Here is a 72,089-nt window from a genome sequence, read left to right on the forward strand (position 1 = left end):
ATCATTGTTACCTAGAATCTTGTCTGGAGAATTTATGGATCCTTTCCTTGTCGGTTGTTACTTTTAATTGAGTTCTTCTCATTTAGCATTTTAATCATGTGAAATAAATGGGATTTTAAATGGGGGGGGGATCATAATGGGGCTTTAAAATGAGGTGAATTTAAATGTTCATAGATTCTCTATCATCCCAACTCTAATTCTTACATTAAGCTGTGTTATGATCCTTAAACAAGGAAAAGACCCCATACTGTATCTGAATTTATACCAATGGCTATAGGTACTTAACGAATGGAAAGGCAGAGTAATTGTATCACTTCTGTCACTCAGAACAATGAATGTGCTCTGGGATATGAAGAGAAGACTAGTCATATACTTATTTATAGGTATTGATCAGTAATTGTTTGCCAGTTAAAACTGGCATTTTATTTTCTCCACAATGATGGGCATGGAACAGCCTCAACACAAGTAAGAATTCAAGAAGAAAAAATATAGTAAAACCTCAAACAACATACATACCCCCACTTTAATAGGAATTTATATAATTCTTAAAAATTCCTATAAAGCTTTTAATATATATTATGCTTCTAAAATACATTTGATTCTTGTTAAAGTTCTTTGAGAAACATTTATTTTGGAATTTTTTTTATAAACTAAAACAAAGCAGCAACCCAGAGAGACTGGATGTGTGCAGTGTCGTAACATTAATGTAAGAGATGGAAGTGAGTTCAGCTGGCCTTCCTCCCGGTGATCTGTTCCACTGTATAAGAAGATTCAGGATGCTTATCAATTATATAAGTCACTATATGGAAGCAGCTACAAAATTAGTTTCCTTAAAAGAATTTCCTCCTTCCAAATTTTTCACTTTCCTAGAAAACAGTGTTCAGTGAGCGTTCTCTCTGACTTTGGCCAACCCTGATTTTCCTCTCGGCTACTTCCCTTCAGCATCTTCTGTACTTTTATATTGATCATTTCATTTGATCCTTACAAGCCCTCTGGGAGTGAGTGTGACAAGCTGTTTGAGTCTCATTTAATAAGGGGGAAGGTGAAAGCAGAGACAGGCTAATGCTGTTTCCAAAGGTACATATTTCTGAACTCTAGAACAAAGAGGGTGTTGCCCCTCATTCCATAAGCAGGTCTATGATTAGGACAGGGCCTTGGCATTTCTAGGGTGGTCAAGAATCTCTGTGGACATTACCATCTTATACAGAAATATTGCTGTGAACTGATTCTAGACAGAATCTTTATAAAATAAAGACCGTAAACTTGATTTCATAAAACAGAAACAATGAACACACATCCTTTGTTGTTCAAGGTGGTCTAAAACAGTGAAGAGGAAGCATGTTCAATAAGAGAAGCTAAATATCAAATGACAGAATGGGCTCTCACGGCAAAAGGATAAAATGAAGATGATTTCGATAGGAATAGTTAGGTTACTATCTTAGTCACTGTTCTATTGTTGTGAAGAGACACCATGAGCATGGCAAGTCATAAAAGAAAACATTTAATTGGGGGCTTGCTTACAGTCTCAGAAGTTTAGTTCATTATCATCATAGTGGGGTGCATGGCAATGGGGAGCATAGCGGCAGACAGGCATGGTGCTGGATAAAGTAGCTGAGGGCAACATCCTGATCTGTAGACAAGGAGAGAGAACTAGACACAGCATGGGCTTTTGAAACATCAAAAGCCATACCTAATCCTTCAATTCTACCAAAGAGTTCCACTCCTTGATGACTAATCATTCAAATGTATGAATCTATGGGGTCCATTCTTATTCAAACCACCACAGTTATTAATCACAAGTGATCATCCCTAAAGACACATACATATGAACAACAATAACTGGAGGATTCTGAGGTTGTGTATATGTGTATGTGCTTACAAATGTATATATGTGTGTTTGTACAATTATGTATATATGTAATAATTTAAAAAGAGATCATGAATTCGAGAAGAATTGGGGGTTATAGAAGACAGAGGAGGAGAGTTAGGGAGGTGGAAATGGTGTAAATACAGAACTTTATATGAAACTCTCAGAAATTTAAAAATAAACAAAGAAATGGAACAAGAGAATGGATGAATACATATTGATGAGTATATATAATCTCCCTACAAGCTGAAAATGCATTAATAATCAAACTGAATGAAACCAAGCATACTTATAAACCCTAACTCTGGCAACCGAACCTAGAGTCTCATTCATACTAGTCAGCCATTGTGCCAATGGTAAATGTCCCCAGCCTTCATCTTTTTCCTTTTGTTTATCACTAAGTTGTCCAAGCTAGCCTTAAACTCACTCTGTAGCCCAAGAAGACCCTCAGTTTGTGATCGTCCTGCCTCAGTTTCCCTAGTCCCAAAGATCATCAGTCTGCCCATCAAACAGTGCTGGTTCAAAATGGGAAAGCGTGAAAGAACATCAGCCTTCTGAAGAAGCAATTTGGCAGTAGCTATTAATGTTAAATGCTCAGTATTTGGCTGACCCAGCAACTCTACTCAGCTCATAAATTCTTTCATTTAATCAAAATTTATTTTAAAGTGCTATGTGCCAGGACTAGAGTCGATATTTGAAGCATGGATGTGAATAAAATAAAGTCACTGCTTCTATTTTGACATCTACTTTTAAGCACGGGGACATACAATAAGCATAAAATCAAATACAGTAATGTCAGTGATAAGTACCCAGGTGAAACAAATCAGTAAAGAAGACATAAGTGTGTTCCTGTAGATGGCTGGTCAGGAAAAACCTCCTTGACAGTGATTTGGGATCATGTGGTTTGGGAGAATTTCCAAGACCAAGAAATAGTGACTGAAAAGGTTCTTAGAGAGCAACACACTTGGTATGTCTGAGGCACATCAGGGTCAGTGGAGCTCCAGCGGAGTAAAATTTCCTTTAGATAAAAGTATAAAAAATGTATAAAATGTTTTATTTGGAGGTTCTTTTTATTTCCTTTTTGCATCACCATAATGAATGTGGTGAATTAAATTACTCTATAAAGAAAAGACCCTTATGTAGCCCAAGGTTTGGGAGTCTGGAAGTCTAAGACTGATTAGCCATGTTTAGTGAGATCATCATGCTGTGTTGCAATATGGCAGATGAGCATCACGTGGCGGGAGTATGGACAAGAGCAAGCATGTTATACATTATTTTTAGGGGGTCAGGTGGGAAAATCAAAGCAGCTACAACACTTGAATTGCATCACCCTGTGGTGTGTGCTCTGGAGGATTCTACCTCCTTAACTCTGATGTTCATGTTTAGGTTCTTGGGAATAAACTCAGTTTTCAGAATCATTTCATAATGGCATGAACACTTTCTCAGTATTGCATTTAACCTCCCTTGAATTTTATGATAATTGAATGAGCTCATGGATGTGAAGTATTTTACAACATAAAACATAGTGCAAGTTGAAGATTTCACTGTAAATATTTAATCTACCATAAGGTTGCCTAACTAGGTAGAAAGAACACTATAATTTGGTGGCTCAGATAGAATTTATATTTTCACACTTGTCATTTATGAAACTCATCTGTTCATTCATCCCTTCTTTTCTCAGAGTTCATCCCAGTAACGATTCAACTGACACACTGTCCAAGCCACACATCAAATATCATTTCTACCCCAGCCAACACAATTCCTGTCTATTTTTATCTCCAGTTGCTGATATGGCTAAATATTTTGAGTTCAGTAATTCATGTGACTCAAATCTTATTTCATTCTGACTTCATCTCCAATTTGTTTATTGCTACTGGAATAAAATCCTACCTAGAATTAGAAGCAATTTCACAGGTAAACAGCAGATTCCTTGAGATGACTTCTCTACCATCACAGAGCTGCTAGTAGGTTCCCTTGACTAGTCATGGCTCCTACCAAATGATTGTAAAAATTGAACAGGATTTTTCTTATCCTTCATGTTCAATAATTCAATAAAAAGGACTATCCATATGATTATAGTCTTACAGCACATGAAGCTATAAATCAGCACCAATCACAAGAAGAGTCACATATAAGATCAAAGAAGCTTTCAAATCAAATACTTCTTCCATAGAATCTATGTGTCTCAGCCAATATACAGCAATATATGTAGAAGTTCCTTATCCAAGAATGCTTTTGCCCTTTAGCTCATGTCCTTGAAGCTCATGAGCTTCAGTGTCCAAAGATTTTTATTAAGGATCTATTATGTAAGCATGATTGATTGAGCCATTAGCCAAAGGTTGAACTTAATCTCCAGTCCCTTCCATGTTGGGCTGAATGTCAGGGTACATTGAACTATATTAATCACATATTTTAATACTATAATTCTCTACTCACAAATTTTGTTGCCATAAAGTGAACTGGTTTTTTCCTTGGGAATGCTCTTTTAATCTCTTGCCTAAAACTATGATTTTCTATATTAAAAGCCACAAAGAAATTCATGTTCACCAAGCACTTACTACATTTTGGTGGTTGACCTAGCTAAGGTTTACTATTTCTCATTACTTCTCTGGGTTCCTAGCATCTCCTGTGAAATTAATTTATTGGATTAGTTAACTGTTAAGATTATATCCAGCTTTGACTTTGGCAGTACAAAATATCTACCATTTATATATTGCTTTTTAAATGCTGGAAATCATTCTAAGAACTTGACATTTTTCTCTGTGTATAAATCAATTATCCATCCTTTATAGTCAACTAACATAGGAAAGTTTCTAAGTGATGGAGATCAATTTGAAGCCAAGAAATCTGGCATCAAGACTTGCTCGTAACTGACACATCATGTTCATCTTCCAAACACTAATACTGTACATTGAAACTATTAGAGTTTTATCCTTCAATTCTCCAGGGTTTAGAATGTACTCATACTTGGGGGAAAACTGTTAATGAGGTCAGATACCTTAGGGAACAATTTGGTAACCTAGGACTCTATTTGTTTTTGGTTATGAATACCCATCCCCTTATAAGAAAGTACTCGACATACTTGCTCCTTCATGTGCATGAACAATGCACACACAACCCTCTCCAAACAATGCACCTAACAGCCTCAGAATCCCCCAACCCCCACCTGTACCAGGCTACACATATGCCTATCTATAAACAAAGATATAGATTTCCTCACCACTAGTATCCAGGTATGAAGAACAGAAAGCTTACTAGTGTCTAAATGCTTGTGTTTGGATGCATGCACTGGAAGGCAAAACTATATAATTTGCATGGAAAATATCCCATTTACCATTTTATACACATGCATATTTGGGTGTGTGTATGATGAAATTCAGATGCATTATGAAAAGGATCATAGACATTAAGAAAAAATGAATACATGACCTAAATGAATATATGACCTTGTATGTCAATCAAATTCAATCAAATGATAGAACCACCCAACTTTGACTTTTAGTACCCTTCTCTTAAACTCCATAAAGGAAGCACCTAACAATTCCTGAGTTTTGTTTGTTTGTTTATGAGTGCTTCCATTGATGTAGCTGCTGTCAATCTTGACAGTGTACATTTTTTTATATTGCTTTGCTCCAGATAATGTCTCACTTCTTTTACAGATATGTATAAATCCATGTTTTCAGTTCTCTTGGGCCAAGAACCTGCAAATACCTGGCTGAGAGCCACGAATTAATAAAATGTAACATCAATAAACTTGTGATCTGTTCAATTAAGAATAAATATTCATGCCTATCCTTGATGTTTATATCTCTTTATGGATAATCACAAGCTTTTGGATCCAATTTTACATATATCCATTTAAGAAATAAATGATGAACTATCCATTCAGAGACTATGTACACAACATCTAACAGTCAGCAAGCAATAAGCATTTTCTATATGTTATTCCATTTTCTGGAGAGATAGAAACACTATATTTGTCTGGTTAGTATCCCACTTGGGCAACTTATCCACAGATAATTTTCTCCTACCAGTCTCTCCCAAATAACAAAGCTATGTGTCCTGCATGGAAAACCAAGAGGTTGTAAATTCATCAGAAACTCCAGGAACTAAGAATAGTAATATTTGTCTAGAAGATTGAATTTAGAATTCAAATCCTATCTAATTTCCTACAGGAAACCCTATGATGACCTGTCCACTGAATCAGAGGTCTGTTTTGTTTTTATATGATATCTCACCCACCACAGTGTGCGTATAATATAGCATTTCTCTTTGTGAGGAAGAGTACCCAAGAGGATGGTTGGAGAGAAGCTTTAGAAGATATGAGAAACTTCATTGGCAGTAATTACGATAACAGTCCTTTATCAAGCACGTTCTACATGTTCCATGTTGTCTTAGAGGTTCAAATTCATGACCACAACCCCTCAGCTCATTGAATAAGCATCAGTCTTATTAAATGGTTTAACTTGGTCTCAGAAAATATAACCAGCCCAGAGATAATGACTCCAGTAACTCATGTGAACTGGGAATTCTTCATTCCATGCCTGTTTGACTTTAAAATGCCAGCTTCTAACTTACAAGGGTGAAGCTAGAAAGAAAGGTATATCACAACCTAGTATTGTCTATTTGAGAGTGAGTAGTATAAGCGTGTCAGGATGAGAGGCAATTTCTTGTTTTTTCTTCTTTTACCAGCACTTCAGAAATCTCTTCCAGTTGAAGAATATGGGCTTTCAAACAGACAGACAGACAGACATGGAGATGAGTCAAAATACTTCATACTTTAGACCTCAGTTTTCCCATCATAAAATAGGATCTGTTACTTAGGGTACCTTTATATTAATGATGAAACCTTACGTACAGAGATTAAGGGATTCAAAAGAAGTAATAGAATGGGGTTTAACATGGATAATGCAGAACTAGACAGCCTTATGAGAGCTCCTTGTAAAATCCCTGTGATACGGCCCTGGACAATTCCTTCAAATCTTTATACCCCAGTCTCCAATCCCACAAACTGGAGAAGATTATAGAATTATTTCACAGGATCCCCAGGGGTAGAAAGTAGTGCTAAGCAGAAGGCAATCACAACAAAAGTAGCTGTCTTTGGTACTATTGATACCTTAAAAACCTAGGGACAAATCAAGCATGGTGCTCTCTCTATTTCAGTTTTCTGAGTTTAAGGACAATTGGTCTATAGAGTGAGTTCTGGGCCAGCTAGACCTATATAGTTTGACAATGTCTCACATAAAGAGAGGCTGGAGGGATGGTTCAGCAGTTAAGAGCACTGACTATTCTTCCAGAAGTCCTGAGTTCAATTCCCAGCAACCATATGGTAACTTACAACCAACTGTAATGAGATATAATAGCTTTTTCTGGCCTGCAAGCACACATGCAGACAAAAACTGTATGAATAATAAATAAAACTTAAAAAAAGAATTCCACACACATAAAGAGTAGGTGCCTTGCTTTTCCATCTATGGGATTTACAGAAGACCACAGCAGGGCCTGATCTACTGGCCATTCTTCGAGATGCTCTTTGGATAAGGGGAAGCCTTCCCAGACTCACCAACTGGTCCTGTCTTCCAGAGTTGGTGCCAAACCTATGTCGTTCTTTAGACCTTTGTTTCTTGTCAAAACTAAACAATTAACTCTTCTTTGATTTATTTAGATGTGAGCTCTCTTTGCTTAATTCCTAGTCAGCAGATGGTCACTAACTAATGTGTTCTCTTCACCTTAATCTGAGTGGTTTTGTGAGGCAACAAATCTCTAATTTAATCCTAAGAGAATCGGATCTCAGCAACTTTTATTTTTACTCTTAAAGAGCTTTACAAAGAAAGCGATTGCAGGTTTAGAGATATCGATTTTATTTAAAACCGAATATGTATGAAAGCAGCCAGAGTGCTCCTGGCATAAATTACTTTGATATACTGAGTGCAAAGGCAAGAGCAATTTCTTTCTCTCTTTTAGCTTTCAGTGTTCCACAGAGGGGTGTTGATTTATTGCTTTATTCATTTCAACCAGACATAGGATGCTCTTAACTCTAGAGAAGGAGGGATGGGTGGCTCTTGTTAGATGGACTGATAGGTGATAGGAGACACAGGAAGGAAAGAAGGAAGAAAAGAAGGAAGGAAGGAAGGAAGGAAAGGAAGGAAAGAAGGAAGGAAGGAAGGAAGGAAGGAAGGAAGGAAGGAAGGAAGGAAGGAAGGAAGGACAAATACCCCCTTTTCTAGCATCTCCCTTGTCTTCCAATCTAGTTTGGCACATTGTAGAAGAAAATAAACAATAAGAAAATAATGGGAAAAAAATCTCAAATAGAAATCAATAAATGGTTTTCTAGGTAGTTAACTAAGACAATTTTATATAGCAAACTATAATTACATAGAGCATCAAGCTCTCCTCAGTTAGAAACAGGTAAAAAGTAGATAATATTATGATCTAATTTGTATTTATCTTTTCCAGGTTCTATGTATCTCTTTTAAATTCATGGAACAGACACAGAAATGTTCATTTTCATTTCTCTTTTTTTTTTTGAAATGTTCATTTTCAAACACCAGAAATCCTCATTACCTTAGCCACTGATTTGAGAAAGTTACAGGGGACCTGAACATTCACCTCAAAACTCTGCCTCTAGCACCATGAATCTGAAGCAGCTTGTCCCTTCCAACAACATTCTGTGAATTCTTGAGTATTTTTCTTGTTTCCTATAAAATAAACATTTGGAATTCTGGATCAAAAGGAAATAAGATTTCATAATGCTCTGTTCCTCAGAGTTCTAACATTGATTCTTCTATGTGTAAATTTTTAATTGTCTACTATGATTCCCAGTTGCAATCTTTTGTTGGGAGTTTTGTTTGAGTTCTGTTGAGCATCACTCAGTCCCTTGTGCTTAGTGGAATATACTTGGAAACAGATCCTCCCCAAAAGTTGGCCAGGTTTTGTCCACCTCAGTGCAGCCCTTTTTGTCCCTTTCCCAGTTAGACTTACAACCACAGAAAATCCCCTCTCATCTTTAAACACACTCTGATTTTCCCCTGCTTGTTCTCCCACCTGCAGGTTTTTCTCCTTCTTGTACTCCTGGTAAATTCTGACATCTTTCAGAACCCATTTCTAAGCTCCTTCTTCAGCGTCTTCATCCTCAGGCAGAGGTCTGATGGCTTCCTGAGATGCAGATGGCTCCTGGGGAGCCAGCTGGACACAGGCACAAGGTCTGGCTGTCTAGAGAGGCAGATGGCATGCCGCCTCAGTGGTGGGGTTTTGCTAGGATTTTAACATTTTGTTGTTCGCAAACTAAATGGCATCAGCTGTTCTGATCCCCATCAGCAAAGATACTTTCTGGATTTTGAAAAAATATTTTGAAATATACAGAAGAAGGGGGCATTTGAGAGATCAATAACAAATAAGTTATCTACAAAAGAAGTTAGTATGTTTTTTTTCCTGGATGAATCCTTGAGGTTTAGGGTGGCACACAGTTGATTTTCTCAATGGAATAGGGGCTTGATACTAACTACAGTTGCTTCCAAATCAACCCTTGCCAGTGACCAGTCATTCTCAGAAATGGAAATTAAACCTGACTAATGTCTAAATTGTTTGTCTATCAGGTATATCTGCCAAAGGTGAGTCACTCTGGCCTGTCCAGCATCTCCCATTCAATGGTGCCAACTTGAAGTCGACTGGCAAAGCAGTGTGAGGGCACTGTGCACAGAAATGAGATACTTAGGATACAGAGAAATACCCAAGAGAAGAATGGAGGGAAGCTTAAGAGAATGGACAGAAAAGGGGAGTAGGAAGAACCTGACTCTCCTGGAGACTGTGTGGACCTCCGTTTACATTTCTACAAGAAACAATTGATCTAGTTAATAAATTGTTTCCTCTCTAATTCAGCATACTATCAAACTATTGAATTTTTGTTCATTGATTGATGAAAACTGCTATAAATATATCTTCAATTACCATTTATAGGCAAAACTAAAAACATATTTTGAATGAGGTATTTATGTTTTATTTTTAAAACATCAGTAAGTTTATGTTCTTGGCCTGTATTTTTCCTTTTTTAAAATGGTTTATTTTTATTTTATGTGCATTGGTATTTTTCCTACATGGATGTCTATGTGTGAGTGTCAGATCTTGGAATTATAGAGAGTTGTGAGCTGTCATGTGGTTCCTGGAAATTGAACTCGGTTCTTCAAGAAGAACAGTCAGGACTCTTAACCACTGGGCCATGTCTCCAACCCCCTGTACTTTTCATTAAATATCTATCCTTACCAAGTTTGCTCTTTCTATACCAAAAAAAACCCTGATGTCTTGTTTTCTTAATTTCACTATTTTTTCAGATTATTTTATTTATTTCTGAGATATTGTTCATCTCTGGTACAGACTTATGTTTGTACTATCAAATTCATCAAAATTTTAGAGTATAGACTTCATGAAATGTATATGCTTTGCTTTATAAAGGATACAATTTCTCTCTCTCTCTCACTTGCTTTCTTTCTCAACAATCACATGCTCTTAAAAGTAAACTTTTGAGCCATCTGGTGTTTGTTTTGGTAGAGAGTTTGAGATATTCTATTCCAAATCACTGCCACTGAACACAATTAATCATATAATCACTTTTTTTTCATTTGACCTGTAAGCTCACTTTTGTCAAATATTAAATTCTGGCATTTATTTTGCCATAAATTTCTGTTCCATCTTTTGTGTTGTTTCTACTCTGTTTTGATGATGCTGTTATGAGGCAGGGTTTTTCTAGCCTGATAAGTAGATTATACTCGTTTATATATATTTACCATTAAATTGTGTGAAATTGGATGTTCTTCTTTAAAATAATTTTAAGAATTCTTTAAAGAATTTCTCAGAACTTATAACCAACAAACAATAAACAAAAAACACCCAAGAGGCAGGGAACCCTGACTGCTCTTCGGACTGGAGAGGGAGGGGGAGGGGAGTGAGAGTGGGGAGTGGGGAGTGGGAAGTGGGGGGAGGGGGAGGGAAAAGGGAGGTGGGGAGGAGGCAGAAATTTTTAATAATAATAAAAAAAAAACACCCAAGAGGTAAGTGAAACATTGAGATTATTTTTTCTACTGCTGATTTTAGGTGTGTGGAGTTATCTTTATTTTTGTGTTAAAATATTTTGACAAACTTTTTAATGGTCTTGATTTTATTAATTATCACTTAACAAATTTAAGAAAAATTAGTTGGCAATAATTTTTACTTTGTAATAATTGTTGGTTTATGTGTTCCTTACATAGATTCAGGGACTCACAGTCCTGATCTTACGATATTGGTATTTTCTTAATCCCTACAATGGTGCACAGGATAACTTGAATTTTTAGTTATGGTATAGCATTCTAAAGCAGTAGTACATGCTGATCCACATTTTAAAGTGTTGAGATTGAAATATCCATTTTGTGCTTAATATCTGTGGATTTCATTTTGTAAAAAGGAAAACATATCGTCTAGAAGATAATTATGTATTATAAAATCAAGTTCAGGCCACATACTTAGCCATTTTCTGATCTTGAACAACTCTTCTAATTTTTTGTCTTTTCTTATATCAATAAAATAGGAGAGATTGTCTTGCAATAATAAATTTCTTCTTATAAATCAGGCTTAAATGATTAATATTTACCAAGTGCTCTTCCTAATGTAAATGCAGAATTTACAAAGGTGCTAAGTGAGCTGATCACTAAGAAGAAGAGAGGAAAAACAAGATAAATCGTAGGTCCGGTATTTAGCTTCACATCTATTAAGGGAAGCAACCTTTTCGGAAATCACATGCAATGTTTCTTCTCTTATTCCAGCCACCTAACATCACCGACCAATTCTGCTCCACTGCGCAGGCAATATTCTGCTTCATTTGACCCAGTCACGTCTTCAATCTTGTTAAACTACAGAGCACAACAAAACCAACTCTGAAAAAGGTTAACTGAGGCCTTCGGATTGATTGAAACAGCTTGTCAAGGGTGCTGTCCCTCACCATGTACAATGGGTTTTCATTAGAATTTTGTTGTCTGCCTTGGCATAGTTGGAAACATTCACATGATGGATTAATCAATTTCTGAGCTAATGCATTCACATGTGGTAATGACTTGCTCAAATGCCTCTCTGGCTGGCTGAATGGGCTTAAAGGAATTAAGTAGGACCACGAAGAAACCACACTTTCAATTAAGGAAGAAAGTTGCCAAGTATTCTTTTCTAACCTAGGAAATGAACCAAGCCTGATAATTTCCTTTTATTTCCCCATGACATATTACAAGTTTTAGAAAAAAAGCTAAACCTATAAAAAAAAATAACATCATTTGCATCTTCAATTTGTCGTGCTGTTGGATGCACCATTAAGTATAAATGGAATGCAATAAAAATGCATTAATTAGTATAAAAGCAGCAAAAAAGAAAAAATTTCAAGTTCATTTCTGTTCTCAAAAAAGAAAGGCATATATTTATATATTTATGAATAATTAGAAATCACTAACTCATTTTTCTGTGATGAACGCAACAGGAAGACTGGAGAAAGAACTAAACAGAATGATCATTTCCCCAAACCATGACTGCACCTCAGGCCTGGGTAGAACTTCTCCTGGTTATCATACTCATAAAGTACCCATAAAAATGACTACATGTAGCTCCACATTTATTGTCTGTCATTGTCCCATGGATCAAGTTGTGTTTACAAGTCAGGAGATGATTTTCTTCTCATTTCAATTGCTAGCCTTTCGGACGTCTTCTGGACTCTAGTACAGAGCCACCTTTTGGACACATTTTATAGCCTAGTCATAAAGACAAGTCTCTGATTGAACTGGAGAGCAGTGAAGGGCACATTGAATCCCAAACCTCACCTTGTGCCACTGTTGCAACCTCTTTATAGTTTTGAGCCCAGTGATTAACTAGGCTTCAGCCGCGGCAAGAGCAGTTTTCACAGAAGGTGATATCTGGAGGACGTTTCATTTGCTATTGTCGTTCACTGTCCCCTAAAGAGTTTGCAGATCAGTCTCTTTGATGGTGGATGTGAAAAGTCTTGGGCTCATAAAGCTATGCATATAGAGTCCTATAGATATTGAAAACAAAACACAATTACTAAGTTAAAATTTTCAACTTCTGGACATCCCTGTCTTTGTAGATTATGAACAGCTTCCTTTTTTTATAGCAGGAGAAGAGGATTTGGCTAAGTCTATTTCTAAAGGAAGGAAAACGTGATGAGGATGTAGCTTTTCAAGCCAGCCCTTCCCCAGGACAAAACTTCCTGGTGGCACATGCACCAATGTTGTATATGTCTTTCAAGGTTACTGAAGCCTGCATACTTAAGTTTTCCTGCTGCGAGGTGCTCAGGCTCCTTCCTCACCTAATCAAGGCTGAGACAACAGAGGCCAAGCTGCAGTGAACTCTGGGAGATAGTGGTTGCCGGCAATAAAGGGATGCACCAAGATTTGTGCCCAAATTCTATCATCTCTGATCCAAATGTGCTCCGCCTTTGGATATTGTCTTTGCCTATAAACAGGGGGAATTTCTAAACTGGATAAAGCATTTTAGAACTTGGGATGTCAAGACAGTACAGTCTAAATTTTGGCCCGGACTGCAGTCACTTGAAGTCTTGACTGGGACCAACCCACTTCCAGTGTGACTCAAGCTCATGCTTGACAAGTTGTTGGCAGGAACTGAATGTTAGATGTTGGCAAGAGTCTTCAGGTCCTCTCTCATCAGGATCCTTGAGTGTCCTCACAGAGTGTTGACAAGCATCTGACAGATTATGTAATCCCAAATAGAACAAGAGAAAAGTCACTTGGACTTTGGAATCTACACTTTCAGCCACATTCTGTCATTTCCATAAGCCTCCCTTTGTCATAGCTCTATTTGAGAGTGCGTAGATAAGAGGGAGATAATCACTGGAGAATGGTTGATATGACTAAGTTCCGATGATAATGGAATCAGGAGCCACAAGTACACAAAAGTTAGTTCTATAATGGATTATATAACTCATAATGGATTAGAGTTAGGGGACTGGGATTAAAGATCTGAAAAAAGTATAGATGGCTGAGACCAGAATTTGTGTGACAGACTTTCATTAACAACCTGGAAGATTGAATAGGTGCATTTATCTCAGATGTCGAGAGTGGAAATGTATCTCAAATAAGGAAAACCTGCAGAATAGAGTTAACGCTCTGGTCAGCAAGTATACGAAATGATAGCATTCAGACAATGCCAATAACAGGTCTAATAGATGGTGTCAACTGAATTGAATTTGTGATTTAACTGGAAATAAAAGGAGAAAAGACACTGTGATAATGAGAAAGCCTTAAAACCCTCATTCCAAAATCCAACACCACTATCAGCAGTATCTCTGGCTGGGTGGGGAATAACAGCATGCAGATCAGCAGATCTGGGTGAAATGTAGCTTAGGCAGCTCACAAACCCCTTGTCTTCGGTAAACGGAAAATAAGGAAAAAGTGAGAATAAAATCAGAAAAGGTTTTGAGCAATAAATGTGGCTCCCGCAAAGAAGTCATGATGTTTTTGCCCTTTTTCCAGCTCAGGTGGCTGCCCTGCGATCCTTTCCAGACATCCAAACACTGGTCTGTATGTCAGCATCTCATCCAGTTTCATCTTGAAGAGCAGAATCATGCGGGCTTTTCCTCCCAGCATTCATGCTGAGAAACAAATCTTAGTCTGCATCGCAGAATAATTTATTCTTCATTAGTCTAAGATAGGACTTGCTCACGATTACATTCAATTTCAGTGTTTACAGATTCATTTTCATAATATTTCCTCTGGGCTTATTATTTCCATTTGTAAAAACGAACTAAATCTTCGGAGTCGCAGCGAGCCAAGATCATTTGCAAGGGGCCATTGCTCTGCCTCACACTCAGCCAAGAGCTTTGCAGCAACAGAGGATACTCCATTTGAGAGAACTTGAATTTCAGGTCCTCGGGAGTTTCTTATTTTTATCAAGTTTATTTTTTTCTGCCTTGGCTGTCTATGGTATCACATGTATGCCTGTGTTGAGAGTTATGACAGAACTTTGGGAAAAGAAGTGTTCTTTAAGTATGGCTCTGGTCCTTTGTGATGGCTGTGTTTAGATCCTTTTAATGGTCTCTTTGACAGGATGCTGGCCCTTCTTAAGGCCATCTTTACAGTAGCCAGCAGAAATCTCCATGTAAATATTAATACAGCTAATAAAACTCTTTGGTGGAGGTTTTGGTTTCCACAATATGTTATTCACCTTTCCACCCTCCTACTGCATTGATTTTAATTATTTAAGACATGATCAGCTGTGTAGTGTCTTTAGTTACTGATACATTCATCCAATGGCGTGCTCTAAGAACATGTTGTATATTAGGCTTCTGAAGGTGTGCAAGGATACTACTGCTCAATTCTTGAGAGTCAGGTCATTGTTGCCTCTGTGCAGCATCTTGAAACCTCATTTATTAGAAACAAAAAGACTAGCAAATTTATGTATTATATTAAGGTCCTGTCTTAAATTTTTTTTCTTGAAAGCCACTTCAGAGAACCCATGTGGATTTCCTCTGATACAGGCCATGAGGGTATTCCTTATATTGATGATTCAAACAGGACCAGGAAATTACCTATAAAATTGATCAGAACCAACCTAAATAGTCTTAAATATTCTTTCTCAAGTTCTTTACTGTCCTATAATCTTTTATTAATTGGTTTCTTTTTTACTATACTATATAATCTTTTATTAATAAGTATTTCCAGTCTCAAAGAACAAAAAGTTCATTTGAAATTGACTTGTCTGTACAGGGCATATACTGTGCTTGGTGACTCATACACTCTAGATTGCATTTGACTTAAGATACTTTTGCAGAGGCGCACAGCAATGACCTGGGCTCCATTTCCTTTTTGACTCTGTTTCTTGACTCGGTTTCTACACTGACCCCATTTTCTTTCTTGAGACAGAATTTCTCTGTAGCTTTGGACCCTGTCCTGGAACTAGCTCTTATAGATCAAGCTGGCCTCGATCTCACAGAGATCCGCCTTCCTCTGCCTCCCTAGTGCTGGGATTAAAGACGTGTGCCACCACCGCCCAGCTACTGATTCCATTTTCTAAGAGTCCCTGAGAGTCACCTGTTGGATTGCTAAAACTTCTTAGACTTTGCACTGGCTCGTTTTATATTAACTCGACACAAGCTAGAGATGGTTTAGAAGAGGAAACTTCAGTTGAGAAATGCCCCCACCAGACTGCCCTGTGGTAAGTCTTTGGCTCATTTCCTTGATTGAAGTGGATGCAGGGGGCCTAACTCGCTGTGGACACTGCCGTCCTTCAGCTGGTGGCCCTGTGTCCTGTCAGAAATCTGGCTGAGTAAACCACGGAGAATGATTTAGCAAGCAACACTCCTCACGACTTGTGCTTCAACCTGCCTCTGGATTCCAGCCTTTAGTCTCTGCCCTCATGTCCCGGGATGGTGGACTGAATGAAAGCTGTGAGATGAAATAGACCCTTTCCTCTCCGAGTTGCTTTTGTTCGCAGTGTTTTATTTTAAAGAGCAAGAATAGCTCTTTCTGCTGGGCGGTGGTGGCGCACGCCTTTAATCCTAGCACTCGGGAGGCAGAGGCAGGCAGATCTTTGTGAGTTCGAGACCAGCCTGGTCTACAAGAGCTAGATCCAGGGCAGGCTCCAAAGCTACAGAGAAACCCTGTCTCGAAAAACAAAACAAACAAAAGTAACAATAAAGGAAGGAAGGAAGGAAGGAAGGAAGGAAGGAAGGAAGGAAGGAAGGAAGGAAGGAAGGAAGGAAGGAAGGAAGAAAAGCTCTTTCTAAGATGGGCTGTCTCTCTCTAGGACAAAAGTCAGCATAGAAATGATCATTTGCACACATCCATCTGAAGTACAGCTCATCTAATCTGCCTGATTCAGGTCAAAGACTCACTGTGATCTGCTGGCAGCAGGAGACTCCTCAGACCTCAGGATTAGGGTTAGGGTTAGTATGCATATGGATGAGGATAGGCCATCTCCAATTAACAACTAGGTCAATTCCTCCCAGCATGGGAAGGAAATGTTGGGAGGCAGTTTCCACCAGATATATTTGTTCAATTTTTAATGATTTATTATTATATTATTATTATTACTATTATTATTATTACATTCCAACTACAGTTTTCCCTCCCTCCTCTCCTCCTACTCTCCCATCTCCACTCTGTCCTACCCATCCTCTCCTCCTTTTCTACTCAGAAAACGGCAGGCCCCCTGGGGATGTCAACCCAAACATGACACATCAAGTTTCAATAAGACGAGGCAACTCCCCTCATTTTAAGGCTGGACAAAGAACCCAGTATGAGGAGTAGGGTCCCAAAAGCTGGCATAATAGTCAGAAACAGTTCCTTCTTCCACTGTTAGTAGTCCCCAAAGAAGAACAAGCTACACAACTGTGAAATATATACAGAGTGTCTAGGTCAGTCCCATGTAGGCTCCCTAGTTGTCAGGTCAGTCTCTGTGAGCCCCTATGAGCTCAGGTTAGTTGATTCTGTGGGTTGAGGTGCCCTTGACTCCTCAGACTCATGCAGTGTTTTCTCCTCTTCTGCAGGATTCCCTAAACTCTGCCTAATGTTGGACTATGGGGTCTCTGCATTTGTTTCCATCAGTTGCTGGGTGAAGCCTCTCTGAGGACAATTGATCTAGGCACCAATCTATGAACATTCACAATATCATTAGGCATCATTACATTGACATTTTTCTTTGCCAGCTATGTGTGGTTTTATCCTACATCTCAGGTCATCTAGCCTCTAGGTCCTGGCACTTGAAGCAGTGTCAGCAGTGGGTTCCCTCTCATGACAAGGGTCTCAGCCTGGACCAATATTGATTAGCCACTCCCACAATTTCTGTGCCCCATTTACCCCAGCACATCTTGTAGGCATAGCAAACTGTAGGTTGCAGGTTATATGGCCGGGCTGGTGTACCAGTCCTACCACTGGAAGTCTTGCCTGATTACAGGAGGTGATCAGTTCGGGCTACATATCCCCGAATGCTAAGAGTCTTAGCTGGAGTCACCACTGTAGATTCCTGGGAGTTTCCAATGCACTAGTTTTCTGCCTTACCTGGAAATGCCCTCTTTTCTGTTCTTCTTTTCCACTCTTTTCTCCCTCCATCCTCATCCCTATCTGATTCCCCCTGTTCCTCTCCCCACTCACCCCCCAGTCTTATTCTATCTCTTTCCAGGGAGAACCAAGTCCCCCCTCTGAACGCTCCTTCTTACTCAGCATTTCTGGGTCTGTGGATTGTACCATAGTTATCCTTTACTTTACAGCTAATATCCACTTATAAATGAGTACATACCAACTTTGTCTTTCTGTGCCTGGGTTACCTGACTCAGGATGACTTTTTTTCTAGTTTTTTTTTCCATTTGCCTACAATATTTATTCAATTTCGTCACATTAAATATTCCTTCCAAAATGCAAATCATTGAGGGTACTAGAAGGATGCATCTGGATAATTGTGTTTAACTGAAACCTGTTTTTGACTGAGTGGCACTGTTTCCTCAGGAAAAATGTTTACTCATCCTAAGTAGGACACAAAAAACACAAACGAATGACTCTACCCAAGTCCAGCTTGGGGAGTCAATGGACTGATGGGTCTTACTTACAGAAATGTGGGTAAGAAGTTATTTACAGTAGTGTGGGTGATTCCAAAGCAGCTGTATCACTATAGGTCCCACCCCATGGAAATTGCATGATTACCATTTAGTTAGTCTTTTATTTTCCAAATATCATAGTACTACTTGAAATCAAGACAGGCAAGCCTAGCAATCGGGGACTCCACTTGGTTTGGGCTATAAAACTTCTTTCTTCTAACAATGTACTCAGCAACTTATGACCCTCACCTGCATGATATATATACACATATCCCTCTCCTAAGAACATACCTAATAATGTAGGACGTCCATATTGAGTTGCTTGTTCATGTCACTCAAAACGGTGGAATAAGTATATCTTCCCTTGACACGAATCAGTGACTCCCTTTAATGGGCAGTTCCTATTCAAATATATTCCTGGATATATCTGGACAGCAATGAAGGATCCTATTCAGCCTGGACTGTTTGGGTGCATGAAAACTGTGTCCTCTAGATGGACTTTTTATTTACCATCTAATGCCTATGCATAATTTGGCATGCATAGTATTAAAATTGGGTGCATTTGTGGTAAAGGTCATGCATGATAGAGAAAAGTTTGTTTAGCCCAAATATCTGTAATTCAAAGCAGAGAATTAAGGCAGCTAGTCCTTAAGTAGAGAGCCCCTCTTCCACTTCCAACCTGACCCATAGATCAAGGCACTCTAGAATACTTTCTCACTCAGGCGGCCTGCAGTCTCTCTGAGCAACATGTCTGATCTGCATTATCACTTTGCTTCTGAATTAAGTTTCCTTGCCATTGTACAATCTTGGCATGACTTTTTCAACTCCAAGGGCCTGGAAGGCCCAGCTCAGACCCTAATCACCAGTAATGAAGCCATATGTATCTGGGGATTACATACAGCTAGTTGAGGGGGCAGGACAGAGTAGCAGGAGTAACAGGTGAGAGTCAAATTCCACTCTCCATCCATTCTTTCTATGAGGGAATGTCAACACACTTGACTTAATGAAGATGTGTTCAAGATGTATAGGTAGAGCTTCTCCAATTAAGATGGTAATGGTCATGTTACGCTCACAGGACAGAACTGAACAACAGACCTGATGATATGAGGTGAGGAGAAAGCCAAACATAACATCTTAGAAGAGCTGGCATTATTAGCCCAAGGGAGTCTTTGGTACATTGCATGAAGGTTGAAGAGGATAATAGTAGATCACTTATCTGAAGGCTCTTAGATCAAAATAACAACAGGCGTATTGTATAGGACTCAGGAGGCCAGGAGAACAGTGAAAAATGGCTGTCCAGTGAAGAAACAAGGAGCCTTGTTAAAGCTGTGCCCCCATCACTGTACCTCATTAAGCACAGTTTCATCAGACAATCTGTCAAGGAGGATGCAGACAAAACTCAGTCACTAGTGAGAGAGTGCACAAATAATGCTCTTTGATGGCTATAGACACTAATGTTTAAAGAGCTGCTAAAGTTAGCAAGGAGAATACTGGCAACCAATAGGAAATTATTTTGAGTAGAGATTACTCGGTGAAAATAAGCAGATTGTTTCAGGAGTGAACAAGAGGACTGGAGTAGGAGACAAGAAAGCTGCAAGTTAAAATTTTGGTCTTGCTATATAAAAACAAAACAGGAATAAAGAGGAGTACAGTAAAGGAAAGGGGAGTCAACTTCAAACTTTGCAATTCCTGTTTTATATGCTGTTTTTTGTTTTTTGTTTTTCCTTTCCCTATTGAGTAATCAGTAGAAACAAAAGGCATAGAGATGAGTCTCAATGGTTCCTCGTCCTCTCCGAGTGATTCTGACAAATGACTCTGTGTTAAAAGTCACAACAAGCTGTCTTCTTCCGCGTTCATATTTATTTTACCTCTATGCTTCACAGACAATGTTTAACTCAAACCCACTTAGCTGGAACTGGGCTTGCAGCTCTCTTGATAGAGCACTTGTCGAGTATGCATTAAGCCTTGAGTTCAAGCCCCTAGACTGCTTAAACCTGCTATAGTGCTGTATTCCTGTAATCCAGCACTTTGGAGCTAGAGGCAAGAAGAGCAGTTCAAGATCATCCTGGGCTCTCCAGTGAGTTGACTGCCAGCCTGGGACATGTGACATTTCATCTATTAGGAAAGAAGGAGAATGGGGAACAGCAGGGAGATCAAAGTACATACACACATGTATTAAGTTGCCATAATGAAACTCATTTGTCTGTACAGTTAGTATACGCTAAAAAACTTTTGAAATTAACAAAATTGAATAGAAACTTGCTGTTACTTTAAGCCATTTTTTTCCTTAAGGTTTACTTTATCCTATAATTAAAGCTAAAAGTAGACCTTTCTTTTAACTTAAAGACTTGCAGTCATTGTCTCTTTAAAAAAAAAAAAACTAACTTATAAGTTCGTGTTAATGCTATTTGAAGGAGGGACTTGGGGAAAATAATTATCAGGAGACAGGGTCACATAGATGTCCCCATCTTGATAGCATTCATGACTTTAAACATGGAGAGAGAGTCAAGATAGCCTTTTTACTTTGTCTCAACAAGCAATGCCTTTTGCCTTGCAGCAAACAAATGCTCTCCAAATTCACCTGATACAATGACTTTTGGCTTCAGAATCATGATCCAAAGAGACCTTTTTTTTTTTTTCCATTTTTTTTCCAATAAGTTACTTTGCCTCATTTATTTTGGTATATCTGAAGAAAACCAAGAAGACAATAGGCTGTTCTCATGTGGATTTTGATGGCAATCTCCTTTCAGCATAACTAAGACATATTTCTCATTTCAATCATGCCCAAACTATCATGGTAACTGTGTGCCGCACCCTTCATTCAACTTTTCTATAACACTCACGTGGTACTCACAGACATTTGGCCAGTGGGCTGCTCTTATCTGTAACCCATTTGTTAAGTGCAGGTAATATTACCTATTCACCACGGATTCAGAGGGATTAAAAGTAGAAATTCCTGTAAGCTCTGAGGTGGGGGTCAATCTTTCAAAAAATTAATTCATAATAGGATAAAAAGTAATGGATTTTGCTACAGCAGCTTCATACATATGTGCAATTGTACTTCATTCTTATTCATTTTCCAATCCTACTGACTCCTCAATTGCCTGCACATTTCTTGATGGCCTCTTTACTGCACTCCATAAACCTCACACGTGTTCCATTACATACATGCTTTCCCTCTTTCCCCCAGTTCTTTCCTCAGGTCCCGTTTTCTTTCTCTCTCTCTCTCTCTCTCTCTCTCTCTCTCTCTCTCTCTCTCTCACACACACACACACACACACACACACATGCAAATTATGTATCACACATATATAACATATATGGGCAAAAACATACACATAGTATTTTTCTTTCTGAGTCAGGCTTATTTTATTTAACATATTTTTTCCAGTTCTGTTCATTTCTTTGAAAATGTCAAAATTTCATTCTTTATAGCTTTATTACCACTGGATCTGAGGCACTGCTTTTTAATTCTGGGTTTAGATTTCAGAGGGAATGTTAAAGATTTGTTTATTTTTATTTTATGCATGAATGTTTTGCCTACATGTATGTATGTATGTACACATGTGTGTGTGAATGTCAGAAAGAAAAAGGCATCAGATTCTATGAAACTGTAGTTACCTATGGTTGTGAGCCTCTATGTGGGTGTTGGGAATCAAACCCCAGTCTTTTGCAAGAGTAACAAATGCTCCTAATCCTGAGGCATTTCTCTAGCTCACTTTGGGAAATGTTTCATTTGATGCTGATGATGCAATTTTCTTCTCTCCTAACTTCAGGATTTCCTGAGACCAAAGTGTTTTTGCTTTCCGTGAATTATTACCAAGTCATATTACTCCCATGGCTTTGGAAAACCTTATAGGTCTTTCCTACTTCTACCTTCAAACAGGATCCCAGATCTTCCTACATAAAAGATAAGCTTCTTTATCCTTTTTCATTAAATTGATCATAACTTGTCTCCACATGCCTAGAAGATCAGATCTTAGAAATCTTACTTGATGAATATTTAATACTTCAAGTATAAGGACTGTTCATGCATCTCTTTTGTTTTCTCCATATAACCCTCCAAGAGGAAGGAACAATGTGAAGAAAGGACAAAAGGAAGGACAGAAAGAAAATCAATGTATGGAAATCCATTCCCTTTTCTTGGTCACCCTCACAATTATGCATTGAAGAGAATTGTTCTTGATAGCAGGACACAGGTAGTCTTACCTTTAGGAAAGATTCATCCACATATATGCTGGCCCCATATCTTAGAAGCAAAGGAGATGAAACCAATAGTTCTACTCTATTTTCTGAGTTCCTGCTCAATCCCATCCCATTGTTTCAATACTTTGTCATTCATTCTAAATTGAACTTCTATTCCACTTACTGCATCTTGTGCGTAGGCTTAATAGAAAATTGGTTTGTATGTCTATTTTTGTCCATTTTGAGTTCCCTATTAGACAATGACCTCCAAAAACCACTCAGTGAAACCTTGAGAAAAGGAACTGAGATTATCAAAGAAGTAGAGATATGAAAAGACACTAGAGCAAAGGAGACATAAAAGTTTCATTGGTTGTATTTGGGGTGGATAGGCATATACAGGTGTGTGCTGTGTTCATATTCTTGGGTATGCTTTTTATTGAGTGCCCCCATGCAGAATGTTACCAATTTCATATAAAAATGCTCATATTAATTACTTTTATGATGATAAAATACCATAAATAAAAAGCAACTTAAGGAGCAGACATTTTTGGCTTATGAGGAATAGATGTTCTCAATGACAGTGAGATGGCAGGAACAAAAAGCTGAGAGGTTACATCTAAACTATATACACAAGAAAAGAGATAGTGGGAAGTGCAAAGGGGCTATAGGCCCTCAAAGCCCACCTGTAGTGATGTGTGTTCCCATGGCTGCACCTCCTGAAAGTTCCACAACTTCTCCAATGTTACCTACTAGGGATCAAGTATTAAATATGTGAATGTAAGGGGGACATTTTTCTTTTTTTTTTCTTTTTTTTTAATTATTTATTTATTATGTGTACAATATTCCATCTGTGTGTATACCTGAAGGCCAGAAGAGGGAGCCAGACCTCTTTACAGATGGTTGTGAGCCACCATGTGGTTGCTGGGAATTGAACTCAGGACCTTTGGAAGAGCAGGCAATGCTCTTAACCACTGAGCCATCTCTCCAGCCCGGGGACATTTTTCTTTATTTTTATTTTTATTTTTGAGTGGTGTATGTATGTGTGTACATGCATTTGCCTTGAAAGTTCAGAGGTGTTGTATCTCCTTGGATCTGGAATTAGAGGCAGTTGTTAGCTACCCAATGTGGTACTTGTACTTAAATTCAAGTCACATGAAAGAACACGCAATGTTCCTAACCTCTGAGTCACCTCTCCAACCACCCTACTGGATGTTTTATCCAAACTACACTTAGGTATTCACAGCCATCTTGTTATGCAAAATTCATTTAGTACAACTTGAAAATTCCCATAGTTAGTCCTTAACAGTCTCAACATTGTTCAAAAGTCCAAAGTCTCTTCTGAGACCCAAGCCAATACTTTAACCATGACGTCCTATAAAACTAAAAAATTTACATGCTTATAACACACACTAGCACAAAGTATACATTCTCACACTGTCTTAGGGTTTATATTGCTGTGAAGAGACATCATGACCATAGAAAGTCTTATAATGGAAAACATTTAATTGGAGTGGCTTACATTTTCAGAGGTTTTGTCCATTATCATCATGGTGCGACAGGGTGGTGTGCAGGTAAACATGGTGCTGGAGACGTAACTGAGAGTCCTACATCTTGACTCACAGGAATTGTTCTGACTCAATGGGAGTGGCTTGACTGTAATGAGACCTCAAAACCCACCTCCACAGTGACTCCCTCCCTCTAATAAGACTATAATTCTTAATAGTGCCACTCCCTTTGGGGACATTTTCTTTCAAACTGCCACACTCGCCAGAAGGGAGGAATGGAGGCATAGTGAGGTATACCTGATTGAAGAAATAATAGAAGGGTAAACAACAAATTCTGTAGTTCCACATCTGTTATCTGGAGCATTAGATTCAAAAGGCTAAGATGACTTTACTCTTCCAACTTTGTTGCTTATAACATGTATCTCACTCTTGGTCTGGTACCATTCCCTGTATGCAGCTCTCCATGGCAGAAGATTTGTCTCTGGCATCTCCAACAACTTCAGTGCTTTACAACAACCTAGGCTTCATTGTCAGTTTCATACGATGGCCTCAAAGTCATGTTACATGCCCCTAATCTTAGATGCTCTTTGAAATCATGGACAAATAATCAATGCCCCCTCACTCTTGTAATTTATTGTCTCCAAAGTTAGTAGTATGTAGACAACACTGACAAGTTTGTCCACAAACCTGGAATGGACTCTTATCCTTGTAATTATTTTAGCAGAAGCTTTGATATACCACATAAGAACAGAAAATCCCTTGGGTTCTCTTTTACAAGTTGTAGGCTTGACTAGATGTGGACAGAAAGGATACCCTTTCTATTCTAACACAGAGGAGAATAGAATCCTGGCCCTTGTCTCCTGAACAATTGAAGCCTCTTCTTTTGCTCATGTCTTGGGAGAAAGTTTAAGCTTCCTACTGCCCCTTTCCTCTCCAAGAGACACACTTTGTATTTCTTTTTGTCCCATTCATGTGGCTTAATTGTAGACTTACATATTAGTGAGGAGCCATAACCATGTGATTCATTGCTATGTCTTAAAATCTATTCCATTACTTTTTAATTTAGCCTCATGCAAATTCTCAGGACATGAGCAGAAAACAATAAGAACTTTAATAGTCTCTAGTCAACCTGTTAATAGAATCTTTGTTCTGTTCTGAAACCTCATGAGCTATGCTTCCACACAAACATTATTCTCAGCAGTACTGTTCTCCAGGCTCCTATTTGAATGACCTCCTAAAGTTCTGCTTCTACCATCTAACCATGTTTCTAGCTCAAAGTTCCAAAGTCTGACCCATTCTTTTTGGTGCCAATCTCTATGTTAGCTACCTGTTTGCTTCTGTGATAAAATACCATGGCTAAAAGGAACTTAAGAAAGTTTATTTCAACTTATGGTTCCTGAGTCATACATGTCTAACTAGCAGACAAGAATCTTGAAGAATACATAAAGCTAAGAGGTCCATCTCAACCACATACAGGACCAGTTAAAGTAGGGAATGTATTGGGATCATAAACTCTTATAGCCTGTACCAATGATGTACTTGCTCATCAAGGCTGCACCTTCTAAAGGTTCTATAACTTCCTCAAGAAGAGTCATTAACTGGGGGATCAAGTGTTCAAGTACCTGAATAAATGGGGGACATTTTTCATTCAATTCACTAGAGGTCCTGCCCTCATAATCTTATAAGACATAGGTTATATAGTCACGTATTATGGGGAAGAGAAGAAGCAATCAGAATAAAGACTTATTTGCCCAAGTTCACTGAGAAAAACATGACTCAAACCCTAGCTGTTTGGATTCCAAAGCCATATTCTTCTTTAAACAACCATGACTATCTAGACCACTAGTTCTGAATCAGTGGGTTGTGACCCCTTGGGGGTTGAATGACCCTTTCACAAGGGTTGCCAAAGACCATTTGAAAACACAGATATTTACATTACAACTCATAACTACCAAATTTCCAGTTATGAAATAGCAATGAAAAGAATTGTTGGGGGGGTTACCACAACAGGAGGAACAGTATTAAAGGGTCACAGTATTAAAAAGGTTGAGAACCCCTGCTCTAGACTCAATACTGCTTGGACACAGAATTCCCTTCTGTCTTCCTGGTTTCATTTAAAATAAAAATATTCCTTTCATCTCCTCTTCTGCATCCCACAATTCTACTTAGTCAAATTTACAGCTTTGAGAATAGCGTGACCCCAGTAGCTTCATTACATGTACAGCAGTCGAAGGCATCATGTTAGAAAATTACATATTCTGGCAAGAAAAGGCACAATGAATCAATTTTAGGTCCAATCTGCTGAAAGCTTTGCATGTTAACAGATCAAAGGGAAGCCCACAGAACATCATGAAGGAACCACTCCTGTGATGCAAACCTTGCTTCCATCTCTGCTTCTGCCCTAGTGTTTTAAGCTGTTGATTAATTCACAGAATACATTTCTTTGTTCCCAAATGGATTTTAAAGAAAAATCTGTGTCAAAAGAAAAAAAAAAAAGAAGACACACTGTCCTAGTTCCCTTCAATTAAGAGTTTGCTAGCATGTAGTTACAGAAATATCTCCTGCTTCTACTTTCTAGGAACTGCATTCCCAGGAGGAGAGCACTTCTAATGGAGAAGGAATTCCACTGTGTAGGCCCAGCCTGCCCTCCATGGCCCCTTTTTCCATCTTTCCATTTACTTTCTATATTTATCTTTGCTAAGATGTGTGCTTCATTTACAAGTGCCTGCAGCTTTTCAAGGCTTGTTACAGAGAGGAAAGAGACTAGTTCCACAGAACCCTCCTCCCTCCAGCCGTCCTGCAGAAGCAGCCTTCCTTGAATGTGTGTGCCCTACTCACGTTTTTAAATGGTCTACGCATGACCACTTGGTTATCATTTCACTCTTCAATTGTACCCGTCATCAGAACATGAGAATTTACACACTTTCACAAGCCCAGCTCTGACCCTACTCACATATGCCTACTCTCTGCTTCCCCATCCCTGTCACCTTGTGTTTACACATCAAGACTATGTAAATGACATTTACCATTGGTGTCTTATGTGCTATGTCACACATATAGAGTCCTCTAAACTATGATTGTTTCATCTGCCTATCTTAGATTACATTTTCTCTATTGTTTTGTGTCATTTACCTGTTGCAAACCTTAAGAATAATAAATTTACTAGTTCTACCTCAGATGCATCTCTTAAATTCTCTCAAAGTATTCATACATCAGATGACTCTCAGTTTCACCTGTTGGAAAGAACTGTCCCCACGGCTTCTGATGTCTGTGGTACAGCTTGCTGCACCATAGTCCAGCTTTCCAGCTCATGTCTTCTTTTTCTCTGGGCACTGAGGATGCCTTTTGCTCCCCTTACATTTAGTCATTTTTTTCTTGGGCTTGTGTGCTACTTTTGATGCAACACATTTTCTATTGGTTCTCTGATATTAGAAGCCAGATAAATAAAATGTTGGGCAGATGTTCTTTGACAATTGTATTAAGACCCCCACACTTGATAGGAAATAATTCTGACATCAGGGGTGGGAAGACATTGCTCTATTTCTTTTCAATTCTATGTGGCTGGAAACAGTCCAGTTTCATCCCGTTCTTAACCCTGCCTATAAAAACCATTTTCTTCCTTCTCTTTGGAAGCCTATAAACCATTTTAAATTCAGAATCACTACATTCTTTTCACATTGCACCATAACAAATCCCCACAAACTTGAGTTTACAACCACACCCATTTAATTATTTTTATTACTATTTCACAATTGTACAGGTCAGAAGTTGACCAGAGCAGGAACAGGGGTGTCTGATCAAAGTATCATATGGCTAAACCCAACTGTCAGTCTGGACATCATTTGTAGGTATGGCACCTTCCCTGGCTAGCTGTCAGCAAGGGCTGCTCACATCCTGTCTCATGAAGCCTGTAATAATTTATGGTCTTTCTTAAGACAAGATCTCCTGAGTAAATTGGGAGCATGGAGACCTTGAGGGAGGGCTGAAAGGGAGAGGGGAGAGGCAGGGAGGGGAGCAGAGAAAAGTGTAGAGCTCAATAAAAATCAATAAAAAAAGACTCCAGTATATCATCCTCTAGGACAACCAGCTCAGAAAAAAAAAATTACTTTTAAAAGGCTCACATGGCCAGATTCAACCCATGGGGGTAATAACCATATTTTATAATTAACCCGGGCATAGCCCAGTCATAGGAGTTATATCCAGTATACCAAAATGCACCGTTGTATTTGGCTTCACAAGATCATGGTCTCATCCCAGAATTCCATCTGCTGAGATGTTAGGGTGGTCTACCTTTAGGTGTATGCTCTCTGTATCACAAAGGTACACATGTGTGTGTACACACCACTATTGTTCAAACTTGAGGTGTACTCTCTCAGTCTGTAAACTGAAGTTATATGCATCATCATTTCTTCTGGACCTCGTTGATTCGTTTTCTTCCCCTCTATTTTTTCTTATTCTTTTAAAATTTCTGTGTTGTTCATTCCATTTTGTATGCTTTCTTTCCTATTATTACTCAATTAGTCTTTTTGTTTTATATTCTTGAAAAGCCACTCAGCATTAACTTTCAGTTTTATCATGTTTTATTTACTTGTGTAATTACATTTCTAGTTTCTAAGACTTTATGGTATTATCCTGATTTTTTTATGAGAAGTAATTTTTATGTATACAGCCATTTCTAGTCTCCAGTAACTACTTTTATTTTTAATCTTTCTTCTCTGAATTTGTCGTACCTCGTTCTTCTCGATCTTTGGTATAGACTACTTCTCAAATGTCTAGAAATCCTAGGTAATTCCTACTGACTACTTTTCATAATATAGTAGTATATAATTACTGTAAAAGAAAAAGAGTGAGCTGTTATTCTGACAGGCTAACTGAACAGTATTTCCATAGCATTAGTCCTTCCAAAGGAATGGACAAGGCATAGTATCTAATCACTCAATGAAAAAATATTATGTTTTTATTGAATGAGAGCAACATACTCCCAACCAGGCAACTCTGAAATGCCAAAGGCTCTACATTTTCATGTCACCAAAGGTTTCCTTTCATATCATCAAAATTGATGCTGTAGACTCTCGAAATGAGACGAGTTATTAAAATTTTAACATCAGGTAAGCATCAAAATGAAAAGCAAGAAGAATATATTGAAAGATAAAATGAATCCTGAGAAGTCCTCAGTTACTGGGGATGGTGTCATATCTATTTCAAATTGTTGGATTAGGAGTGAAAACCCAGCCCAAAGAAAGAAGCTTAGTAACCTTTCTTTTAGTTGAATCTGAATAAATTTTAAAATTAAATGAGAAAGTTAACAACAATACTCTCAGTGATAGAAATGATGAAGAGCTATTCATTAGCATGCTCTCTATCCATGAAGTTAAGATAATTTATTTAAAATTTTAATAATATTCCTATGACTATCTACTTTTCATTCTCATAGGGAGACTGGATTTCAGGGAAGATAAACAAGGAAATAAATGTAGTTAGAGAATAGTTTCTATCACAAGGATAATATTTGCATAAAGCCTAAATCTTCAGGGATTTTCATTAGATTAACTTTTTACCCGGATACAAAAGGTATAAATAAATAATGATCGATATACATGAAGACTTAGGGTTCCACAGACCTGGATTAAATTTTTATCTCTTCAGTTTAGTGGTTGGATTATGCTGAATAAGTAAACGATCTTCTCAGAAATTTAGTTTCACCATAAAATGGCATCTATCACACAAAACTGATAAAACCCACATGAGATATGTGGAAAATGCCTCACAAATTAAGAGAAACTCAATGAATAAAACCTTTTGTTGGTTGTGGTAGGATTCCTACCACCACTCGCCTTTAAGTTACCCACCCACTTGGACGTGGCCTCTTAGACTATATATGCTGATGTAAAGCACATGTCTGACCTCTTTCCTGGCTGCTGGATTCAGTTGCTGTTCCCCATTTGAGCAGAGGATTGTGATCTGTGAATCTACCCCTAAATAAATAACCTTTTATTATTACACTCAATTCTGAGCTAGTGTGGGATTTCTTTTTTGGCGTCCTTCTTCATCTGATGCTCACATGGATCTAGACTCCATACCTACTGGGTAGACTGGCTTGAAGGCCTAGGTCCACAGTCCAGAAAGTCTTAACACCCCCACACGCTTGGCTTGCTTTTACCTAAGTGGTTTTGTAGAACTGCCACCATAGCAGAGCTAACTGTGTGCAGTGACTTGGAAATTTCCCAAGCACGCCCCCACTCCTCGCCCTCACTGCCACGTTCCCTGCCTTGGTTCCCTGCCACATGACAACTTGCATAGCTTCCAGTTTGTGCTCCCTGCCCATGAGTTCTGGGCTTTTTGCTCCTTGTATGGAATTGATTTAATAGCTTTTAATTTGTCAAGCGAATCATATTTCTTAGTATTTAACCAGCAACAAGGCAAAAAAGCCAAAGCGGCTCAGGACTATTTGTGGCACCAGGTTGCGCCACTACTCGTGACTCTGTAACCACGACACCTGTTGCACAATAAAGATTACTACATCTAAAACAATTAACTGGACCTCATACCAGAAAAATATTTTATTAATTAATATCTCAATAAACTTGAAAGCTATATAATGGCAGACAACATTGCCATTGAAATTTTTAGCACCTATTTGCTAATACTATGGATTGTTTCTGTAAAGTTTATAAGGTTATTGTGATACATCCATTTATTGGATATTGGGATTCAGTTTTTCCTTCATATTTTATCCTTAAGAAGATGGTTTGATGACAGAGCCAATAATGAGGCACGTTTAGAAATGATAGTCTTTACAGACTAATAATGAGCAGCTAGCTGACAGGATTAATATCATCAAAAATCAAAAGTTACCTGGAAAAAATTAATGCTATTGAAGAGGATAACATTAATTTGACAGACAAAATTGAATCCATGTCAAAGGATATTGAGAAATTATCTGAAAGAATTCATATTGTTGAATTTAACAATCAAAATTTTATAAAAAGTTATGATAGATTAGCAGATAGAGTTTCTCTCCAGGATGGCAATCTGCACACTATCCAAATAATATCCAAAGATGAGGTATTATCTTTAAAGGAAAAACTACAGACCTTGGAATTACATGTGCAGAACCAGAGGCTAGGTGCCTCAATGAAATAACTAGAAATATATACAGGCCAGGATATTCAGGCTTTACAAAAGACAGTAACAAAAGGATTTGAAATGATTGAGGAAATTATTGGAGCTGATGAACAGGGAAAGAAGGTATAAGGACAGAATTCAACATCACCAGTAGCTGTCAGAGATGACTTACCCAGGGTTTTAGCTTCCTACCCTGTAATCTATTCTGACAAAGCATCAAGTTCTAAAGGCCCAAAAGGATCCAAAGAAGGAAAATGAATACCTATAGGAATAAATGATCTGAAAGAAATTAAGCAAGCTGTCATAACGTATGGCATGCATTCTGCATTTCTTAGGGGGATGATAAAGACATGGTCTTCTAGCACCAAAGCAATGCCACATGTTTGGATTCAGTTAGTTTTAGTAGTCCTGGATGATGGCCTCAATTAATGTTTAAAATTTATTTCAGAGAAAAGGCATTAAAAATTATTTTAGAGAAGAGAAAATGTTGGAACAACAGGGAAAAGCAAAAGGCCTTGAGACTTCCCAAGATCAAATTCTCGTTGAAGGCACTTCTGCTGATCCACAGGTTAAAGCTCTTTACGGTGAACAAATCTTGTCCCTATGCCACAAAGCAGCCTTAAATGCTTGGGACAGGATTTAAAACCAGGAAAAAACAATTTGAATCATGTACCAGAGTTAAACAGGACCAAAGAGAACCCTTCACTGGCATTTTACAAAGATTAACTAAGACTGTACAAGTAGGAGTAACAGACCCAGAAGCTAAAGGAGTACTTATTGAATCTCTGGCTTTTGAAAATGCCAATGTAGAATGAAAAAAGATAGGTGGGCCTTTCAGCACCTATGGATGAATAGATCCTGCATACAATGAACATTGAGACATTTAATTATAATACTGAATCTTGGGTAGAAGAAACAATTTCCAAAGGAATGAGGAGACATCAAAATGCCAAATGTTTTAATTGTGGTAGAATAAAACATCTGAGAAGGGATTGTAGACAATGAATTTCTAGAAATAATATTTCCTCTGGGAATGGCAAAAATAGGAGTACTCAACCTTCAGTTATATGTAGAAGGTGTGGCAAAGGCCAATATTGGACCAATGAATGCAGATCAACAAAACACAGGCAAGGCAACCCGATACCATCAGGAAACTCCTTAAGGGGCCTCTCACGGGCCCCCAATCCAAAAAGAAATTCCCCAAAATGGAATGCTCAATAGTCCTACCCTATGCCAATAATTTGTAAGTCAACCATTGGAAATGTACATAAAAAGTTTCCAAAATTTATAATTTACTGTTATATGGATGGCATTTTGCTATCTGATTCAAACATAGATACTTTAGAAAGAATGTTTGAAGAAGTAAAGAAAGTTTTGCCAAAATGGGGATTATAAATTGCTCCTGAAAAAAAAATACAGAGAGGATATTCTGTCAATTACCTAGGTTATAAAATAGGTTTACAGAAAATTAGAACACAAAAGGCACAGATTAGGAGAGACTGATTGCAGACTCTAAATGACTATCAAGAATTGTAGGAGACATTTCCAGTCTATGTCTGGGATTACACCAGATCTAATAGTTCATAAAAAAAAAAAACCTTAGATGGTGACAAAGACTTAAATAGTACCAAAGAATTAACAGCTAAAGCAGAAAAAGAATTGATTGTTGTTGAAGAAAAATTACAGGAGGCACATGTAAATTGGGTAAAGCTAAATCTTAATTGCATTCTAATCACATTGCCTTCCAGAATTTCCTCCACAGGAATTTTAATGCAAAGGAACTATATTATCTTAGAATAGATATTTTTACCACATAAACCAAGTAAAAAATTGAAAACATATGTGGAAAATTCTCTGAATTAATTATAAAGGAAACTGAGGCATTGTCAACTAGCAGGTATAGACCCAGCAGAGATTATAGTGCCCTTTACTTCTGATGAAATAAAATTATAGGAAGACAATGAACCTTGGCAAAGAGTTTGTGCTAATTATTTATGAGGGATTAATAGAAATTATCCCAAAAGTGATAGAATTAATCTTATAAAGAGAACTACTTGGATCTTTCCCTGCATTGTACAGGACACACCAATAACTGCAGCCCGTACATTTTATACTGATGCAAATAAATCAGGAAAGTCAGGTTACAAATCAGAAGATTTAAGTAAGATGAAATAAACCCCTTATAATTCTGTCCAAAAGGCAGAATTATATGCTATTCTCACAGTGCTAATGGATTTTAAAGAACCTCTTCATATAGTTACTGATTTACAATATGCAGTTATTTTGCATATTAAAGCCACTGAATTTATACCATATGATACAGAATTGGCCTCATTATCCATACAGGTTCAAGATATAATCAGAAATAGGCTCTATCACATTTATATAACACACATCTGATCCCATACAGGTCTGCCAGGTCCTCTAGCACAAGGTAATGCAGAAATCGATCAATTACTAATTGGAAATGTGTTGAAAGCCTCAGAATTCCCTAAGAAACATCATGTCAATAGCAACGGTTTAAAGAAAGAGTTTTCTATTACATGACAACAAGCTAAGGAGATTATAAAGAGATGTCCTACTTGCTCTTTCTACAACCAAACATCATTGCCTTCAGGGACTAACTCAAAGGGTACTCAAAGGAATGAAATCTGGACTAAGAGCTCAGTCCGTTGCTCCAAATTGGGTCTCTGTCTCTATCTCAATCCATCGCCATTTGAAGGTTCTAAGGTGATATGCAAGATATTCATCAGTATAGGATAGGGTCATTTCAGGTTCCCTCTCCTCAGTTGCCCAAGGTACCAGCTGGGGACATCTCCCTGGACACCCAGGTAGCCAGATGTCTCTGTCATGTGTTGCACATTTTGGAAGTTGCTTGATTGCACTTCCTGCTTACTCAAGTAATATTATTTCCCTTCTCGGATCTTCGATGGGGTTGAAGACTAGATAGTTGTAATTACTTTCCTCTCATGACTTGGCCAAGATATTTATTATACAAGATGTAAACTCATTAAAATAGGATAATTATTGAAACATTTATTGCATGTTTCTTGCTTGATATTGTTTATGCTGGTTGTAATTCTAATTTTTATACCTGATATTTGTTCTTATTGTATATAACTTTGTATTAGGCTTAGAACTTTCTTATTTAAACAAAATGGGAAGGTGCAGTAAGAATTTCTACCACCAGTAGCCTTTAAGTTACCTGCCCACTTGGGCATGGCCTTTTATGCTATATATGCTGATGTAAAGCACGAATCTGGCCTCTTTCCCTGCTGCTGAATTCAGTTTCTCTTCCCTGTTCAAGCAGAGGATTGGTATCTGTGAGTCTACCCCTAAATAAATAAGCTTTTATTACACTCAATTTTGAGCTAGGGTAGGATTTCTTTTTTAGCATCCTTCTTCAGTTGATAATATGTCATAACCCTACAATTTTATTTATAAAAACATTAATACATGTAGAGCATTGCAATTGAATTGAAAGTACAAGTCAGCCCTTTCATATTAATTTGCTCTACTTCTACCCTTGAGGTGATAAAGTGAAGGATGGTTATAGAGATCTGGAAATTACATACTCTATTATTTTATTCTAATCCATTTATTTCATTTTACTTAACTTAATTAATTTTACCTTTCATTAAGAATAAAGCATGTTTAAAAAAAAGAATAAAGCATGTTATTTGTGAGCAGAAAGTAGTTGAGATATATATATATATATATATATATACACACACATTCATTCTTACTTTAGCTGTAAGTATGCATGTCATGAGTACCTTCATTTGCAGAGTACTGATCATTTTCTATAAGTTTATTGAACTAAGAAACTTTTTGGAGTTAAGATGACTGTGATAATTAACTGTTTCTTAAAAGAATAGAATCTGAACACGAAAACAGGTTCATTGGCTTTACAAAGTGCATTCATTCCAGGCTGCACTGAAGCATTAGTGAAGATGAGAAGTCAGACAAGCATTAAGACATCATAATTCCTGTTGTAGTCACTTTGTCTCAGTGTCCAGCAAGAACAGTATTTTATACAAAGACTAATACCTTGTACCATACCTAGTTTAGTAGTGGTGAGTTTTCTTTGCAACAGAGGATGATTTATAAAGACTGAAAGAAAATAGTAAAAAAACAAGTACAAACTGTGCATTTTAATTTTAATAAGAGAACAAGGGGTTTACTTAGCACAAAAAAAATCTAGCTTTTATTTACTTAGTGATTGACTGAGTGAAAGGATATTAAGATGAAACCCAGTGTTATACAGTATCCTCAGGAAAGATATACATTGGTGAATAATTAGTCAACCATCATCCTTGACTTTAGAAAGTTTAACAGGGGGAAGAAGAATTAAACAGGCACACCCAAATTACATAACAGGTGAACAGTTACTTATTATAAAATTAGCATATATCACAAAAGTAAAAATACTGAAGCTTAAAAATCAGAATGAAACAAAGCTAGAAGGAAGATGGAGTAGAAGCACCAGGAATCTTTCTTTACCATTAAGCTACAACTGAAGAAGCATAAGCAGAAACCGAATCTGCCTACGCAACATTCTGGACCTGTGGAGTCTATTATTGTAGGTAGGGAAGTTCTTTGGGAAGTCTTGGGTGGTAAACTATGGTCAGCTTCATTTAATATTAATCCATAACAGGGTAGCATATATCCATATACATGCTGGGAGTGATATGCACACATCTTAAGGGAGACAGGACAGAAAATAAGGATGCATATATATTAGTTCTCCCATCCTGATTGTTGTTTCATGATCTCATGATGCCTACCAAAGTGGGTAATCATTTTTAGAAGCCCACCTCTTTGGCTGAAGTAAGTTCTAGTTTCTGGGCTGAAATTAAGTATCTTTTCTCCTTCATTTTTTTTCCTTCTCTTTTAAAGCCAATAGTTTGAAGTCTAGGATATTCAAAAACAAGCACAGAAGAATTTAGAAATATACTATAGCTGTTCTAGACAGACATAGACTTTTAAAAGAAGGATCTAAATTTATATTTCAAGTTATACCTCAAACAAAGACAACAGAAAAGCAACAGACTCTAAAGAAGTAGAAACTTGTATCTACAGAACTATATTAATGGAAATATCCAGTCTTCAGAAGAAAAAAAAAAGGAAAAAGCAAAATCCCAAGGCATACAAAAAAAAAAAAAAAGAATACACAGTCTACTAAAAGGAAAGTAAATCTACCAGATCCTTACCTGATCAAGGCTACTGTCCTGGCAACTTCAAAACAACTGTTACAAAATGACCAAACATCTTACCCTAGTCACAAAATAGCCATGCAATATGTGAGTGAAGTGGAACTACCAATCAAGAGAGATAAAAACAAAAATAGGATAAACAATTCTATTCCCTGAAGAACACACAACTCATGTAGAAATTTCCCTGGGGAGATTTTAAAGATTTGAAAACTGGAAGAAGAACAGGTCAGAGGATTTGAAAACTATGTAATTAAAATAATAAAATCTGAGAAAGATAAATAAAGATAAGCAAACAGATCTTGAATTTGTGGGACATCAAACATCAATGCACAGACTTGGAAATTTAAGGAAAGTGGAAAGGGTGCTGATGTTATTCAATAAAATAATGATTGAAAAATTTTCAGATTTGGTAAAAGTCGTGAATATACATATGTAAGAATTTCAGTTTACTCTAAGCAGGAAAATCTCAAAGAAGATACAGCACATGGTGATCAAGACATTTAAAGGCATTCTTCAAAGGAACAGAAGAGAACTGATTCCTCACATAACAGGGATCCCAACAAGGATACTAGAAAATTTCTTACCAGAAATATTGTATGACGGAGAGTAAGGGTTAATATTCTTAAAGTGCTGAAGTTCATAGAACTGTCAACTAAGAATCTTATTTTAACAAATCTGTCCATCAAAAGTGAACATTTGGTGTGTATTTTCTTCTGTATTTTTCTGACCAGCATATTCTCAATTAAATCATACTGAGATTTAACTGTAATTATTGACCTAAAAGTCAGATATGAGAATGTAACTCCTGACAAAGTCATGAGGTAGAGGGACTCACCTGCCATCCTATAATTATCTGAAAGAGAAAATTCTTAGAGTCACATATCTAAAGACCTTATATCATTTTCAGGAGCCAAGATATTCCTCTTTAGGGCCTTGATCTTTCTGAATCTTTGTTACATAACTGCAAGGTTTCAGCCTGATTCTAGGTTTTGAATCTTTTTGTATTTGAGAGACAGGTGAACTACAAAAGAATGTTTTTGCTTTCATGCTTAACCTTTAACTTGCTACAAATTCTTACAATCTCTGTAGGGATCAATCTAACCTAATTATGTATAAACCTGTTATTTTCATAAGTCTTTGGTTTCTTAGAAATATGTCTGATTCCTGAATCATTAAACCAAAAAGGGAATAAGAGGATAATTTTTTTAGTAGCTTCTGCTGAATTTTCAGTAATTTGATTGTCACTTTTACTAGAGACTATCTGCACCAAATTCTCTTTTGATCAACTTTTTTTAAATTTGAGAATTTCACACAATAATATTTTGTACTTGTGTCTTTTCCATAGCTCATCCCCTCAACTACCTCCCTCAAATTCAAATTGATTATATCTTCTCAAATATCTATATAATGTCTACATAAATATTATGTATCTATGTATATACATGGTCCCCTACATACACACACACATATAAACACACATATAAAATATGTTCACACACACAAGCACACAGGGTTCAATTAGTGTTGTCCTTATTTGCCTGTTTAAGGATGATGACTTAGGATTGGGATCTTGTTCCAAGAAGAAGAAGAAGAAAAAGAAGAAGAAGAAGAAGAAGAAGAGGAGGAGGAGGAGGAGGAGGAGGAAGAAGAAATTGATTCTCCCTCAATGGTCATTGACTTTAGCTCTTCATTGATGGGTGAAACATGTTGGCTAATATCACCTTTGCAAGTCATGTGCAAGGAATAATATTGTTGAGAATTCATAGAATCAACATTCCCTGTCCTGTCAAAATGAAATGATCATTCAGCAGCTATCACAGTCCCCAGACACTTACAGTCTTATCTTCTACGATGCTTCTGGAGCCTTAGGTGTAGCTTGTGTTATAGATGTTCCAGGTGGATCTGGGAACAGAATGGCCATTTATTCTCTGGACTTTAACTTGGTGTAGATCTCTCTTATAGTCTCCATCTTCTTGATAAAATTTTTTTGATAAGATGAGAGAGCTACATGTATTTATGGATATAAGAATCAGCATTTATATGGATTTGGAATCTATATTACTTGGATTTTATCTTCTCTCCCAGACAGGTGGAGTGATCCAGTCCTCAAGCCTCATCCTACTTCCATTATCTCCAACTATTCTCAATAACATTTTTTTTATTAGTTTTAACCTCAAGGAAGCATGAGCTGAACTGAGTCAGATATGCAGGAAATATATCGAAGGAAAGTCCCATTGTAAGTAAAATAGTGAAGAAAAATAATTAACTCATCCCAGGCTGTGATGTGATGTTGATATCTACGGGATGAAAAAGGAAAGGAGGATTCTCAGAGCTCATCATATTTATGACTCACATCAAAGTGGGTGGAAATTTCTCAAGCAGAGGCTGTCTATTGTAGAGTTCAATATTAGATGTAATATTCTGGTTCCAATCTTCTGGCAGTCTGGCTATCAGCGAGTTCTATAGGAGATCCTTTGGAAATCCAAAGAGACGTATCTCTTTGTAAATTGATTTGAAATTACGTCTTGAAAGTGAAAACAGGAATATATTCAGGATTCATGAAAATGACAAACAGTCAAGTTGACTAGCTTTTGACTAGTGTGGAGACTGGAAAGCCAAATATGTCAGTTCTCCAACGTTATTGCAACTAGAAGAAAGTGTTCACCCAGTTCACTGACAGTTCCTGAAATGTGCAGCAGATATCTCTAGGAAATCCTATTAGTTTGCAAAAGTTGCTATTATTGCCAAGGATGAAGAGTCTACATGAAGGATTTAGACTTATTGCAATCAGATTGCTGTTATATGATATTAATAGATATTGATTGATTTAAGTATTTATAATTGGGTGCTATAATATCCATCTGATTTAGATTCATTTATGAATGTTGTTGTTTGTTTATTTGTTAGCTGGATAAGTAAATCAGTTTAACAGAATTGAGATCCCCTAGCCAGATTTATGATTCTATGTGAATTTTATATTTCCAGTGATACCATAACAAATAAGCAAGGAAAAGAGGAATAAATCTGCTTCTGACATCATGATAACAGTATTTAAGGGAAGGAAATGTTACTCCATACAGTACATAATAAATTAACTCAACCGGAATTATAATAAATAGCATAAGGAGGAGGGGAGGGAATGGGAACTAGGATTGGTATTTAAAATGAGAAAGGATGGTTTTTTAAAAAATAATTAATTTCTAAGCCCTTGGCTTCTATAGTTCTATCACCTCCCAGTAGTATATTTAATTTTTCAATTGATCAGTGAGTTAAATTATTGATTTTGACAGAGGCCTCATGATCTGACCAGGAAAATTCTCACTAATGTGTAACAGTTTACTCTGCAATTGAAACATTCCTTCCTGTAGGGAAGCTCTTGAAGCAGGAAGGTAAATGGCTCAAAATATCTTCAGGAAGTCCCTGACATTGACTAAACTTTTTAGGACCCTCCTAGAGTAATTAACAAAGCTGCTGAGAGTCACTGTCAGAAAAACCAACCTGCAAAGAAGACTCTGAGGCCAGACACAATTGTCTGTAAGAAGCAGAAACCAGCCAAGCTGCCTACAAGAGGGTTAAACCAACTGAGTCATTTGGAAAGGACCCTCTCCAATCTGTTGAGCAACCTGTAAATGGAGCAGTATGTTCTAGGTTCCCAGATTTTGAGTGCAGTCACTCATGCTGGGGTAGACTTTGGTGATACAGCTGTCTTTGAGTCCTTTTTGCTGATGTAAGTAAATCTTCACCTATATTAACCTAGTAAAACTAATGGTTCACCAAGTTAATAATACCCATGCTTCAATCTGCCTGTGGTCTTCCTCCATAGGGTGAGTTGTGTGTTGAGTATTTCCAAGAAGAACTTGCCACACGATACTCAAGACATACTTTAGTAATTTCCTAAATTTCTCTCTATTAAATAAAGTTGACAAAAAAAAATAGGCATCAAAAGTCCCTTATGACACCGAAAGAGATCTTCTCAAACAATACTTAAACAAAGACCTTAACAAAGTCATAATTATGCCTAACATGGCAGAATTATCCTATACATAATCAAAAATACACTGTGTCTTCTACAAAGTTAGCTGTCCCAGTATTGCTCAGAATATCGTGTCTAATGCTTCCTCTGACAGTCTCTTAGCTATGAATCCTAATAAAAATCAAAACTGAGGGCTTAAGAGATGCCTCAGTGGACACAACACTTGCCTCAAAAGCATGAGGACTAGAGTTCAGATCTCCAGAACCCATGTAAAGCTGAGTAGGCATGAAAGCTACGTGCAATTCCAGAGCTTGGAAGGAATAAATAGAGGATTTGTGGAGCAGGTTGGCTAGCTAGAGTAGCTGGATTTGGGAATCTCTGAAGTCAGAAAAAGACCCTGCCTTAGGAAATAAACCATAATAAGAGAAGGCACCATACACATATACACATAAAGGAAAAAAATCCTTATTTCTATATGAAGCCTCATGGTTACCTTTCTGTTTGGATTCTACCCACCTTTTAGTCTTGTAAACTGCTCCAAGAAGTTCCCAGGAGCTTCTGCTTGGAGCATTTACTCCACTGCTCCACCCATTTTTAACTTCTTCCACTAAACAGTTCCAACAACTTCTGAGCATTAGCTAGTATCACAGAAACAACCTCACTTCTCTGGATCTCAGCATCTTGTGTTAGTCACTCTTCCTATCACTATGAAAAAGACCTGGAACATTTTGAAGGAAGGTGATTCACTTTGGCTCATGGTATCAGAGGTTCCAGCCACTGGCAGCTTGTCCTGTCTCTGGGCCAATGGCAACATCCATCATGGCATGGTATAAAAATGCTGCTAATTTTATGTATTAAAGTTAGCAGTCAACAGATTGGAGAGTGTCTTTTCCAAATGACTCAGTTGGTCTAAAATTCTTCTAGGCACCATGGCTGGTTTCTGATTCTTCCATGCAGCTGTGTTCTGGTTTTAGAGTCTTCACTGCAGGTTTGTTTTTCTGAGAGTGACTCTCAGCAGCTTTGTTGCTTACTCTAGGAGGCACCCAGAAAATTCAATTCAGTCAGTTTCAGGGACTTCCTGCAAGTCACAAAAAAAACTGGGGTACAAAGGGAAATTAATTGGTAACATTTTTCCCCCTAGGGCATTATCCTAGTGACATAATTCCTCTGAGTTTCTGACACTTCACAATAATGTCATCAGATTAGGAATCCATCAGTAGATTAATCCATTGATGATGTTAAGGTACTAAGGATACAATCACTTCTATGGCTTTTTGTCAACCTTACACGATTTAGACTTATCTGAGAAGAGAAGCCTTGATTTAGAAAACGCTTTCATCAGATTGCCTGTAGACAAGTCTGCAGGGCATTTTCTTGATTAATGTTTGAAGTGAGAATGCCCTGATCACACCTGGAGAGGTGGTCTTGGGTGGCATAAGAAAGCAGGCTGAGAAAACCATGGTGAGCAAGCCTGTAAGCAACATTCTTTTATAGCTTCTGCTTTGGTTCCTGCTTCTATGTTGTGTTGCCTTGAGTTCCTGCCATGAAAAACATTCAACCAAAAACAACAACAACAAAATAATAAAAAACAAACGAAAACCCTTTCTTCCCCAAGTTGCTTTCTTTTGTAGTATTTTATCACAACAACAGAAACTTAAGCCGGGCGGTTACCGCAGCCATTAAACGTTTGTCAAACAATCAGCGGTTAATGAACATAGGTAAAATGGCTGAGTAAAGCATTAGACTGGGTGGCACACGCCTTTAATCCCAGCACTGGGGAGGCAGAGGCAAGCGGATCTCTGTGAGTTCGAGACCAGCCTGATCTACAAGAGCTAGTTCCAGGACGGGCTCCAAAACCACAGAGAAACCTGTCTCGAAAAACCAAAAAAAAAAAAAAAATAGAAACTTAACTACAAGTTTGTTAAACTTAACTTGACTCTTTACAACCTTACAACATTAGGACTTTCAATACATTAGCTGCAGTGTGTGTGTGTGTGTGTGTGTGTGTGTGTGTGTGTGTGTGTTTCTGTGAAGTGGACAACAACTAGAGCATAGGAAAGATACAAGAAAGACAAGTGGATGCAAAAGGATGGAGCTCTGTGAAAATGAGATTCACTCACCCAGTGTCAAGGCCCATATGACCTGAGAATAAGAAGTTCCCTTTCTTCACGCAAAGTATAATTGGGTCTAAACAAGATTATTGTATGATTTGAATTTGATGCAACTATGGAATTGAGAAATGGAAATCAAAGTAGAGTTCTATTGCTGTCTACTTATGAGACACTCGACAAGTTTCTTCACCAACCTAATTTTCAGTTTTCTCAATTACAGCACGAAGAAGATAATAACTATGTCATTGTCACCATGACATAATTTCTCTAAGCAAATAATGTATTAGAAGAATGCTTGCTAAAAAATGCATTCAAAATATTACTAAGGTAATCAGGAAGCAGTATGTCTGAATTATAAAGGTTTGTAGACACACTCAGATAAGCACGGTAAAACAAAATAAAACTACACAATTCACTATTTATCCATGGCCTATTTTAGGTGTTAACCTAAAATTTCTGAACATCTTTGTCTCCAATGAATGCAGATCTTTTTTGGGTCAAGCCTCTCTTTTGTTCCTCATTTTATGTCAGTGCACAGTACTGAGCTTACTGTGTGGATGTCAAAACTGCCTTTGTTCTAGGCATTTGGTGTATGATACTCTGCAGGGGAGATACTGTTATATCCATTTTAATCTGAAAAAAACGGATGTTCAAGAAGTTTAAATAATTGTCTCAAGACACCCAGTTACTAAGGAATGAGATAGGGTATAAACCTTGATATCGCTAACTTCAGAATTCATGCTATGTAAAGAAATAAATTCAGTTGTATTTAATTCCTCTGGTGAATTTCTTATGTAACAAGCCTAAGTTTATAGCCTGAGTCTTGTCCCATAGCTTCACCATTACACCATGTCCGCCAGGCTGTCCTCTGGCCCATCTCCGTTAAAAGATAAGGATGCTTCCAGGTGACTTACCTAATTAGAAGAACTGATACACTATATACTAACCACCGAGGAGGAAAACACATCCTACTGTCTTCACAGTTTGATTTGTCGCTTAATAAACCTGGTCACAGAAAATCAAGAACATTAACATAGTTTGAATTAAAACCCTAAAGGTATCTGGGGTCTACAATTAGTTATGCTACCCAGTGAAATCAGACAATAATAGACATAACAAGAGCTTTGGAATTCTGTAGTACAACTATCTGTATCTAGTATCAAATGAGGAAAGGAAATCCCTGTGATGTAAGATGACATATCCAAAATTGCAGAGTTCCAGGTGACTCTGATTTATGTCAAGGTGACAAAAAACCTAAACATGTGACCCTCTGTCAACTTGACACACAAATAGATCACTACTAAACTATAGCATTTCCTCTCTTGTTTATCCCCAAGATTTCATGTAACTACCACAATGTAAAACATAGTATAACCTCAAAAGTGCCAAAGACTTAAAAAAAAATAATTCAAACACTGAAAAGTTCAGGGTTTCTTAAAAAATCAAAACACTCTTAGTGGTGAGCTCCTGTCAAATTAAAATTTAAAAAGGAGTTAAACACTTTCATAGTCATAGAGAAGACTCCAAACATGGTAACAACCGAATCAAAGCCCAACCAAAATCAAAGTGTGAAAAGCTCAAAGCCTGGCGTTTGGAACTCATGCATGATGTTCTGGGTTCCAGGGAACTTGGGAAATTCCACTTTCATGTCTCCATCTATAGCAACACATAGTTTATCTCAAAGACACAGGCTGCCTCCCCTCTAAGCCTACTACTGTGTTTGGTGGTTATCAATGGGCCTACGTCTCCCACATGCAGGTCTCCCTTAGTTGAGGCTACACTTTTTACCAGTTGTCTCTCTTCTGGCTTCTTCAGGGCACTCCAACCTATCACATGGCACCAAGTCTCAAATTCTCTTCATGACCCCTTTATTCCTGAGATTTCCACTGTATCCAAGGCTGCACCTTCACCAACAACTACCCCCTGACCTTTCTTCAGGGAGAATCTAGTCCTGTCAAACGGCGCCAAGTGTTGGATGGTCTCAATCATCCCTTAATTCCTTCATAACTAGAACTGTGTATAGACTCTTACACATAGCCAAGGTTGGCTGCTAGCTTAAGATTCAGCTTCTCCCCACCACCTTGCACCTCAGCTTCTGTGTGCTGACCCTGATGAACTCCCAGATCGTGTCTCAACAATGCTGCTCTCTTCTTAATCACAGATGACATTCCATTTCCAGACCACCAGCATCATCTGTGCCAATAAAACACAGGTTTTTCTTTCGTGTATTCTTTTTATGTAAGAATTTTTTTTATGTAAGAGTGCTGCTTGTGAAGACCAGAAGAGGGAATTGGATCCACTTGGAAGGCAGCTGTAGGATACCGTGAAGGTGTTGGGAACCAAACCAGGTCCTCTGGAAGAACAGACCATGCTATTCATCACCGAGCGGATGCTCCCTCCACGTATTCTTAATAAAAAGAAAAAGAAACACACACAAACATCCATGATAGTGTCTGAGGTACTCTCAGACTTTCTTCTGAAAGCTCACAAGCCAGGTTCTAATTGTCTGCATCCTTCTCAGTACTCATAGCTTCCCAGCTGCCACAGAAAAGCCCATGGAGCACGGAGAACTCCAAATACTTCCACAGTCTTCCCCAAATAACACACTGAAGTCCATCCTGGAAATATCCTGCTCTCTGGTATCAATTTCCATCCTAGTTATTTTTCTGTTGCTGTGATGTATGCCACGACCACAGGCAACTCTGAAAAGGAAATGATTTATCATATCTTCCAATTTACAATATACAGATGAAGGAAGTCAGGACAAGAACTCAAAGCAGAAATGTGGCCGGAGGAACTGAAGCAGGGACCGTGGGAGGCTGCTGCTTACTGGATTTCTGGTCATGGCTTGCTTGTATCAGCTTGCTGTTTATAAAATCCGGGGCCACTGGCCCAGAGGTGGCACTGCCAAAGTGCTGGGCCCTCCGACATTAATCATCAGTCATGAAAATGTCCAATTGACATGCTCATAGACAAATACAGTGGAAGCGACTCCACAATTGGGGTTTCCTCATCTCAGGTGAGTGTCATTTGCATCAAGTGGGCAAAACTAACCAGGACACGGACAGATTCCTGTGATTTGAATTTTATTTGTCCTCCAAATGTTATGTGCAAAGATGTTGCTCTTCAGTGTGGCAATTTTGACAGGTGGTGGAATATGACAGAAGTGGACCCCTGTGTGTCCATGTTTATCTTCAGTGGGATTTGTGTAGTCAGGAGTATCTTCTGATACTCATGAGATGTCCCAGATTGGTATAAGCCAGTCTGGTGCCTCCTCTGAATCTCTCTCCCTTCTTAGCTCTCACATGTGTCCATTTCTGCAGGCAACCAGTTTCTTTCTCACTCCCCAGCCCTGCTGTGATGAAGACAGGAGAAGTCACCAAGTTCTTCATCCACCAGAATCAAGGATCAAATAAAGCACTTTAATTGTAAACTATCCTATCTAAAATGTCATACACACAAGGTGTGATGGTGCACTGGTTTCCCAAGAAAGCTTTCTCTCCTCACTGTATGCTGCCCATCTAAGATGGAGCATTAAACCAGCACAACTCTTAGAGTACATTGAAGCATAAATGGTTCTAGCATGTGCTGAACTTCTCTTGCCCCTGCTAGTATTGGACTCTAAAGTTACTTTTAACTATTTAAATAAACTATGTGAAATTATTTCTTTTAGTATTTACAGAAAAGGTAGTGGGGAGGTTTTGCTTGAGGGCCAAGGGGTTTCTACAAGATAAAACTCCTCTCACATGTTACTATAGTAAGTGGTGGAGTTGAAACTTCAGCAACCAAGCATGGGACAGAAGCACTAGATGGTAAGGAGTTGGGATGGCATGGAGGAAGGGCTTGCTTTTCAGTTTTTTGCTTGAGAGCAGTCTAAAGTCAATGCTGTCGTGGAGTTTACATGAAGAAAGTAAACATGATGGAACAAACTATTAAAAAGGCACAAATGAACCCTCCCACCTTCTGACCAAAAGAAGAAGAGGAAAGAGACCCAGAAACCACAGTGAAAAGGAAGTGAGGAAGGAAGTTCAAGAGGAGGGGGCACACGAGAGAAACCACTAAACTCAAATGTCAACTTTGTCCATGTTTCCTGGGTTATGAGCAACAGAAAAGGGAGGGGGGCAGGTTCTAGTCAAAGAAAGTAACAAAGGTAAGGTAAAACCCGAGCTTTTCCTTCAAGAGCCAGCACTCTCAGTTTGAGACGAATCCCATTAAGTGTCCAATAGCATAAAGGAAACAAGCAAGCCATCAAACAAAATCACATTTCGCTGGATCATAACAGATCTGAGCTTCCAAATATAACACTGACATGTTTAGGAAATGATAATTTAAAAATAATTCCTAGAAGATGACAACCAGGGATGCTACCTATTATCAAGAGGAAAACTACCATGAGCCAGTTTTAGAGCAATTAGTCCTAGTATTGCCTGACAAAGGTTTTAAAGCGATGATTGTAATTATACTCAAAGAACTGAAGTGGAGCCTGCAAGGAATTTTAAAGCAGGGAATCTCAGCAGAGCAATACAAAAATGAATTTTTCAAAAGGATTTTTAAAAGTCAAACAGTATTGGATAAATCAAAAAGGAACCACTATGGGTAAAATAAATGTGTCTCAGGTTTACGGTTCTCATGCCTCTTAGGTTTTAGGAATAAGTGGAAAAGTAAAGAACAAATGCGACCATGCCTCACTGGGCACGGAGGAAGCAGCGGCATAGACTGCACACCCTGTGGATGGAAAGCGGCAGGACTTGATGAGTGTGCCACAGCAATAGTTTTCCTTTGCCTAGGATGCTGTTTCCAAAATCATATTCCCTGAGATGGCAAGAAGCATTTCCAGAGAAAAAAATATGTGGAACGTGTAAGCTGTAGGATTTGAAAATATAAAGTTTTATTTTATTTTATTAATTTATTAGATTTTACAAAATACCAATCCAAGTTCCCACTCCCTTCCCTCCTCCCATTCCCTCCACATTCTCTTCCACCCCACCCCCATCCAATCCTCAGAGAAGGTAAGGCACATTGCTTTGGGGAAGGTCCCAGGCCCTCCTTACTGTATCTAGGCTGAGCAAAGTATTCATCAAAAGAGAATAGGATCCCAAAAAGCCAGTAATGCAGTAGGGATAAATCCTGGCCACAGTCTGCCCCAGCAATTCAACTGTTCACCGCATTCAGAGGGACTAATTTGGTCCTATGCTTCTTCCTTCCCAGTCCGGCTGGAGTTGGTGAGCTCCCATTAGCTCAGGTAGACTGTTTCAGTGGGTGAACCCATCATGGTCTTGACCTCTTTACTCATATTTTTATTCCTTCTACTCTTCAACTGGACTTTGTGAGCTCAGTCCAGTGCTCCAATGTGGGTCTCTGCCTCTGTTTCCATCACTTGCTGGATGAAGGTTCTATGTAATATTTAAGATATTCCTCAGTCTGACTACAGGGCAAGTCAAGATCGGTCCCCCTCTCCTCTAGATGCCCCTCAACTGAAGAATAAAGAAAATGCAGCACATTTACACATTAGAGTAGTACTCAGCAGTAAAAAACTATGACATCTTGAATTTTGCATACAAATGGATTAGAAAACACTATCCTGAGTCAGGTAATCCAGACCCAAAAAGATGAATATGGTATGTACTCATAAGTGGCTATTAGGTATAAACAAAGGACGTTGAGCCTATAGTTCATGATCCTGAGAAGCTAAGTAATAAGGTGAACCCATAGAAAAACATATATAGATCCTCCTGGAAGTTGGAAACAGACAAGATCTCCTGATAAAATTGGGAGCATGAGACTGGGGGGAGAAGGGAGGGTAGAAGAGGAGAAGGAGGAGAGAAAAGGAGGGGTGAGGAGAACTTGAGGGAATGGGATAGTTGAGATGGGGTAAGAAAATGTAAACTTTTAAACTGTAATGTTTCTTGGAGTTTAAAATAAACATGCAAATGTGTGATAGGAGTCTCCAAAAAGCAGAATTCAACCCAGAATTTATACATAATCCAACTCAGACCTTGTCTATGCCAGGGCCCGTAAGGAAGCTAACATTCTGCAGTATCCACTCAGGAAACAGTACAATAAAAAATTCTCTTATCACCATGGAATTCAAGAGTCTCTGCTACTCACTTCCATCTATTCAAATCCATGAGTAGATTGAATCCAACTTCCATGAATCTTTGTTTTTAAAGATGTATTTATTTGTATGAATGCTTGTCCTGCACGGATGTATGTGCACCATGTGTCTGCCTGGTGTCTGTAGAGGTTAGAGCATTGGATCCTCTGGAACTAGAGTCACAGACAGTTGTGAACTAACGTGTGGTTGCTGAGAATCAAACCTGAGTCCTCTATAAGAGCAGCAACTGCTCCTATTCACCGAGCCGTTGCTCAAGCCCCACTTTCATGATTCTTGATAACATTCTGACCCAGAGGATTGTACGCCAAGAACAGTGAAGCAATCTGCTCCATCATTCCAAAGCACATTTATTTTATTGCCTGTGTGATTTCCTTTCTATTATGTCCTACATCAATTTTGTCCTTCTCTGAAGGGTGTAAGTGTTGCATAACTTGTACTTTTTCTTTTTTAAAATTTATTTTACATACAAACCACAGTTTCCCCTCCCATTTCTGCCCCCCCACACTCCTCTTGTCCCCTCCACTCCTTCTTCAAACTGTGGGCAACACAATTCCATGGCTGAATGAAAAGGAAACAGTGCTTCTCAGCTTTCCTAATGCTGTGACCCTTCAACATAGTTCCTCATGTTGTGGTGACCCCCAACCATAAAATTATTCTGTTGCTACTTCCTAACTGTAATTTTGCTACTGTTTTGAATTGGGATGCATCTGGTATGTGACCCATCTGAGAGGGTCATTCGACCCCCAGAGGGATTGCAGCCCACAGGTTGAAAGCCACGGCACTAATGCTACGGAAAGCTGGCTTGGAAATCTTCAAGCACTCTCTTTGGTGGTTTCTGGTCTTAGGATTCATGGCATTTATTATTCAACCTATGTTGGAAAATGTTTCTTAAGAAAGTTTTTGCTTTGTTCGTTACTCTATAATTTATAATCATGTTTTTTTCTTCTCGAATTTCAACATGTACTCAAGCCACCCATGATTTTCGTTAAACTTGCTTTCAGGAAGACTCTATTTCTAATGAAGTCAGCTATACTGGTCACATTGTAGCAAAACTTTCAGAACAATGCAACACTGCGAGAAAGGGTTCAGTGACTAAGGGCTTCTGAACACTGATCACTGTCACAATTGTCACAGTTCCACAGCAGTGTGGATGGCTGGAGTCTGAGACGTGTTGTATGGGTTTTAAAAATTAATTTCAGCAAATTATTTCTTTATTTTTTTATTTTCACGTGTGTGTGTGTGTGTGTGTGTGTGTGTGTGTGTGTGTGTGTGTGTGGTGTTAATGACAGTTTGTGGGAGATTGAACTCTGGTTGTCAGGTAACAAATCAAATGCTCTTAGCCACTGAAACATAGTGCCAGCCCCCATGAACTTCTTTGGTGAAAAAAGTATCTATACTATGACAAAAATAGGTGACATGTAAAACAAAATTTGGGAAAGAATTTTATTATGAGAAGATATTTAAGGAATAAATCCATCTATATTTTTATGTAATTCCTTAGTTCCTATATCTGCTAGTAAACAGACCATTTTCTCAGATTTTTATCTCTGAATAATAAAATGCCAGCTGTCCCTTCATATTTATGGGTTCCACATCTATGGATTAAAATAAATGTGCATAAAAATATTCAGAAAAATAAATCTGTACCAAGAATGTTCAGAATTTTTTCTTGTCATTATTATATAAAATTAGGGGACAATTCACTTAATTTGATTATCTCCAATCTCAATAAAATAATATCCGTTTTCTCTCATTTGAGGTTCCTATATTTTATAGACACAAAGTCACGTGGTCATATGACATGAAAAAAGTGAAATTGTCTAGGAGAAAATAATGTAAAGAGACAAGAGGGTAAGAGGGTACAGTGGGAATATGTTCTCAACATGTAACATACACTTGATCTGGACTTTTTAAAATAAATTAATGACCACACATGTATTGAAGAACAACAATTTATATAGCATTTATACTACACTAAGTAGTCTAAGTTATCCATAGATGTTTTAAGGTATATGTACATATGGAAGTACTAGGACATATTGTATACAGCTATACCATCTGATAGGAGACCAAAGCATGATAGACATGCAAAGACCTAGAACCAATGCTTCATGGATACCAAAGGATTGCCATATTAGGCTTCCTTGAATTTTGTTTGACATTTCAAATGTTGAGTCCGAGGACATATATCTGAGTCAGATAGTCCCTTAACTAGGAAAGATTGCCATTCCATCAGAAACATTGATAGAGTTTGGAGACATCCTCATTCAAAAGATACCTAAATTCTTCATTGACTCTGGGTTATCCCTCAGGTTAACCCTGGGTTATCAGTTACTTTTCTGTTGATGTCATACCACCAGCATGAGCATAAGCAATGACTATAAGGAAGAGTTTATTTGTGATAATAATTCCAGAGGGAGAATTCGTAATGTCCAGGGAGGAATGTCAGCTGCCAGAAGGAGCAGGAAGCTGAGAGGTTACATCTCTAGCCACATGTAGGAAGCAGATAGAATGAACTGGAAATGGGGGCTAGGAACTCTCAAAATCCATCTCCAGTAACATAGTTCATTCAGCAAGACTGTCACAGTTCCCACAAATAGTGCCTCTAATTGAGGACTGAGAGCTCAATTCCCTGCACCTATGGAGGTCATTTCTCATTGAAACCACCATGTCTTCCCCTCCCCCCTTATCAGGTAAACAAACTCTTAAGAGTGAGGATCATCAGGGCTGTTACACAGAGAAACCCTGTCTCGAAAAACCAGAGAGACAGAGAGAGAGAGAGAGAGAGAGAGAGAGAGAGAGAGAGAGAGAGAGGCGCATTGTCTTGCTCCCATAGACTAGTAGAGAAGAGTTGCCATGCTTGTTTGTTTCCCCAAAGATACAGAAGTCAGTTAATAAAATAAATGTTACTATTACCTGACATGTCTGTAAGTAGCCATAGGGATGTGGCCTTTGACCTTCCCTGTACTCTCGTAATAAAGCTAAGCATGGGTTACCTCCATCCTTAATAGAACAAGTTATGGCAGATAGAAGAAGTTACTTGTTTAAGACCTCTGTCTATTGAGAGACCCGAAATTGACAAACTTCTCTTATGCCCTAAATACTTTCAATGTCTGATTCCTTAACCCTGTTTTACAGATAAGAAAATTGGTCATTTGTGCAAAGCCCCCATTGGAAAATGATGAAGCTGCGACTCAAGTCTGTCCACTTGATTCCAGACCCTCTAGTGTGGGGGACTCTGGCATCTCTTCATCTGTTGGAGATATGGGCAGCAGTGGGCCTTGAGAATGACAAGGAGAATTTAATAATGAAGAACAGATCAGACTTCTGCGAGAGAGGAGTTACTTTTCTGCAGAAGTTTCCTTGGGACCAGCTCAGCATTGCATTCCATGGCTCCTTATTTTATTTTATTTTTTGGTCTTTTAAGTATGAGGTATAATACCTTGTACAAAATGGTATTATTAACATCTCATGACTCCTTAATGTCTTTTAATGAAACACTTTTGCACAGGGTACATTTTCACATCATTCATCTTAGTAAAATTCTGAGGGCTTTTTTTTTTTTTTTTAAAAAAAGCATATAACATGAAATCTCCATTTGAGAGTGAATGAGTGAGAACACAGTACCCAAACTTTCATTATTTGGAGTCTCAGATAAAATCCTAAGCAAAACCAGTAGTCAGCAGAGGAAGAAAATAAAATCTTCCAGTGTTTTAAACAGAAAACTGTATAGAGGGTTCTTTGACAAACTAGGCACCTAGATCTAGAGGAATAGAGAGTGGGCAGACCAAGGGCATCCACAGACCACACTGGCTGTCAATTCACTCGCACACAGGCTCAGAGCAAATATCCTGTTTCTCAGCTCAGAATATCCTTCTAGGAAGAAGAGACTTCCAACCATCTGCCTAGGAGGCCATCTGCACACCCTCTTAATGTCATCTTGGCATTTCTCATGAAGTTTCACACTCTATGTGTTAAATATATCTCTATGGATTATTTAAATTGCTACTCAGTTTTTGCTGTTATCAAAGTGAAAATCCATATACTGCAACCAATCATTTTCATTTTTCCCATACTCAGGCTGCCATAGGCTTTCTGCTTCCAAAGTAATGTGTTCCAGGTATGAGACTACATGTTTTCCTTAAAACTAATAATTACAATGCATGCTTACAGTAGTCATTAGCAATTACTAGTCTTTTACACCTGACATTGTATTAGGGTGTTTGCATGATGTCTGGCTTATTATGTATACCATAACCTAGGAGACAGGCAGAATTTCCCATACTCAGTTGTCCAAAGAAATCAACACTGGAAAATGAAAAAATATAGTCTCTCAACTAAGACCTACTGGACCAGAATATTTAGAAAAGAAATTAGGAATCTCTGTATTTTCATAACCTTCCCAGGGAATTGTGAAGTAGTCTCGGGTTAAAATGAACATCGGGGAAAGATAGGATAATGCTATTTAAACTTTAATCGTCAGAAAACTGAAGCTTGAAGATAAAAATCCTTCACACAAGATAGTGACCAGGTTGTCCTTGACAGCATGCCCTTCAGAGCATCTGCTAAGGGTAGCTTTGGAATTCAGAAGGTGGTCTGGTGACCAGCAGGACTAGGCTCACGTGGCAGCTGGTGAGGAGTGCACATGTCTATGAGCACTCCCCATACAGGCTAAATTAGAACTTGAATCCCAATCCGATCCTCATGGGGCAGTTTGGAACAGCTCTTATGTTCCATTTGAACATGGGTGGAATGCCTCCTTTAGGTGTTGCCAATAGGTGGCATAAAAGGAACTGGGAAGGTAGGGAGGAAGAGCAGCTGCAGTATTTCCTGCAGAAGCAGCAGTAAGCACAAGGAATTTGAGGCAGACTATTTGCTCCAGACTCTTGGTCATGCTACAGTGAACTTCACGATGGGCAAAGACTTATGGGTTCCTTCCAGGGCATTTGTTCATCTCATAATTCAGCAGCAACAGCAGCAGTTCCAAGGCATAAGTGAGGTTCATGGGCTCTGGCCCAAGGGTATTAAAATTCTCAATTTAGTATTATAATCCTTTATTTTCTTTACTGCCTTCTAGCACTTTGTTAAGCAATTCCTGGAATCACACTCTGCTCTGCATAAGAAAGTATTATGTTTCTCTTTTCTTACCTGGCTACTAACTGGGATGATAATGTAGTTATTATATGATAACCATGCTTTAGTGAAAGCATAGATAATAAGGTAGAGACTCATCCCCACAACCTACGACTTCAGAGTCCATGGACTTAACTAATATCAAATATGTCAGAAGCTCTATGAAACACTTATGTAAGACAAATAAGATGCCATTTCGCTTTTCTTTTTCTTGCTCACTTGAGAAATCAATGCTGTGAGTTTATTTTGTGCTAATCACTGCGCTACGTTCTGGGAACCCAACAAAAACATAGCTTTACCAGTATCAAAAAGAGACGTACAGGTAATTGCTTATAAGACAATATGGTAGGGTTGCTAGTGGACTGATTTCTAAGGAAGGGCCAATTTAGCTGTGTTATTGCTGTGACAACATTGACAAAACAGAGTGAAATGTCACTTAGGGCTGGTACACCTTGGGACAAGAAGTCTTTCCTGAGAAGAAAGCAGTTGCTTACTAGAAGTTGACAGGCATTGATTACCCTCCTATCTGAAGGCCATGCCTCAGCTCTTCCCTCATTCATCCAACCATCCATTTAGCCATTCATCCTTTCAGCAGCACTGAGTACTCTATTATAGTGAGTCTCCCTGATGCCTTGTGAAAAAAGAGTTTGAACAGAATAGGCAGTTTTCCGATCTTGTACAATTCTGCTTTTAAAGAGACAGTAAATTAGCAAATAAATGCCACTGCGCTTTAAAGTGTGCTCTAAATGAAACAACCAAAGCAGTGTGTGTGTGTTGTTGTTGTTGTGTGTGCACGCATGTGTGAACAGTCTGCTTGAGACAGCCCTCTATTAGAGAGGACTTTGGAATAGAAGTCATATGCCTTGTCCTCCAGGAGCTAGTAGATGAGCTATGAGTCCTCCAATCAGTGCTGCTAAGGGTCAGTTATAAGCACACTGTGAGTCAGGGACTCGTGTAGGGCCCACACTTTCCCTCCAGCACAGCCATCATCACAGATGGTTTTCAGGATACAGATTCCTTGGGACGGGGATAGACCCTTTTGAGGAACAGTGTACGGTGACACATGGCAGAGCGCAATGGTCACAGACAACCAAAGGTTGCATCTAAAAGCTCATTTCACCGCTATTTGTTTTTTTGTGTGTGTGTCCATTTAAGCATCCATAAAATGACTCAGCCTGCAAGATTACTGTGACAACTGAATTATGTGTTCGGTGTATATCATCTAGCACATTATCTGATGGGTCAGTAGGAAATATTCTCAGAATTTTCACTGAAATATCCAACTTTCTGACTTTAGTGCCAGAAACCCTTGTACTTGCTTTACAAAGTGATGGAGGAGAAGGCACGAGACAGCCTGTTTCTTCTTCATCCACTATGTATTGATCAGTAGTGATAGGAGGCATGGAAGGGTCATCCTTTCAGAAATCTTGCCTTCACGATTTAATAATTACCTCACTAAAATAGCCTTCACTAGTTCTCTGTCAATCATGATTCATTTAGACACTAAGAAAAACGGTGCGTGCATGGGCCCTGAAGTTAGTTGGGAGACTTTCTCCATCTCTGCTCTGATTAGTTCATTATCGTGCATCTCAGAGTTTGAAACAGGATATTATGAAGGAGTGAGAAGACCATTCATCAGAGAAACTCTGAATTGGAGAAGCCTTGAAAGTCAGACAAACAAAATGGCTAAAGCGTCCTTCCTGACAAGAAGAGACCGTGAATTTGACTTGGCAGCGTAGCTAGACTGTGGGAACCTGTAATTTAGTCAAACAGTACTCAGGTGCTGCTCGGAAGGCATTTTGTTGATGTGGTCATCAGTTGACTTTAAGGAAACCTGATCATCCTTGGTGATGTGAGTGAGGTGTGTACCAAGGTCTTAAGAATGAACACTGACATTTCCCAGCAAAAAAAAGAAAAAGAAATTCTGAAATAGTTGGATCCTTCTGGAGTTTCTAGCCTCCTGGCTTTTTCTGCAGATGTAACTCCAACTCCAACATAGGATCTCTAGGCTCCTTTGGGGGTGTATTCAGATATTAGGGATTCCCTGTCTTCTGAGGAATCAGCCACTCCACTGTCGGAGTGGCCTTCTCTACTGGAACACCATGTTGCCTCAATACTTGTACCAACAATAGGCTTACCGTAGGACACACCCAGCTGGCCCTCACTGCTCTGCCTCTTCCCATTGGCTAGTTCCCTTGGTGACTTACTTGATCTCCTTTTCCCTTCTTTTCCATCTGGAGGATAAAGACACTGAAATCAACTTTTGGCATTTATTATGTATACAATATTCTGTCTGAAAGCCAGAAGAGGGCACCAGATCTCATTACAGATGGTTGTGAGCCACCATGTGGTTGCCGGGAATTGAACTCAGGACTTTTGAAAACGCAGGCAATGCTCTTAACCGCAGAGCCATCTCTCCAGCCCTGACTTCTTCTTTTCTAATTTGTATCCCCTTGATCTCCTTTTGTTGTCTTATTGCTCTAGCTAGGACCTCAAGAAATATATTGAATAGATATGGAGAGAGTGGACAACCTTCTCTTGTTCCTGATTTTGGTGGGATTGCTGTGAGTTTCTCTCCATTTAGTTTGATGTTGGCTGTTGGTTTGCTGTATATTGTCTTTATTATGTTTAGGTATATTCCTTGAATCCCTGTTCTTTCCAGACCTTTATCATGAAGGGATGTTATATTTTGTCGATAACTTTTTCAGTATCTAATAAGATGAATCATATGGTTTTTATTTTTCAGTTTGTTCATATGATCCTACCATTTTCAATGGCAATAGAACTTTAGAAACCCTATTAGACTGTGGGTTTGTGCTAAGAATGCAGTAGCTTGGTTCTGGCATATTTCATAAATATCTAGATTGAGAACTAGAGAGAGCATTCATTTGGTCAAATTCCTGCCTACTGTTCAAGCATGAGTACTGGAATTTGGATCTCCAGCACCTGGGAAAATTTAGGTGTACTGCAGAGCAATTTTAGGGCAAGGGAGAGAAACAAGATATCCCTAGTCAAATGGTGAGTTTAGATTCAGGGATTCTGTCTCAAAAAATAGTGCAGAAAGCAATTGAGAAAGACATTTGATGTTGACCTCTGGTCTCACACATGTGAACACGTGTAAACCCCTCCCCCCACAAATTTCTAGCCTATTAACCTGAGCTATTTCTGCACGCACTCCTTTATTTATTTTTTTGAAGACTCCATATCTGCAAAAGTTCTAAACTAAATGCAGATTCTGGAGAAATATGTTCATTTAAGGAATTATTTCCAGAGTTTTGCATGCGAATTGGAACACAGAGTGCACATTTATTAGAGAACTAACTGGTACACATTTGTTCAATGAATAACTGTTTTAATTAGTACTAAAGGAAAAATGCTTTATTAAAATTGGAGAATTTAATGAAATCAAGAGAACAAAAGTGACTCATAGCTTCATGCTGTGACATATTCCTCCTAAATACTGACACCCTACTCGTATGTTTGTGTGTTATGAGCTGACTTCCTTAGTGTATGCCTATGTTATGCCTATGTTTAATGACCACACAACAGCAAAGAATTTTTTAATGTGACTTGAATAGCTATAAATTATGAAATTGACTGACTGTACATCATTTAGCAGTATTTATTTGAACAAATGAAACTATTAATCCTATGAGGTGTTTTCAGTTTTTTATATTTATTTTTCACTATTTTAAATGTCTCCTTATTTATACGATTTTATATACATATACATATACATATACACATACATATACATATACATATATATATTCATGTTCTTAGCACTAAATCCTGAAGAGTATGCATTGGTCCAAACCTATTTAAAATTTTTATTATTTATTTTTATTATTCCTCAAAAGCCATGCTAGGCAATATCTTTTCTCAGAGATCTTTTATAAGAATAAATGAACAAGACAAAAATGAGAAAGGTATTGGACAATCTGTGAAAACTTTAAAGTAGTCAAGGTATAGTGAGTGAATATATGTTATGTGAACCCACTAGAGTCTGTTAATAGGTCTCAAGAATTTATTTAGGTATGAAATGGATATGAACTCTGACTGACACAGAATAGACAAGACACCGCCATGATACAGTTACACAACTGCTGTGTCCTGCCATTCTGCCCAGGGGAGCTGGGGTCCAACTACCCGAAAGAGAGAGAGAGACAGAGACAGAGAGACAGAGAGATCCTGCCCCCCTCACCTTTTAAATGATCATCTACTACAAGAACACACCTCAGGGCTTGCTGCCTCATAGGTCATTGGCTTAACAGATCGAAATTCCACAACAGTAATGTGCCGAGAACAATGGTTCTGTTATTAGTATCTGTTTATTTATTGCATTGAGAACAGACAATGCTATGCCTTTCGAAGGCCCAGAACCTCATGGTCTGCTTGTTTTCCAAGACTCATGCATGAACAAAGCTAGAGAGCACATGATAATCTTGAGGATCATTTCAGGAAGGTTGCCTTAAGGTAGAGTCTTTTTATTAGCTTCATGCTCACTGGTTGAGGTATACTGAATGGCCAGCGAGCACCAGGGATTCTCTTTACAAATGTTCTCTAGATTGAATTCTGCTACACATGTTAACAGGGCAAGCACTTTATTGATTATACAGCCCCACCACCCCTACTTCTTGGTGTTCTATGACCCCAAGGAACACTTGGTTAGGTGGTTAAGAACCTGGGCTTTAAAGTCTGCTTCATGGTAGGCCAAATTTGAGCTCTACTACAGACTGTCTATGTGAACATCAGCAAGTCACATAAGCACCTGTGCTTTTAAAGACTGGAAGAAAGACGCTTAAAAGAAATAGCTCAGAACTGAGAAATAGATGGTTATTTATTTAGGGGTAGACTCACAAATCAGAATCCTCTGCTTGAATGGAGATTAAAAACCAAAATCCACAACTGGAACAGAGAGGCTGAAAAAGAGAGTAGACGCATGCTCTACATTGGCTTAGTTAGTATAAGAGGCCACACCCCAATAGGCCAGTAACCACTGGCAGTAAGACTCCCTACAGCACAGAATCTACATAATAAGGTTGTTTAGGAAAGTAATCTAGTTTATGATGAAAAAGTTGATCATTAACACACAGGAACTGCTTGAAAATGAGGGTTATATTATTAATCATTACAGTTGAACTGCCTTATAGAATGGCTACTCCAATTGGCTTTCTTTAAATTAGTTCGTTCACTGTTACAATAAAACTTTGAGTTTTTGGAGAGAGAGAGACAGAGACAGAGAGAGAATTGGGAATTTGGGTAGAGTATATATGAGATTCTTGGACCCTCTATATTATTATTGAATAAGATCAAATGTAATACTATGATCTTTGGGATTCTTCCTGTTTCTATCCTGCCGCTCAAAGAGCAGTTGAGGTCATGTCCCTTCATTTACCCACATTGGGCCCATTGGTTCTTACAACACACACCTTGCTCTATTTAATTTACTTCATTACTTGGTTGGAGCAAGATTAGTTTCTTAAGAAAGCAACCTTGAGGAAAGGATGGAGAGATACTCAGCAGTTCAGGGTAAGTACTTCTTTTGCAGAGAACCCAGCACACACACCCAGCCAATCCAAAACTGTAATTCCAATTCCAGAGCAGCTGACATTTCTGGCTTCTGCAGCATTGGCAGTCATGTGCACATATTCAAACAGAGACACACAGCTGGAGACATAATTAAAAGTAGTACACTTTTACAAACAAAAGAAGGGGACCATGCTTAGTAAACTCTGCCTGTCTCTACATTGCGAACTGTTTGCTGACTAACTTATTGAAAGAATGTTGCCTAATGATATACCCTCTGATATCTAGGCTTCCATATTTCATGTTTTCCTCTTCTATCTTTATCTTCCCTTTCACTTTCTTCCCCCTCTCCTCCTCCCTTCCTTTGCTCATTCCTTGCTTTAAATTGCTAGAACTGTTGTATGGCTGGTGTCCTAAGAATTTTCATGACATGTGTTTTCACACTCTGCCTATTATAACCTTATCAGGAACTTCCAGTGTCAGACACTGCTTTCTCTTTAGCACTGCACAGTTTTTTCCATTAGTCACTTTAGGGTCAGCCTTGTCCTTTGTGATGTGGTTTCTTTTTCCTGGAATGCCTAACCCTCGCTCCTAGAGCTCTTATGCACTCTGTCATTTGTGTGCTCTTCTGATGTGTCCCATGACATTGCATTTTTTTTAAATCTAGGATTTGAGAAATTTCTTCAATGATGACTTTCTTTCCTTTGGCTTACTTTTTCCTTCTCTGCAAAATATATTCTTTCAAAATATATTTTAACTGATATATTACATCACTTGCTCACTTCCCTTTCCTCCCTTCAACCCTCTCAAGTCTCTGCCCTTTAATTCCTCATATGCTTCCTCATTCCCTTTCAATTAGCTTATTGTTCTACACACAAATACACACACGCATGCATACACACATATACACACAAACACAGAAACACACACGTGCATTATACCACCTGTTCATTTCATTTACTGTGATTTATAGGTATATAATTTCAGGGCTGAGTACTTTGTGTTGAATAACTAATTATTATTAGAGGCTCATCCTCTGTTTCTCTCTCTCTTAGTAGACATTAATTCCCTGTTATTCTTTGTCTAGGGGTGGGACACTCTGTGACTTTCCACTTCTGAATTAGCATGCCTGTTAGTATTATCACTGTTCAGATATTATTTAGGCAGCCACATTGTTGAGGTATCATGGATAAAGCTTCCTTGTTGTCATTCCTAGGAGATACAATCTCACAGTAGACTTCCTAGTCCTCTGGCTCTTAACAATACTCCCCCTGCTTCTACCTTGTTCCTTGAGAAGTTGTGTTACAGGTGTATCCACTGGAGCTGGATACCCTATGTCAATTGATCTCTGCATTAGAACCAGTTGTGATTTGTTGTAATGGTCTTCATTTGTTTCTGAAAAATATTCTTAATACATTGAAATGTGTTATTGTGATCTTTGTAATGTTTTTAATTTGTTGTCTTTGCACAGCTTTAATTTCTTCCATTGTGAATGTCATTCAGCCTCTTGAATATTTCAATAAAATAGTATTTTCTTCACAATTATCCTTAATTGATGTATTCTTCTAGCTTTGTGCTTTCCAATGAATTATTTTATTTAATTTCTCTTGTCTCAGAGTTTTGTGTCAAAAAAAATCCTAAATATCCTAGTTTGGTTATGATTTTCCAACAAAATAGCACACACTGGATTACTGTACAGAAGGTGTCTACAGTTTTCGATGGTGAAAAGTCCACAACCAAGTTCCTGGCTGAAGTGGTTCCTGGTAGGAGTTTGTTTTGTGTTTGAGATCATTACCATCTCTCTGAGTCCTCATCTGGCAAGGCAGGCTTTCATCTCTTTTCCTGTTTCTCTAAACACACAAATCCTACCCTATGATCCTCTCTAATGGTGATGTCTCAGCAGTAGGACCTCATCAAAATTCATTTGCACTCCCAAAGCCTGTTTGTGTCTCATCACACTGGAATCATAGCTTCCCCATACAAAATAAGGGAATAACATGTTAGGAATAGAACAATATATAACACCAGGCTGTGATGAGGATGTGGTGCTCTGAACCCTAATGTGAAATGGCACAGTCACTTTAGAAATTAATTAAATATATTCTCATATATGTATATAATGCAGAGAGCAGATGAAAACAACAACCTGAGCATGATTAAAAAATAAAAAAACTTCATTAATCACCGTGTTCTTTCCAGGGGGAAAAAAAGGATGAAAACATGTTAGTTCGTATTGTTTTCTGAGAAATCTTCTTCATAAAAATTGAATTCTTTGGAATCTACTGAAGAGAAATAAAAATGTACGTGTATAAAAACACACATATGTGAGCTGGAGAGATGGCTCAGTGGTTAAGAGAGATTGATGCGCAAGCATAAAGGTTGAAGTTCAGATATCAGCACCTACCCGAAGGTTGGGTACAGTCTTCTACATACCTGTAATCCCAGCACTGAGCAAGCAGAGACAAGAGGAGTGTGGTGGATTGCTGGCTGATAGCCTATCTAATGTCAGCTCCAAGATCAGGCAGATTTTTCCTTAAATGTTAAGTCAGAGTAAGGGAAGAGGGACACCTGATGTTCTCCTCTGACCTCAAGGATGTATACTAATTTGCACACATATTTATGTACACATATAACATAATACACTTTCATATACATGTACGCATACAAGAGATGCGTGTAAATGTTCATAGTAACATTGCTCATAATAACTAAAACTGCAAATAGCCTAAAGCTACATCAATAGTTGAATGGATAAATATGTGATACTCAGTATGTTATGGACTATTAATCATTAATAAACGTTATAAATGAGTGATATATGCTACAAAATGTTTAAACTTAAAAATTGTATTCTTTTTATTTTTTAAAACGATCTTTTCTCATTTTACATAACAATCCCAGTTTTATCTCCCACCGCTCCTTTCACTCTCCATATCTTCCACCCACCCCATCCCCCATGCATTGCACAGAGAGGGTAAAGCTTCCCATGGGGTGTCTACAAAGTCTGACACATGACCTTGAGGCAGGGCCAAAGCCCTCTGTCCAATACCTAGGCTGAGCAAGGTATTCCTCCAAAGAGAATGAGCTCCAAAAGGCCAGCTCAAGCACTGGGGATCCTGGTCCCACTGCCAGTGGCCCCAGAGTCTGCCCCAACCCTACAACTGTCGCCTACATTCAGAGGGCCTAGTTTGGGCCTATACAGGTTACCTCACTGTCAGTCCAGAGTCAGTGAGCTCCCACTAGCTCAGGTCAGTTGTTTCTCTGGGTATCCCCATCATGGTCTTGATATCTTTGCTCATATTATCACTCCTTCCTCTCTTCTAATGGTCTCTGGGAACTTGGCCAGTGCTAGCTATGGATCTGTTTATCTGCTTCCATCAGTTGCTGGATGAAATTTTTGTGGTGACAATTAAGGTAGTCATCAATCTGATTATAAGAGAAGACAAGTTCAGGTACCCTCTCCACTATTGCTTGGGGTCTTAGCTGGGGTCATCCTTGTGGGTTCCTGGGAATTTCCCTAGTTCCAGGTTTCTTGCTAGCCCCGTAATGGCTGCCTTAAACAAGATACCTCTTTCTTTGCTCTCCCTCTCTGTCCTTCCCCCATATTGGCCATCCTATCCCTCATGGAAGATATCAGAAAATGGAAAGATCTCTCATGATCTTTGTGGAGGCCAGAAAATGTGAGTCTATTTCTACCTGGACCAAAGGAGAGAGTTGGAACTTACCTCTTTCCTTTGAGGTTATTGTGTTTCTACCTCAAACACTGGTCCCACCTAGATTTAGATCAGAGAGTTCTGCTCTCTCAACAGGTTATTGTCAACAGGTGTGGCTAATGGCCAGACCTTGTACTCCAGGAATAGAGAAGTGGATGTGTTCCTACCTCAAACAAAAGTCTAAGGATCCAACTAAGGGTCCAGTTCCCTTATGAAGATAACTTTGGATTCTACCCAGGAAGTGGTTTGCCCCAAAATCTTTTGGTCTAGGGTGTGAGCGTTATTTGTCTTGTTCTAGCAACAAATTGTCTAACTATGGATGTAGCCTGCAACCTTTAATTGGTATGTTCATTTCCTTGTATCATGTTAATGTAGTCTTTTGTCTTACTCCTACCTTTTGGAGTCAGGCGTATTTTAAGCAGTTGGAAATTAAATATGGGCAAATTTCAGTACTCACTGGAACTCTCTCCTGATACTATACTATATGTTTCTCTGTTTTATTATTTTCTTTCACGTCTTCATATTCCTTACTAATATTTTCTAAATCTCCATGCCTCTACCCTGGTAAGAGGTATTTTTGTCAAGGCTGGTCTCTGACAGCTCTTAGATAAGTAGGATCAACATAATAAAAATGTATTCTAAGTGAAAAAAGTCAGATAGGGTGCATGTTTCTATTTCTATGAAATGTCTATGGATGGGAAAGTTTTATACAGACAGACCAATGGTGAACTAGTATGAAGGTGTAGACTATTTACCCATAGAAATGCTAAGAGAAATCTTATAAATTTGAAAATGTTTCAATACTAGATTGTGTTCATGGTTGCAAAAATTGTGAACATATGTGGAAAATTATATATATATATATATATTTGCATATAATTACAATGGCGGAGTCATATGTTAATCACATATTAATGGCACTACAGTAACACTTGTCATATATTAAATAACTAGAAATCTTGTGTGTGTGTGTGCATGTGTGTGTGGGGGGGTGTCTGTGCACAGAATAGAGGATGATGTTGAGTGTCCTCCTCTCTTGCTCTCCATCTTATTTTTTTGAGACAAGCTTTCTCACTGAACTCGAAGCTTGCTGATTCAGCTACAGTGGCTAGGTAATGAGCTCCGAGTAAACTCCTATATCTGCTCCCCTCCCCCCATCCCCATCAGCACTGGGATTTCAGATGCATATGTGTTCCTGGGCTTTCTTTTTTTAAATTTATTTATTTATTTATTAAAGATTTCTGCCTCCTCCCCACCACCGCCTCCCATTTCCCTCCCCCTCCCCCAATCAAGTCCCCCTCCCTCATCAGCCCTAAGAGCAATCAGGGTTCCCTGCCCTGTGGGAAGTCCAAGGACCACCCACCTCCATCCAGGTCTAGTAAGGTGAGCATCCAAACTGCCTAGGCTCCCACAAAGACAGTACGTGCAGTAGGATCAGAAACCCATTGCCATTGTTCTTGAGTTCTCAGTAGTCCTCATTGTCCACTGAGTTCAGCGAGTCCGGTTTTATCCCATGCTTTTTCAGACCTAGAGTACTACTCAGTAGTAAAATACAATGACTTCTTGAATTTTGCATGCAAATGGACGGAAATAGAAAACACTATCCTGAGTGAGGTAAGCCAGACCCAAAAAGAGGAACATGTGATGTACTCACTCATATTTGGTTTCTAGCCATAAAGGACATTGAGCCTATAATTAGAAGATCCTAGAGAAGCTTAATAAGAAGGTGAACCCAAAGAAAAACATATAGGCATTCTCCTGAATATTAACCTTCATCAGGCGATGAAAGGAGACAGAGACAGAGACCCACATTGGAACACCGGACTGTTCCTGGGCTTTCATGTGGGTTCTAGAATTCAAACTCAGGTCCTCATGTTCCTGCAGCAAACAGGTTATTCTCTCAGCACCTCCCCTGCCCCATTCCTTTCTATTTTTTTTTTTACTTATTTATTTATTTTTATTCTTTTTTAATTAAAATTTCCACCTGCTCCCCATTTCCCATTTCCCTCCCCTCCTCCCAAATATTGCCCTCCCCCCACTTCCCTCCCCCTATCCCCACTCCTCTTCTCCTCCCCCCACTCCATTCCCCCTCCCTCTCGATACTGAAGAGCAGTCCAAATTCCCTGCCCTGCGGGAAGACCAAGGTCCTTCTATCTACGTCCAGAAAGGTGAGCGTCCAAACAGGCTAAGCTGATGGATCGAGGTAGAGACAGAGTCTCAATTTGGAGCAACGGTCTGAGCTCTTAAGGTCCAAATGAGGAGCAGAAGGAGGGAGAACATGAGCAAAAAATCAGGACCACGAGGGATGCACCCACCCACTGTGACAGTGGAACTGATTTATTGGGAGCCCACCAAGGCCAGCTGGTCTGGGACTGAATAAGCATGGGTTGATTCCGGACTCTCTGAGCATGGCGGTCAATGAAGACTGATGAGAAGCCAAGGACAATGGCACTAGGTTTCGATCCTAATACTTTCTATTTTATTTAAAAGTATGTTTGTAATTTAGAGGCACATCCTGGTCTCAGAAACTCCCATGCACAATCTCTGCCCTGCCTTGCCTCATTTCATTTTTGGTGACCATGTCTAGACATCCTCCTGTCTCTGATTTTGTAGCTACCTTCAAATTGGTTTAATTTACTTCTTTATCTCTTAGCCTCAGTGAAACGAGAACACTTCTTACAGCTTGCCTCTGTTGTCAGCCAGAGTTTGGAATAGACAGTCCTTTGCTCACAGACCTGACGAAGGGCTGCCACAGAATATGCTTCATCTCATTAGCACCATATCAAGAAGCAGGACACACTAGGCTTAAAATTGAGCAATAGTTGGCCAATTTATTTTAAATGAGCAAGCTCATGCTCATTTTAACTTACTTTTACAAGAGAGATAATTTTACGAGGCAAATTTAGCTTACAATTCATAAGCAGCAGCATTAAAGTGAAACAGAATTGATTTTTACCTACCAGAGCTTGTTGCTCTAATTTGTGAAGAATAGTATAATATAAGTCCAGGAGATATTTTGTTAAAGTAGGTTACAAAAGTGGGACTTAGTCTCTTTTCTTTGGCTGATTCTGATGTCTTTAAGAAAGTGTGTGTGCATGTGTGTATGATGTACATATGTGTTTGTGTGTATGCACATTCATGTGTGTGAGTATGGGGGCATGCATAGGGAGGTCAGAGGATACCTTGAAGTGTCAATCAGTCTTCATCTTGTATCTTGTCAGAGATGGAAGCTCTTCATTTGTTCCCATTGTTTATAAAACCAAGCTGTCTGGCCTGTGAGCTTCCAGGGACTCTTCTGGCTCTGCCTCATGTGTTGGCACAGGATTTGGGGACTGGATATGTTTATTACCATATCCAGATTTAAGTGGAACTAAAACACTAACGCAACAAGACCTTTACTTAAAGAACCGTCTCCCTAGGCCAATCCTGACATCATTGGGTAGAGATATGAGGCCCCAATGAAACAAGAGGGAGTAATCTGTGAGGCCACACCTGAATTCAGTTTGTAGCTGCATATCATTGTCAACCGAATGCTTACGTTTTCTCAAAATGTACTTTGAGATTTTTTTTACCTCAAGTTGATAGCATTGGGAGGTGTGGGTTTGGGAAGTAGGTAAGTCAGGAGTTTCCATTATGGAAAAGATCACACATGGGTCTCTTTCACTTCTACCATGTGAAGACGCAGTAAGACGATGTGGAGGAAGCAGAAAGTAGGCCCTTGCTGAATATCAGATTTGCAAACGCCTTTGATCATGGACTTTCCAGCCTCCAGAACTGTGAGAAACAGATATTTATTGTTTAAGACAACCCATCTGTGGTAGTTTACTATAATAGCCTGAATGGACTTAGACATAGATTAATGTGTAAGCTTCAATGTACATACAGATAAGCTTACCTCCGTCCAGTATTGCAATAGGAACCCCCTTTTCCTTGTTGGATTCTGAATTGAGCTCGTTTCTAGACTGAAATCTTCTTTCCTATACTGAAATTGTTTCTAAGTAAAATTTATTTTTACCACTTCATTGTCCGACTCTGGTTTAACATTTCAAAGAGACAGGATCAAGGCTAGGAAGGTAAATGATAACCTGACTATGAGGATTTGAAGCCACAGAGACCTGTAACAGAGCTTCGGTATGTGGGGACTGTGATTTATTTGAATGTTAAAAAGTCAGTCCTACCGAGCAAAAGGAGAGGCAGACAAATACAGAAGATCTGTCGGGAACCTAAGTTAAGTTAATAAATATACAATTATTTTATTGCTTCATAACAATAAAGTGGCCAGGCCCTCTAAGATACCCTGACATTTTTATTACAATTTCAAAGCAAATTAAAATTTTTTTAAAAAGTCTAAAAAGCAAGATTCAGTGACAGGAAGTCCTCCAGAGGAAGTCACAAATAAGTAGAAGTGTGAAGTGCAGGCAGATAGAAAAAGTCAGAATGAGATTGATGAGAAGGATAGATAAAGTCTAAGCATGGGGGACTTCAAGACAGTTGAAAATCTGTGGGAAAAAGACGACCCATAAATTCAGTGAACTGGGATCAATATATTAGTAATGCCCTCAAGCTCTAAGAGTCTGAAAGCAGAGGGCCAACATCATTCATGTATCATGCTCCTGATAGTCACCTGACACTCTCCAACACAGCATCCTAGACATCTTAGCCATGCACAGTAATCTGTGGTGCCAGAGGCTAAACTTCACATCCTTCTAGAATTCTCCCCCTGCCTGCTGATAGACAGCTCCCACAGTTTCCTGGGGCATGGAAGAAGGCTAATGCATCGAGCTGCAAACCTGGGATGCCCCCCTGGCCATTAGATGTGTACCAAAACCCTCTGCTTTATGTTCTAGCATCATTATCCCTCTTTAGAGCAGATCCAGATCCTTACACTAAAGTCTTGAAGCTTCCAGTGGGTTGCATGCAAGAACTAACAATATGGCAGAGAGCCGCACCTGCCATGTAACTGCATGGTCATCTAAACAAGACCTGCACAGCAACAACACCAGTTTATGTGCCAACTCATGGATAAAGGAAATCTTACTTCCCACCCCTGGATAAAGAACTTCGGGTAATGATGACTGCTAAAAGAAGACAAATCAGTTTTCTCCAGTAACAAACCTCACATTTTCCAATCCCAAGTGGTCATCTTTAAACATATGTACATAAAACCAGCATTAAATGGATTCATGGTGTGTGTGTGTGTGTGTGTGTGTGTGTGTGTGTGTGTGAGAGAGAGAGAGAGAGAGAGAGAGAGAGAGAGAGAGAGAGAGAGAGAGAAACAATAATGAAGGGGTCATAAATTTGAGAGGGAGTAAGGAGAAGGCCTAGAAATAGAGGGTGGGGTGGAAATTATGTGAATACTCATGTATGAAATTCTCTAAAATAAATTTAAAACAGTCAAAAATAATTCTGATGTAGAAAAAAAGAAATTATTTCTGGAAAAAGTTTGAAAGTTTGGACTATGAAGCAGCTAGCATTCAACTCATGGGTTGTTTGAAATTGAGACTTGCTAGCAGAGAATAAAAAAGTAATTTCTTTCTCTGACTTTCAGAGAAACATATTTTCCCACAGCATCCGCCACTCTGTGCAAGCTAGACCCCTTTATAAAGTCAGTAATTTCTTCTTCTGTATTTGATCACATCTCAATCTCCCCTGTTTGGGAGGAAAACAAGAAGAAAGCAATTTAGAATCATTGGTACTGAGTACATGTTTAAAGAGTCCTGTTCCAAATAATTTAACAACTCCCCAAACACAAAAATAAATTAGATTAGAAAATTCTAGTGATGAGACTGTAGGGAGGATTAATACTGGTGCTCGAGGAAACAGAATTCGTTATCTTCTTTCTTTATTACAATTCTTATTTGGTGCAAATGTTCTGCTAAACAGTATATTTTTATTGCTTTAAAATCTCCTCTTAACTTTCCAAGTACTTTCTAGCCTCCCTGTGCATTTGATTCCAATAATTTTGTGAGCTTGATTAGGCAAGCTTTTAAAATTCAACTTTACCAGTGAGGTAAAAAGCAAGACTGACTTTTAAACAATGTCCCTTTGAAACTCAGCTTTCACCAAACGCATTTCAGAGACTTTTCTTTGATGGACAAGAAAGAAATAAAGTTTGAGCTAGGTTAGACTCAAGATAGATGCTAGAAAAAAGGAAACTGAAGGCCACACCCTGACTTATTAATTAAATTCTTTTCCTCTTTGTCTGACTCAATTTCTTTCTTAGAGGATCACCTCAAGAGTGTTGATAAGGCTAATTATTATAATTAATTATAAATCATAGAATTACGGGAAATTGTTAGAATCCAGGAACTTGATTCTACACTACATTACTTTGTCTGTGAATTCCAAAAGGAATCATACATACGGGAAACCTGTAGACAGGGCACAGAAGGTACTGTTCCATTGGAATTCTGTAAGCCTGGTTACAAATACAAAGTATATGGCCTGGTTCAAGGTTTTCATTTCCCTTATTGGCTTCTGATTCTTGGGACTTGACCATCCTCCAGGGTGTACTTTGGATAGAGAAATTATTGAACAGTGATTGAGCAGGTGTATAGAGGAGGTGGAGACTGGTTCAGGTGCACATGTCCTCCCGTAGATGCTGAAAAGTGGGAGGCAAAAGTGAAAAGGGGGTTAACTGGTGGAAGGGTCATCCCTGTCTGGGCCACTGCTGAGCCATAGACAGAGAGTGCAGGAAAGTTGAAGGGATCCTGAACTAGGGGAAAACCATATAGCAGCTTACTGTTACTTTCTCTTGAGGGAGAGAGGAAGCAAACACCCTTCTGTAGACTGTGGTGGTTAGCTTGTCTAGATTTGGAATCACTTGGAGGACATGCTTCTAGGCTTATCTGCTAAGGCATTTCCAGAGACTTTTAACTGAGAGGGGGAGTTCCACCCTGAATATGCCCTTTACCATCCATGGGCTGATGTCACCTATTTAATAAAAAGGCGATATTGAACTGAGCCATAGAATTCCCCTCCCTCCTGACTAACTCAGATGTGAGATGGTCCAGCCAAATGCTTCTGCTATCATGAACTGTGCAATGCCTTCAGCACCACAATGGACTGGAAGATTCTTTTAAACTTTGGGACAAAATAAATCTATCTCCCCTTAAGTGACATCCTGTCAAGCATTTGGTTAGAGCACCAAGAAAAGTTACTGGTAAAGAGACCTTGATGTGCTGCTAGTTTCCAAAAATAGGAAATTGGTCTTCTGAAATCTGTTCATTCAAATAAATAGAACCCTCCTGGGAAAGGAAAACAAGGGGAGATGAGGCAGGCTTCTTCACCAACCCAGAGTCCTGTATTCTTGATAAAAAGGGGGAATAGACAGGAAGTCGTAGGTTATTTTTCCTGTTTCAGAAGCTTCAGTTAATAATAGTCACAATTCAATTCCAAGCACAGCCCACTTGCAATCTCTGAAAACAAGTAGCAGCTAGAAATAAGTGTTTACTGTCCTCTCTGCCACCAAGGAGGCTGTCATTAGCATTTTAATAATCCTTTCTTGGTTTTTGAAAGAAACATAAGCATAGAATCATGGGTTTGGATTTGGGTCAGCTTTCTGGCATGGAGCACTTCTTTTCATGCTGATATATGAAATTTTTGCAGTGTCACAAAGTAACAGGTTGCATTGTATCTGTGCAGTGCCCCACATCCTGGAGAGCAGGTAATTGGGCTCTAATTCCACCTGATGTCATGGTAAAATTTATTTTAAGACCCCTGGTGAACTGGGAACTGATTCAGGCTCTCTCATCTTGGGTTCTGCATCCGTGTCACCACAAAGAATGAAGTTCCCTCCTCCCCCCATCTCTTTCTACACCAGAGAAAAGAGTTCAAGAAAATGGAGACTGTCACTTGTTATGTTTTATTTCTTTCTGTAGCTAGAACAATACTCTGTTTATCTGAGATGATTTTGTCTTCACATGTTTAGAGCAGAGAGTAGTATTCAGCCATGTTCCCAGACATATGAAGTGCAGACAGGTTTAGGTAGCTCTCCAAGCATTTAAAACAGAAACTTACTTTTTAAAAAGGTTACCCAAGGAACATATTTCCCTCTAGGAACTGGCTTTAAGATGGAATTTGTGGCTGTTTCCATAGAAAGTTGTTTTAGAGGTTATGATGAGAATTATCTCTGAAAATCAGATAAGCCCTCACAGGTTCTACTTCTGGCTCCTTTTCAGATGACCATATGACATGGGATTCTCTAGCTGCAGTCAGGAGTTTTGGTTTCATGAGCATTCAGTTCCTTGTCTTCACTACTTTTGTGACTTTACAGAAACCCTGAAACATGTCCAGTACTTCCCTTCTCCATTTGTATGAAGAGAACAGGAAAAAAAGATACGAAGATCAACTCAAAACAAAGAACCAACAAAACAAGCTTTACATCTTGGGGAAACACGAAGCTAGTTACTAGCTATTCTCATTTGTATTTATCTATCACTCATTTTTTAATCCCTAATTCTCCCAAGCAGTGCTGGATAATCACAGAATGGGGTTTTCTTTCAGAACCCTTCATCCCAGAAGGCCGCCCCACTGTATTCAATTATCACTGCTACTTCTAGTCTTTGATTTGGAAAATGAGTCATTTTTATATTTCATGTGGTTGAACTAAATGAAGAATATTTTGGTATACAAATATTTTATATTCATATATGTGTCCATAATAAAGTTTTATTGGAATGCAGACATGCCCATAACTTATATATTATCTGTTGTGATTTCACACTACCCCCAACAAGAGTTTAGCAGAGCTTGTAAGGTATGCAAAACTCTCAAACATTAATTATCTTGCCCCACATAGAAAAAGCATGCCAGTCTCTGATATGGAGAAAGAAATTATAGATAACCTGACTGCTGATCCCAAACTGCTGCTTGCTAGCCATGTGACCACAGGAGAATCGCCTTTAATTTTCTTAGGTTAAGGCAAGCACACTTTGTTATGAAAAGGTGTGATTTTAGATTCTTACAGAGAAAATCCACCAAGCTCTTAAGGAGAAAAGGTAATGACGTGCCAAGGATGTGGAGATGCCTTGCTGCCCTGCTGA

The sequence above is a fragment of the Chionomys nivalis genome, chromosome 17 (genome assembly GCF_950005125.1).
Source record: "Chionomys nivalis chromosome 17, mChiNiv1.1, whole genome shotgun sequence".
NCBI lineage: Eukaryota > Metazoa > Chordata > Mammalia > Rodentia > Cricetidae > Chionomys > Chionomys nivalis.